General features: G+C 41.1%; 5 protein-coding genes and 1 long non-coding RNA gene across 8 annotated transcripts; 4 read left to right on the top strand and 2 right to left on the bottom strand.

The window, feature by feature from the left end:
* Positions 1 to 24,960: 24,960 nt before the first annotated feature.
* On the top strand, positions 24,961 to 29,092 carry LOC130995916 (uncharacterized). The gene is made up of 7 exons (XM_057921445.1): positions 24,961 to 25,200; positions 25,989 to 26,813; positions 27,043 to 27,753; positions 27,839 to 28,091; positions 28,209 to 28,279; positions 28,395 to 28,565; positions 28,985 to 29,092. Exons 1-7 carry the CDS (start codon positions 25,183 to 25,185, stop codon positions 29,090 to 29,092), a joined length of 2,157 nt encoding a protein of 718 aa, XP_057777428.1. The 5' UTR covers positions 24,961 to 25,182.
* Positions 29,093 to 29,596: 504 nt separating this feature from the next.
* LOC130995851 (uncharacterized) lies at positions 29,597 to 32,195 on the bottom strand. Its single transcript, XM_057921337.1, has 2 exons — positions 30,034 to 32,195; positions 29,597 to 29,954 (listed from the first exon to the last, which is right to left on the bottom strand). Exons 1-2 carry the CDS (start codon positions 32,193 to 32,195, stop codon positions 29,597 to 29,599), a joined length of 2,520 nt encoding a protein of 839 aa, XP_057777320.1.
* A 4,300-nt stretch (positions 32,196 to 36,495) lies between these two features.
* On the top strand, positions 36,496 to 44,076 carry LOC131006947 (cellulose synthase A catalytic subunit 3 [UDP-forming]-like). Its single transcript, XM_057934086.1, has 15 exons — positions 36,496 to 36,818; positions 37,181 to 37,302; positions 37,586 to 37,781; positions 38,710 to 38,924; positions 39,020 to 39,095; positions 39,202 to 39,394; positions 39,585 to 39,851; positions 40,071 to 40,416; positions 40,497 to 40,634; positions 40,857 to 40,982; positions 41,063 to 41,275; positions 41,374 to 41,638; positions 41,961 to 42,163; positions 42,864 to 43,214; positions 43,294 to 44,076. The coding sequence occupies exons 2-15, from the start codon at positions 37,279 to 37,281 to the stop codon at positions 43,876 to 43,878; spliced, it is 3,198 nt and encodes a 1,065-aa protein (XP_057790069.1). The 5' UTR covers positions 36,496 to 36,818; positions 37,181 to 37,278; the 3' UTR covers positions 43,879 to 44,076.
* A 266-nt stretch (positions 44,077 to 44,342) lies between these two features.
* Positions 44,343 to 49,503, top strand: LOC131006948 (chaperonin-like RbcX protein 2, chloroplastic). 2 transcript variants are annotated; one of them, XM_057934087.1, is made up of 5 exons: positions 44,343 to 44,912; positions 44,980 to 45,071; positions 45,151 to 45,208; positions 45,288 to 45,353; positions 45,439 to 45,740. In XM_057934087.1, the coding sequence occupies exons 1-5, from the start codon at positions 44,631 to 44,633 to the stop codon at positions 45,565 to 45,567; spliced, it is 627 nt and encodes a 208-aa protein (XP_057790070.1). In that variant the 5' UTR covers positions 44,343 to 44,630; the 3' UTR covers positions 45,568 to 45,740. The 2 variants fall into 2 exon arrangements, with proteins under 2 accessions (XP_057790070.1, XP_057790071.1); XM_057934088.1 differs by lacking the exon at positions 45,439 to 45,740 and adding an exon at positions 49,325 to 49,503 and having other exon boundaries at positions 44,458 to 44,912.
* Positions 47,445 to 49,317, bottom strand: LOC131006949 (uncharacterized). Its single transcript, XR_009095833.1, has 2 exons — positions 48,630 to 49,317; positions 47,445 to 48,212 (listed from the first exon to the last, which is right to left on the bottom strand). It is a non-coding gene; the product is annotated as an uncharacterized LOC131006949 (long non-coding RNA).
* Positions 49,504 to 54,138: 4,635 nt separating the features above from the next.
* LOC131006946 (uncharacterized) lies at positions 54,139 to 55,273 on the top strand. 2 transcript variants are annotated; one of them, XM_057934084.1, is made up of 3 exons: positions 54,139 to 54,281; positions 54,502 to 54,702; positions 54,901 to 55,273. In XM_057934084.1, exons 1-3 carry the CDS (start codon positions 54,228 to 54,230, stop codon positions 55,054 to 55,056), a joined length of 411 nt encoding a protein of 136 aa, XP_057790067.1. In that variant the 5' UTR covers positions 54,139 to 54,227; the 3' UTR covers positions 55,057 to 55,273. The 2 variants fall into 2 exon arrangements, with proteins under 2 accessions (XP_057790067.1, XP_057790068.1); XM_057934085.1 differs by having other exon boundaries at positions 54,154 to 54,281; positions 54,511 to 54,702.
* The last annotated feature ends 15,656 nt before the right edge of the window (positions 55,274 to 70,929 follow it).

Here is a 70,929-nt window from a genome sequence, read left to right as displayed (position 1 = left end):
AGAATTGCTCCTCTAAGTCATTCCAAGTTCTGATTGAGCGAGATGATAGATCAAACAACAAATCTCGAGCTCTACCCTGCAATGTATAAGGAAAAGTTAGTAATCTTAAATGATCTTCTGTAAAACCTTGAGGGTGTAAAGTAGTGCAAACTAAATCAAATTCAGCGAGATGTTTATGTGCACTCTCTCCAAGCAAGTCGCTGAATTTTGGAAGAACTTGAATGAAGTCAGGCTTGATTTCAGCATTTTGATTAATCGTGGGCAACACAATGCATAGCGGATGATTTCTCCTATGGCGGCCCAACTCTCTTATCAATGGTGGTGGTGGCAGAATATCATCACGGTCATCGTCCCCATCTTTAGACATTTCAGTTTCAGCTCTAGATCAACATCAAACAAAAAAGAAATAAATAAAAAGGCAAATCGAAATAATAAGAAAATTACTACTTAAAAACCGATCCCCGGCAACGGCGCCAAAATTTGGTGCGTCGTTTTACACCAAAAATATTCGGCAGTCAGCCGGTATGCCCACACTGCGCAGACAGCAGTAAGCAAAATCGTGTCCCAATGGATCGGTGAGAATTCTCCTAAAATCCAACCTGCAAAGTAACTCAACAAACAGAATTTATGGAAAAATATTGAGAAAATACTAAAATAGAAATAAATAAATAAATAAAATCCAAAAGAATTGTAAAGGTTCTAATATTAAATATTAAATAGAAAATTGTAACAATTAATAAAGAATTCCAGCAATCAATTAAGTCCACCCTAGCTTAATTATTCTGATCATTGATGCAAATATAACTTTAATTCATGCAAGCAAACCAGTTATAACCACCGAAGACGCTTCTGACGTGATCTAATTTCTCCTTAATTATTCGGTAACCAGGAAGCCGCTTCACTAATTACTACCCTAATCGACTGACAACCGTAAGAGACGCTTTATAGGTTTAATGAGCCGACAACATTAATTACTAGAGAAACCCGATTCAAAACCAATAAACTCAGACGCAGGATTATTGAATTAAGACTGCTTTTCCCTTGACCCTGATGTGTCAATTTACCACTAATCAAACCTAAACCACAATTACGGATGGCCGATTTAATTGGATGTATAATTAATTCTAACTCACTAAATATTGCGCACTACCTAATGGATTAAAATAATTAATGACAATAAACACAGAGAATCACAGATACAAGCATAAAATAAAGTATAAGAACAAATTAGACCTCACAGAATAATCTTGCTAGTGCTTTCCTAATCGCTGCTGGAATAAACGAAATTAGCTAAAACACATAATCAAATAAATAAAGAAAATTAAGAAATAAATTGCGAAGAACAGATGAAGAAAAGAAAACTTGAATTAAAAATTTCAAGGTCTGCGTCCCAAGGTGTGCGTGAATGTCCCTTGTAATTGTGCCAAACTAATAATGTTATATAACTTCATAAGGAAACTAAATAAAACCTAATCTAATTAAAAAAGGAAAAGTGGCGCAAGGCCTAACTAAAGAAAAGTCCAATAAAAAGAATTAAAATGAATAAAGTCAGCCCACATAAATAAAGTCAAAGTGCAGCCCACAAGTTCTTTTCGCCACTTCAGCACAAACCAAGTAAATTCGAACGTCCAGGCGGTATGGGCACACCGCACGGTATACGCGCACATCAACTTTTGTTTACGAATTCTTTACTTCCAAAATCTTTCAAAACTGAACTTTTTCTGCAAAACCTATAAAAAATCATTAAAAATATTAATTAGTTCCACAATTAACTTCAAAAGATAATAATAAGTAGGAACTATGCATTAAAAATCCACCAAAAACACTCAAAATATGCGTATAAAATACGCCCAATCACCTTCCTGTCAAATGGCGGACGATCGGGAAGTGCCTGTCTCTCTGCCTCATTCCGTCTATTACCTCCCTCTTCCCTACGTTCTCCGCATCTGTCTCTCTGGTCCCTATCATCCCGATTGTATCGGTTGTCATCACGGTCGCACCGATCATTATCGCGATCGCGCCTATGATTATCATAATGTTGTTCCCTTGGTGCCTCTTCTCGAGGCCTGTCAATAAATCTGTCGAGAATCCCTTCCTCGCTAAGATTTCCAACTGGTGTTTCAAATGTCCACAGTCCTCTGTCAAGTGTCCGTAGACGTTGTGATACTCACATGGCAAATTATTTCTTCCAGGCCGCGGGGGGCCATGATGATAATCTCTCGGAGCTCTGAAATAATTATCTTCCTTGATGCGATGGAAGATCTCATCCGCGGGTCGGTTTAGTGGGGTGCGGTGACGGAGGTCATTATCGCGGTCCCCATTCCTTTCTGGCTGCGCCGCTATTGGTGAGGCGGCTCTGGTCTCTACTGCCATGGCTGGTATTCTGGATGGTAAACCTCTATATGGATTCCTGATGGTGTATTTATCACCGATGTCTGCGCTGCTGTCTTAATTATTAGGCTTATGTTTGTCTGCTTCTGCCTTCCTGGCCATCTTCGCATCCTCCAGCTGGAGGTATCCCGGTAGTATTGCCATTATATCCTCGAAACTGGTTGGTGGCTTAATCTGTAGAGCTTCGAAAAGCGATCCCTATTTGAGCCCTCTAACGAAGGCTACCATTTTATCTACAAGTCGGCCTCCGGAATGTCCAGTGCTGTCATGTTAAACCTGGTCACATACTCTCTGAGTGTTTCTTGTTGTTCTTGTTTAATAACCATCAGTGAGATAGCCGTTTTCCCTACTTACTTTGAGCTGGCGAATTACCTCATAAACATAAGATAGAGATCCCCATATGAGTGGATGGAATCACTTTTCAGATTGTGAAACCAGCGCTGGGCCATTCCAGATAATGTGGTAGCAAAACTTCTGCATTTGATTCCCTCCCCATACTGGTGTAGCGTAGCTAAGCCTTCGAAGCGTGCCATATGCACCTCTGAATCGGTAGTCCCATCATAATCCAACGAGATAGCTGGTAGTTGGCTGGCAAGGGCTCCAGCAGGATCTCATCCGAGAACGGACTTTTGTTGAAAAGAGGCGTCGTACGAGTACCGATGTCGCGTCCCACTCTTTCTTTGGTAACCACAGTTTCTGTTGGACGGCGCTGAGCCCTCTTTGGTAGTTCCCTCCTGGCATTCTCAAACATTTGTTCCTCTCGATCGGAGACTTCGTTCAATTCTGTGTTGCGATCATGTTCTTCTAGTTCGGTCTCCAAGCTTTTCAGCTGGCTTCGAAGGAATGAGACCTTCTCCTTGAGTTTAGTGTTGCCTTTATATGTTCCTAAACTGCGCTGTGGAGTAGTTCCGCTAGTCGAGTCGCCCACATCCTCAATCTGGACAATGTCAGTGATGAATTTTTTCTTGTGTTTCCCTGCGTCCTCTTCCATGTTTTCAGTTACTCTGCGTTCCGCTGTCTGCGTAGCAGCAAGTTCTTCCACTCCCTTTGCCTGTGCAGGAGTGGCAGTGATTTTCTTTTGAGTAGCTATTCTTCTTCCTGTGGTGTCATAGGGGGTGACATCTCCATCAGCTGGCGCATGGTAGCATAGTTGAGCATGGCCATCATTTGTTCAGTCAGAGTCACATTGACAAGTCCAGGTCCTGGTACAGTAGTGATGGTAGCTGGTGTAGTTGTCCCAATTAGAGACTGCACAGATCCCGAAACCACGTTGTTGACAGTAGTGAATCCTGGTGGCGTAAGCCCAGACAAGTCGATTCCCCTCGTTAAGGAGACCCCCATTGCCTTAGTTCCTGTGTTCTCAGCGGCTGCTTCGAAATCCTTAGCCAAGTCCCGGTGGTGATCATTAGTTGCCATTGAATAGTACCTGTGAGCTGTGTTCATAGTCATAGAGAAAAACATGGTTAATATAATTGTAGTAAAGCTGCGCAGTTTGGCTGTGCAGACTCCCTTGTTCCTCTTAGTATTCTGATTTCATAATTACGAAGCCCATGAAAACCCATATACATCCTCATAATAATAAGTCCATAGAAAACCCCCGAACTCCAGCCCATAATCATGGTTTCAGATCAAATGTACGGATTGCATGAGATAAAAAAAGATTAATAGAAATCCTTCTTGAAGATCATCCATGATGAATATCATATCTTTCTGGGAAATAAACCCAGGAAGATAAATAACATTTATGTGTAGTCAAATAAGTAAGAAATAGGGGCGTGAAACATCCACCTCCATTAACCTCGAAAGAGAGAGAGAAAACCACTCACCATAAAACATCATAAACAAAGAAGGAGATTAGCATTCATCAAGGCTACTATGACGATTTTATTGAAACAAGTAAAACAGGGGTTACCTCTACCAAGATTCATTTCACCAGTACCATTTTATTCAAACAGAGCAGGACATAAACCTCTCCTTAGTGAGAGCGGCCAAGACACATACATTTCCAGAAATGGGTGAAGTTTACCAGAACCACCAAAAACATGATAGCACAACACCCAAGGAAAATTCAAAAAAGGTAAAGATTCCAAGAAAATTTCAAAAATCGCATGTAACCCACAAAACCACATAATATGCCCTATACCAACTCACCACCTTCTCATGCCCAGTAACAAAAATGGCCCGATTTAAGAGCGCAATTTAAAGAGCTAACGCCAAATTACTCAGATACCACATATCTGTGTTGGAACATGCCAAATCCACTAAGAACATGAAGGGTAAAAACCCACATTACACCCCATGACTCATGTAGAGTAACCACAATAAACAGATTTATAAGCACATCTAAGGATTTAAGCTACAATTTCACCCTTCCACCCAAATTCAACTCATAACACTTTGAGATCCAGCAAGAACATAAAGAACAAAACCCAGCAAATATCATGTAACTCACGCCTTAGCCCTTTTTTCCCACAGACGGCGCCAGTTGGTGAAGCCTCACACCAACACCTAATCTAAAAATATTATAGACGTCGGAAATCACCTGTGTGGTCGAAGAATCAAAGGGAAAACTTGCAGGGAACTCAAAACTTTTCTATAACTCTATTTCGTGTAACTTGTCTTGTGAAGAAGGTTACAATGAGTATTTATAGGAATTTACAAGGGCAAAGGGTACATTAGAATTTCTACTATAATTCACGTACTCCACATGCTAGAGTACGTGCCTCGGTCATCATCGGAGGAATATTCTTTACTAACTAACTTGCAGCTTTACAAGTGTTAATGTCCATCTGAACGGCGCAGGCTAACGTTGTTCCGGCTGTGCAAACGATCACTTTCCCAACCTTCTTCTTTACTTGTGTTGAGGAACCTTCAATATAGCCTCTGATAACTAATAAAATTATCCTGCGCAGTATAGCAGAATTACTTTGTTCTCAAGGCTGCGCAGACGCTTCCTTAGTACGACTTGATTATTGAGCTCTACGACTGCGCAGTCCCACGTTCTCCGCATACTCTGAGGCTGCGCAGTCCCGCGTTATCCGCATCTTGGTTATTGACTCGTGGTTGTCATAGTCCTGTATTGTCAGTCCTGCGCTGATGGGATCCTTACTCCTCATTATAAAGAATGCTTAAAAAACAATGGAAGAACACTGACGAATTGATGAAATTTGCTCTATATATTAAAGATAGCGTAAAATTTACAAATGGGAAAAGTTTGCTATTTATGAAAAAGAGATAATGGGGACAATAAATTCTGACACTCACGTACGTTGCATGCTAAAAATTAAAGCTCTATCATTTTACCTAAAAACATCATTAGTAACTATCTAGCAGCCTTTGTCGGCCTATGTTGTCAGAACCCTAATCAATGGTGACTTGGTACTCCTCTCTCTTGACTTCTTTGCCTCTGACTTGGTTTACCAGTGAGAAAAAATTCGCGGGTGTTGATCATTTTGATTTCTTGAAGTCAGCTTTAACACGTACTCTTCAATTCGCATGACCATTATTAATAACTTGCCTTATGAATTCTTCGACCTTGATCAGTTTCGGTCACCTCTATTATACATACGTTAGTACCAATCGTTTCGTCAGCTCTGATTTTCGGTGTTCTGCCTCACATACCTTTATTCACATTTCTTTTTGATGAGCTCTTATACTAGAATTCCTCATAGTCTCCTCTTTCATTGGATGAGTTCATGGTTAGAAGTTTCTGATCATTATCATTCATCTGAAGGGGATTTTGTTTCCTACAAGGTAAGTATAAGTTCATAATAACAGTTTATGCACTATTGGATGTATGAAAATTATTTTCCCAAAATAGATTTTCAAGATGCCTTTTAGTGTAAAAACTATTTTTGGCTATGAATTTTCAACCAAAACATAGATGATGTTAAGATATGCACCTGCTGCTTTGTTAATTTTCACACTTCACACTTGAAGTTTACTTGTCAACTTCTTTCTTACTTCAACACCTAACTTCTTCAGAGGGAGGGAGGTTAAGAAATAAAGGTTTATCCAACATAGTGAACACACTGTTACAATGAAAAATAATTGATAGGATCAGCGTGTTCAATTCTAGGCTTTGGAAGCTTATAATGAATAACGCATGTCTAGGAACTACTAATGTACTAACAAGTATGAACTTGAAATTTACAATGAAGAACAAGTTCCTAGTTGGGTGGGGAGATGTTGTTTTCTAGGTTTAACACTTTGAGAGCACAAGAATTAATACTGATGACCATCTCGAAGAATTTTCCCCATCGCGTATCTTAAGCTTTTGTCGTATTTATAGACAAGATCTTATCGAGCCGTTGCAGAGATATTTTTTCAAAATCCATGTGTTGATCTTTAAAAACTTCTCGTTGAAGCAAAGAGTGCCTGATATGGCTGGACCTGCAGTTTTGCACGGCGGTGTTGACGTTCGAAAGGCACCCTTATACTTTTCTTCTGAAAAGCGGGATTCACATTTAATGTTTAATTTGAATGCTTCAAATGTTCGGAATAAATTGATACGCTTTTGGTCTGACTTTGCTTTTAGCTTGTTGACTTTAGGGTTGACGTGACTTGAGAGAGTTTGAGCACGTGCTAGCTTAACTCAGGCAGCTTGAGTAAACTGATGCTTCCATCAACATGCATTGTAATTCAGTTGAGTCTTCGTGCTGGTGGCTTGCCACAAACTATGATCAACTTGAGGTTGGGATTTTTCCATCAGTTTGGAACTCACTCAGCTTATCTTTTGCTGGGATTTTGTCTCAGCTTGATCTTCAGCTTAGAATTCTTCAACAAACTGCATTGAGCTTAGAACATTCATTATCCTTAAGCTGTGTTTTGGTCATCATCATGGTTTCATCATTGAGTTTTGGCATTAATCATTCTAGATTTTGGAGACGAGAAATATATATGGAGAAGAGGATGTTGATAGCAGCGTACAAATGAATAGAACAAGATGTCGTAAGAGAGAGAGAAAGAGAATAGCTTGGCGGCAGAGCAACTAGAGTTTGAGAGAGAGTGAGAACAAAGAAAAATGATATATGCCGTGTTTTTATATGTACAAAATAAAGCGAGAGTAATTCGGTCCAAAACACTGAAAATTAACTATGATTTATTGAAATAATGTTGGTTGAACAACTATTGATTTTCACTATATTCAATGAATATTTCGCACCATTAATACAAATTAAATTTACGTAGAATTTATTCTTAGACCTTTGAAGAGTGAAAAGATTTTACCATTACACCATTTTAAATTAATATTCAAATAAACAAATACATAATAATATATACATAACAATGCCTTATTTTTATTAGGGGCCTGAGGCTGTTGCCTCACTAGCCAACCGACCCTGTTTTTACCCGAGCATTGAGCTGCAATAGTATTCTATCTATTATTATTATTAAAAATTAAAAAGAATCCAAAATTCGTAATTGTATTTTTGTAATTAACCCTTTGAATAGTACTCTCTCTGTCCTGTAAAGATAGTACTTTTCTTTTTTGGGGTGTCCACAAAAAGTAGTCCTATTTTATTTATGGACACTACTCCACAATAGATTACCCTCCATATATTAATTTATTGGATTATTGGCGCATAAATACACCAACTTTGGACTGATTATGATTTTTAATATTAACTTTCGAAAGTGTCAAAAAATACACCAACTTATTTGATGAGGAGTAATATGTGCAGAGTAGAAAAGGGACATAAATCAGAGGAATCATCTTCATCAGAAGAATCATGCGGAAAAACGGCTATTGCCAGAGAAGCCATCACTACCAGAGGAGTCATCCTCATCAGAGGAGTCATCTTCACCAGAGGAAGCATCCTAGTCAGAAAAGTCGTCAATACCAGAGAAGTCGTTACCATCAGAGAAAGTATATCCTTGCCAGAGAAGTCACTACTGCCAGAGGAGACGCCCTTGCCAGAGACGACGTGTTTACCAGAAGAGTCACCTCCACCCGAGATGTCAACATCACCAGAGAAGACGCCTTCGCCAGAAAAGACATTTCCATCAGAGGAGCCAACAAACGCGCGAGAAGGTCTCCCGCATATTATCAAAATTACCACCGTACCCTTCCATCATGCAAGACGCATGGACCACAGATGTTTTTACTATTTTACCCCTCCGTTTGTAAACCTATAAATAGGGCCCGAGCTCGTGTACTGTGACTTACGCTATCTCATATTTTCAAATACAACTGCTATTTTCTCTTTGGGTCAAGGTTTCCGATCATTTTTACTTCGTCTTCTTCAAGTCATCACACTAGGTATAATTCGCGGTTTCTCTCTATAGTTTTAGGTGTTGGTTTCGTAAACACCAACTGGCGCCGTCTGTGGGAAAGCTACTGAATTAAGACGTGAGATTACGGTCGCCGGCGTACGCAGATTCTGTAAATCCAATCGGATTTGCGGGCGTTGGCACCGATTGGTCCGATAATCCGGATATCCAGCTGTGTTTAATCGGTTAATTGCGTTTTCTGGTTTAATATGTTGTTAATCTGCTGAGCTCTGCGTTGATTTGTGTTTTGGGTGCATGGGGAAAGGTGGCGACGGGCGTAAAACATGAATCAGGGGAAATTTACGTTTATTTACCGCTTGTTTGGGGTAGTTATCTGCGAATAAGGGGTTCTCTTGTAGAATTGAGGTTTTCTTCACCGATCTAATATTTTGCATGAGGAAATTGTATTTGGGTGCTCTGTTCCGATTGTGTTCGTCGTTTCCTTACGGATCCCCGATATTTTGGGTTTATGTTGCTTGTATGTGGTTGTTTTGCGTGTTAATGCGATAATTGTGGGCGATCTTCGTGTTTTATCTTGTTTTCGGTGAAGCGTGTGGTTATTACTGTTAATTCATGGGTTCGCATCGATAATACACCGATTAGTACTTTGCTTCTGTTGTGCTCGGGTTCGCGTTGTTAATCTGTGGGTATTCTTTGTTTGCGATTGATAATTACCGTTACTTCCTATGTTTTGGTGATTAATCCTTACTTTGTATCGTTGAATCGGGGGTGATAATCTGTTTCTGGTATGTTGGTTCTGTGCCGTGAGTTTACAGATGATTTTCGTTTAAGGGAGGGTATTTAGGGGTGTTTCTCATGTTTTTCGTGGATAATCTTCGATTTCGATGGTTGAATTGGGAAGTTATGCTCTGTTCTTGATATATTGGGGTTTTTTGCTACGGATATATGGGTTTTTGTGGCTCATCTTCGATTTTAAGGGTATTTATTGTCGTTGATGCGAGGGCTTTACCTCAATAATATGATAATTAACACTTTGTCTTTGTTGTGGTGAGATTCATATTATTGTTTTGTGGACGATCTTCACTAATGGGAAACGATTATTCATGTTCCCCATGTTTTCCTTGACTAATCTTCGTATTATGGCAGTATTTGTTTTCTTACATAATTCCTTTTCTTATCATGTTTAATGAATCGTGCTAACACATCTTCTGGAGGTTGCTCTGTTTGTACTTATCTCTGGGTATCTTGCGTCTGTTGGATTTTACTGAGGGCTCTGTTTTCTCAATCTATACTCTGGGTTTATTTCCCCGAGTGTAGAATTACTTGGAAGGGAATTTTTTAACGGTCTTCGTACCGGTGCTCGGGATTCTTTATTGGGTTTCTTATATCGGAACTCCCATCGATAACGGAGGGTTTATTCTTTCGTCGTTAGGATTGTTTCTCACTTTGTCTACATGTAGGTACCATGGGATCATCAGATGCTCACCGCAACCTGGAGAAGGAGTTCGACTCCGCTGCTCTCACCACTGAGGTGTCTCCTTCATTGTTCACCGGCCTACAGGGCAATGCTACCTTCACTGCCCCACCAGGGTTTCAGGCTATCTCCGCCACTCCGTTGACAGGGTTGAATGCAAGCCTCCAGAGATCTGCTCTGGTGACTCCAGGATCTGACATGCCATGCTTAACTCCCGCGTCTGGAGCGGGACAACTCACGTTTGGGTCGATGGAACAGATGATGGCGCTGCTTCACTACTCCGCTGTGCGTCAGGCACTAGGAACTCCCATGTTGTCCACTGTTCCCACTGTAGCTCCACTGGTGGGAACGGCTACTTTGCAGGGCACTGAGGCCCCACCTCCCGCTGCTCAGGAGGTAAACACTTTGGCAATCAACAAACAGGCGGTGATGCCCTTGGAAGTGCAAGGGGACCCGGCTGACAGGGAAGTGGAAAGAAGACCAGAGGGGAGCCGGGTCAGACTCAACAGTGTTGTGAGAAAGGAGAGGGTTGACGAGTCTGATAGTCAATCCGTCTCCCTGGTGTTCGAGGAAGAGAGACCGAGGGAGAAGGCTCGGTTAAAAAACCAAGTGTCTCAGCTGAAACATCAACTCCAGGATCTGGAGGAATCATTGAGGGAGAAATCCCGAAGGGAGGACAGGGAACAAAGGTCAGGAAAATCGCACCGGGTGGAGAAGTCCCATCGATCGGAAAAATCGCGCTACACAGAGAGGTCAGAGGAAATGGAGCTGGAGTATTCCTCTGGCAGACATGAATATAGAGTCCACAAGCGCCACGCTCGTGATGCGCCCAGAGACAGAAGGGAGCAGGGGAGGCATAAGGGGGACAAGAGAGCTAAGACATCAAGGCTCCACCCGATCAACAACCGCAGTCCTTTCTCAGACGATATCTTGGCAGATACCTTACCTAGAAGCTACAAGCCCATCTCACTGGATTACGATGGCACTACCGATCCGGAGGTACACCTCAATCGGTTTGAAGGGTTGGTTACGCTGCACATGTACACAGAGGGCATTAAGTGCCGAATCTTCTCCACTACTCTTACTGGACCAGCTCAGTTATGGTTTGGAACGCTGCCCTCAAATTCCATTCACTCTTTCGAAGAATTACAGACTCGTTTTTTGCGGCAGTTCGCGAGTTCACGAAGGGTAGGGAAGTCAGCCCTTTCGCTGATGGATATTAAGCAGGAGCAGGGAGAAACGCTACGGGAGTACACAGCGAGGTTTAACCTTGCCGCTCTGGAGGTGCCAGAGGCAGAATCGCAAATTAAAAACTGCGCCTATGTCAGAGGACTCAGGCCGGGGATCTTTTTTGACGAATTACAAATTCGACCAGCAAGGGATTTTGATGACATCATGGCAAGGCTGCCGGGTTATTTACAGTTGGAGGATGCCAAAATGGCGAGGAAGGTGGAAAATGAGAAACACAGAGTCAAGAAAGCTGAGGAAGCACCCGAAAGACAGAGACAGCAAGATAGGGCCCCATTCAGAGGGTTGCCTCCCAGGGTACTCCCACCCCAGGGAGGAATGCCATCTAATCAACAGCGCACAGTGAATGAAGTAACGCGGTTTACCGAATACACGCCCTTGAATAAACCACAAGAAGAAATTTTTCACCTGATAAAGGATCAGCCGTTCTTTAGGGCATCGGGGACCTACCGGACTGGGCCGCCGCAGGAAGGGCCTAACAATAAGTTGTGCGAATATCACAATTCCTTCGGGCATTACACGAAATATTGTGGACACCTTAAGCACCAATTGGAGTTACTGGTGCGTCAGGGATATCTCGACCATCTCATTGACAGGGGAAATGAAGGTCAGAGGAGGACTGATCAGAGAGATCAGCGAGATTAGAGGGATCAGAGAGATCAGCAAGATCAGAGGGATCAAAGAAATAACCGGGATCAGCGACGAGAACAGGGGAACAACAACAGAGATCGCAGGCTTGATGACAACCAGGATAATCGCAGAGAGGGGGTAGACAGGCAAGCTCTTCCTCCCCCCCCGTATAGAAGGGAAGTTCACATGATTTGTGGGGAGAACGGGATGCCCACATCAAATAGGGCTAAAAAGCAAGTCGTCAGAGCAGTTACAACAGGGTATTATCCTAAAAGGGTCATGGAAGTCACCAGCGCGGCAGAGGAGCCGGCAATCACCTTTGGAGCAGAGGATATACGCACACTAATGTATCCGCATGATGATGCGCTGGTCATCACGGCGGACATTGTCGGCTGCATTATTCACCGTATTTTCGTGGATTCGGGCAGCGCTGTAAACATCTTGTATAAGGAATGTCTCCAAAATATGGGAATTAACGCTCATGTTGAGCCGACAAATGCTCCTCTGTTCGGGTTTGGGGGAGAAATGGTCATGCCTCTAGGATATGTAGAGCTGCCATTGATTCTTGGCAGTACGGTTGCGGGCAACAAAACAAGGATGGTACGTTTCTTAGTGGTGGATATGCCTAAACCCTCGTACAATGTCATACTCGGCCGGCCCGCCTTGACGACGTTCAGGGCGGTTATCTCTTTGTTTCACCTAAAAATGAAGTTTCCAATCGAGGGTGGAAGAGTGGGAGAAGTTTGTGGCGATCAAACGACATCAAAAGCATGCCACGTGCAAATGCTCACACAGTCATCGGGGCAGAAAAGGGAAAGATGGACAGAGGGGTCGAACGCCCGGAAGAAGGGGAAAGTGGGCGAAGTGCATGCCCCGGCAGAGGAGCGCCAAGAGTTGGCGGATTTATTAAAAGACAGAGACTCCACAGAGAAAACCGCGCTGGTGTCCACTAGTGATGTTTGCAATATGATAGAGTTATTTCCAGGGAAAGAGGGTTTCCAGACTAAGATCGGATCGGCCATGAGTGATCAGGTCAGAGAGGAGCTCATTGGTTGTCTTCGGCGAAATGCGGATGTGTTCGCTTTCAGCACCGCAGATTTGAAGGGAATTGATAGAGGGTTGGCGGAGCATTGCCTCAACGTGGACCCTAAGGTCAAGCCGGTAAAGCAACGGACAAGGAATTTTGGGGCTGAAAAGGACGCTGCCATCAGAGAGCAGGTCTATGAACTATTGAAAGCTGGGCATATTGTGGAGGTGCAATATCCGGAGTGGATTTCAAACGCTGTAATGGTACCTAAGAAAACAAACACCTGGAGGATGTGTGTGGATTTCAGAGATTTAAACGCTGCTTGTCCGAAGGACCACTATCCTCTGCCGAGGATTGATCAATTGGTGGACTCCACTTCAGGATGTGCCTTATTATCCATGATGGATGCGTACCAAGGGTATCATCAGGTAAAGATGAACAGGGGAGACATCGCCAAAACGGCCTTCGCCGTCTGTTGTGGAGTATATGGGTGGAAGAGTATGCCGTTTGGTCTGAAGAATGCAGGAGCCACGTATCAGCGGATGATGGAGAAAATTTTCAGAGAGCAGCTTGCTAAGAATATCTCAGTGTACGTAGACGATATGCTCGTACGGAGTAACAGGGCAGAGGACCATGTGTCTGATCTGGAAGAGATCTTCACAGTAGTCAGAGATCACAGACTCATGTTGAACCCAGCCAAGTGCACTTTTGGGGTCACAACAGGGAAATTCTTGGGGTATAAAGTCACGCCAGCAGGGATTGAGGTCAACGCCGACAAGGTCAAAGCTATTTTAGAAATGACACCGCCCAGAGGAATCAAGGAGGTGCAGACTCTGAATGGGCGTATCACTGCTTTGAGCAGGTTTATATCGCGATCGGCAGAGCGAAGCATGCCGTTTTTCAAAGTGTTGAGGAAGGGAACCAAGTTTCTATGGACAGAGGAATGTCGAGCGGCGTTTGAGGATCTTAAAGTATACCTAGCAAAACTCCCAACTCTGACCAAGCCAGTTCTGGGAGAAACGTTGTATCTATACATAGCTATGGGGGAGGAGTCAATCAGCTCTGTGCTAATCAGAGAGGAGGGAAGTCATCAGAGACCCGTCTACTTTGTCAGCAGAATCATACAAGGGCCTGAGCAGAATTACACAGAGATTGAGAAGGCTGCTCTGGCAGTCATAGTCACGGCCAGAAAGTTGAGGCCCTATTTCCTTTCACACCGAGTGATAGTACGCACGTCTCTTCCCTTCAAGCAAGTTTTGGGGCGCCCGGATTTGTCGAGAAGAATGGTCAAATGGGCCGTGGAATTAGGGGAGTATGATGTAGAATATGAGCCGAGAACAGCAATCAAAGCACAAGCATTGGCAGACTTCATACAAGAAACAACTCGCCCTCCTATACCAGAGTTTTGGGTGGCCTTTGTGGATGGGTCCGTGACGAAAGAGGGATGTGGGATCGGGGTTTATATCACTTTACCAGGTTATGGGACATACCAGTTCGCCATCAAATTCACTTGTCGGTTATCCAACAATGAAGCGGAATATGAGACCGTGGTCAGAGGGGCTCACATCTTGTCAGAGCTTAAAGCCGAGTGTGTTATCATAAAGACAGACTCCCAGCTGGTCGCACAACAGTTCTCGGGAAGTTATAATATCAAGGATCAGAGGATGAAGGCGTACCATACCAAAATTAACGGAATGAAAGAAAAGTTCATGGAATTTAAGCTCGAACAGATTTCTCGGGAGGAGAATACGAAGGCCGACCTACTGGCGCGCATGGCTAGCGCGGTGGAGCAAACTTGGAGTGATGAGATTATTCTACTCTGTGATACCAGAGAGATGGAGACGTCGCAGGTGTTCTCGGTAGAGATCAGGGATGATTGGCGGGCTCCGATCATACACTTCCTAAAGACAGGGGAGCGGCTAAGCAGAGAGTCTAATCAGAGGGCTCGCTATGAGAACTACTGCTTAATCAACGATCAACTCTTCAAACGATCTTTCACTCAACCTTTGCTAAAATGTTTATCTCCAGAGGAAGCTAATTTTGCTTTGCAAGAAATTCATGCAGGTTGATGTGGTGGGCATACGGGATTTCGGGATCTCGTGCGCAAAATTATCCGGGCCGGGTTCTATTGGCCTCACATCAACAAGGAGGCCAGAGAGTTCGTCCGCAAGTGTGAAGCGTGCCAGAGACATGCAGGCCGAATCAATGTACCAGGGGAGCCTATGGGTGTCATGTACGCGGCATGTCCGTTTGACAAATGGGGCATTGATATAGTCAGGAAGTTGCCTACAGCGCCGGGAGGGAAATGCTTTCTCATCGTGGCAGTAGATTATTTTTCTAAATGGGTCGAGGCTGAGGCTGTGGGCAAGATTGATGAAGTTACAGTGGAACGCTTTATTTGGAGAAACATCTGTCGCAGATTCGGGGTACCGAGAATCATTGTATCTGATAACGGGACTCAGTTCACGGGGCAAAGGATCGCGGATTTCTGCGACCGAATGGATATCACACAGCGTTTTGTCTCGGTGGCCCACCCACAAGCCAATGGCCAGGTGGAGCTGGCTAACAGAACTATTTGTGAAGGGATCAAGAAGAGACTGAATCAGAGCAGAGGGAAGTGGGTTGAAGAACTAGATACCGTCCTCTGGGCTTATCGCACCAGTCCAAAGACGGCGACAGTGGAGGCTCCTTTCACGCTGGTATATGGATCCAATGCAGTGGTACCAGCAGAAGCCAGATTGGAATCATACCGCATTATCACTTATGATACGGAACACAATGCCGATCTTCGAAGAACTGAGCTCGACCTTGTGGAAGCACAGCGAGAGGAAGCTCAAATCAGAGCAGCAAAATATAAAAGTGTCATCAAAGCAGGGTACGACAAAAGGATCAGAGCAAGAAAACTGGTCAAGGGCGATCTAGTATTGAAAAGAGCAGACGCATTAAAGGCAGTGGGCAAGTTTGAAGCAAATTGGGAAGGACCATTCATCGTAACAGAGGTCTTGGGTGGCGGAGCGTACATATTGTCGGATTCAGACGGCAGAGCTCTCCCCAGACCATGGAATATAAACACACTCAAAAAGTTCTATGTATAACTGCTTCTTAGCAGGAGTAATCACTTGTAGACCGGATACTCTTTTTCCCCACAGGGGTTTTAACGAGGTCCGGGGCCATAATATCAATAAAACAGATATGTGGTTCTAGGGAATTCCCTGGTGTTGTGTTTGTTTATTTCAATTCTTGTTTTCTTACATTACATATGCTACTTAACATGTTCGTGCAGAGCACTGCACATGTCACCAGAGGGGGGAGTAGGGTGTATACCCGTAGTCCCCAATTTTTAAATTCAAAATACAAACTGCTTCTTAGCAGGACAAGGGAGAAACAAATACAAAACCTGCTTCTTAGCAGGTCAAAGGGAAAGCAAGCATCAGGGATGGACGTCTCTTCTTCCACGATCCAACACTTCGAGTTCTCTTTCGCTGCCGGGACATGCTCATTTCTCAGATCTACTTCAGCTCCACCACACGCCTGCAGAATATCCAGAAAAATAACAAGTCAAAATGCTACAAAGAAGAAATACAGAAAAGGGGCAAACCAATGACTAGATCCGGGGAATCAACGCCCAGATCCGAGGAATCAACGCTCAGACCCGGAGGACCAACGTCTAGATCTGGGAAACCTGGTAATAACGCTCTCAAGCAAGGGAAGTCCGCTCATTACAACCACAAAGTTAGGGATCTGCACCAGAAGCACAGAGGAAAATGCGGAGCCCTCAGGGATGTGAGTGTTCAGAGGGGAACTTCCCTTACTTGAGTGCTTTACAACCGATCTAGGGAGGCAAAATGTCGGCAGATCTAGGGTTTGAGAGAACAGAAAGGGCAACGAGAAAATTTTCTTCAGGAATCCTGGAGATAAAACCCTCAGGCGGAGGAGAGTCCTGTTTTCTCAGCCACCAACGGGCGCAGGCGTACTTTCTCAAAAGGACTCGCTCCCCCGACTGAGGGCATTACAACCAAGACAAGAAGGCATTGTGAGCCAAAAAGACGGGAGATCTAGGGTTTGAGAAGAGAGCAGCTTGGGGCGGCGGAAAGAAAATAAGGGATTCTGAGCTAGGTCATGAAGAATAGAGGGGTATATATAGAAATGGTATCGGGCCTAAGTAAGGGGCCAGGGGGTAATGGGCTTATGCGAATTTATGGGCCGGAGAAGGGAGTAAGAAGTAATTGGGCCAACATGTTCATAACAGAGTATTGCACATGTCACCAGAGGGGGGAGTAGGGTGTATACCCGTAGGTCCCAATTTTTAAATTCAAAAATCCCTTCTCAGCAAAGCAGAGGGATCACGCTCCGACAGAGCAGAGGGATCACACTCCACCAAAGACAGAGGGCAGCGCTCGTAAGCCGCGAAAGTTGGTCGTGCCATCCGGGCCTTCCATGCTCCGCGCAGAGGGAGGGAAGCTATTCAATCGTAAGCCGCGAAAGTTGGTCGTGCCATCCGGGCCTTCCATGCTCCGCGTAGAGGTGGCACATAATCGTAAGCCGCGAAAGTTGGTTACACCCCCCGGGTCCTCCATGCTCCGCGCAGAGGTTGTCCTTAACCGTAAGTCACGGAAGCTGGTCACATCCCCCGGGTTTTCCATGACTCCGTGCAGGGTGTTCCTGTCAATCGTAAGCCGCGAAAGTTGGTTGTGCCGCCCGGGCCCTCCATGCTCCGCGCAGAGATAGCACTTAATCATAAGCCGCGAAAGTTGGTTGCACCCCCCGGGTTTTCCATGCTCCGCGCAGAGGTTGCTTTAACCGTAAGCCACGAAAGTTGGTCACACCCCCCGGGTTTTCCATGCTCCGTGCAGGGTGTTCCTGTCAATCGTAAGCCGCGAAAGTTGGTTGTGCCGCCCGGGCCCTCCATGCTCCGCGCAGAGATAGCACTTAATCATAAGCCGCGAAAGTTGGTTGCACCCCCCGGGTTTTCCATGCTCCGCGCAGAGGTTGCTTTAACCGTAAGCCACGAAAGTTGGTCACACCCCCCGGGTTTTCCATGCTCCGTGCAGGGTGTTCCTGTCAATCGTAAGCCGCGAAAGTTGGTTGTGCCGACCGGGCCCTCCATGCTCCGCGCAGAGATAGCACTTAATCATAAGCCGCGAAAGTTGGTTGCACCCCCCGGGTTTTCCATGCTCCGCGCAGAGGTTGCTTTAACTGTAAGCCACGAAAGCTGGTCGCACCCCCCGGGTTTTCCATGCTCCGTGCAGGGGGTTACTATTTAATCGTAAGCCGTGAAAGTTGGTCGTGCCACCCGGGCCTTCCATGCTCCACGCAGAGGGTTACTATTTAATCGTAAGCCGTGAAAGTTGGTTGTGCCACCCGGGCCTTCCATGCTCCACGCAGAGGGTTACTATTTAATCGTAAGCCGTGAAAGTTGGTCGTGCCACCCGGGCCTTCCATGCTCCACGCAGAGGGTTACTATTTAATCGTAAGCCGTGAAAGTTGGTCGTGCCACCCGGGCCTTCCATGCTCCACGCAGAGGGTTACTAATTAATCGTAAGCCGCGAAAGTTGGTTGCACCCCCCGGGTCTTCCATGCTCCGCGCAGAGTGCTCAAGCTTGGATGGGAAGCAGCTTGGATGGGAAGCAGCGCGGATGGGAAGCAGCTTGGATGGGAAGCACGAAATCGCTAACAAAGAAATCAACCAAATCCTCGATAGAGGAGGCGGTGAAATCCTTTCCAGAAGAATCAACCAAATCCTCGTCAGAGGAGGCGGTGAAATCCTCGCCAGAGGAGTCATCACAATCCTCGCCAGAGGAGTCATCACAATCCTCGCCAGAGGAGTCATCACTATCCTCGCCAGAGGAGTCATCACAATCCTCGCCAGAGGAGTCATCACAATCCTCGCCAGAGGAGTCATCACTATCCTCGCCAGAGGAGTTATCAAAATCCTCGCCAGAGGAGTCATCGAAATCCTCGCCAGAGGTGTCATCGAAATCCTCGCCAGAGGTGTCGTCCAAATCCTCGCCAAGAGGAGTCAACGGAATCCTTATAGCAGAAATTAAAAAAAATCTCAAGGGAGGGGATCAGAGAAGCATCAACAACAAGCATAACAAGTCAACTCAAATCAGCAGGGGAAAGACGGGAATATAAACTCAAACATCAATGAGCAGTGAGAACAACGTAAAGAACGAAGGGAGAAAAGCGGCACAAGCAAGGAGAAAACTTCACATAAATATGCCAATGAGGCAGAGCTGTACACCCCAAAACGAGAAGTAAGTATCCAATTTATACAAACTAGAGAAATTACAAAATTTGTCATCAAGTTAGGCAGGAGGGACGGAGGCATCTGCAGGGGAGGTAAAGGAAGCAGGGACAGAGGCAGAGGAGACCAGAAGAGGGACACCACTTGCGGAGGGCTGGCTAGCAGAGGCTCCCCCTGCAAATACTGGCAGCATGCCAGCTTCCTTCACTTTGGGAAGACGAGTTCCCAAATCCAACAGCTTCACAGCCTCCTGCACATACAGATTCTCATCTCTGTACAGGTCAAACAGCTGATCCACCGCAGCAGAGGAAGAGGCGGAGTCGGTGAAGGCAGAAGATGTTAAGTCAGAGGGTAGAGGAGGCTCCATGCCGAACTGAGAAAACGTCCGGGTGACCTGGCCAGAGGGATCCCGCAGTCGATTTACAAAGCGCACCAGGGAAGCGGAGAAAGCAGGCATATACATGGGAGCAGAGGGCAACGAGTCAGATCCAATCCCAAGAGTAAAATAGGGAATGGCCTTCTCCAGCACTGGATACCACCACTCTGGCTTCCCTGGAGAATTTGCAGGGATTCCCATCAGCTTATTTATCTCCTCATCCTGGAGGTTGTCCATCAAGGCGTGCAGGTTCAGGGTAGCAAGTTGCTCTGGGGTGGCTCCCGCCATCTCCAATGCCTTTGTAGCAGTACGCTCTATCACGTAAGCAAAAAGGGGTCCGAAATCCTCCAGGTATTCGGGAGTCTTTTTGAAAGCCTCCAGAGTGCCTTCCAGTATCACCCCCAGGAAGTGTTGGCCCTGCGGAGACAGGAAATACTCCAGACGTTGATCTCGCGCCCCCAGGACATAGGCACGATTTTGCGCTTCCGCGAGCGTCTTCTTCCAATCACGCCGAGTCGCCTTATAGGCTTCTTCGTATCCCGCTTTGAACCTGGCCAGGTTCTCATGACCTTCCTTGGTTGTCCTTTTCAACTCAGAAACCAGGGAGGACTTCTCCACTTCCGATTGGGCCAGCTGAGCCTTCAACTCAGCAATTTCTGCCTCAGCCTTACTCAGACGCTCCACCACCCCAGCGACATCATCATCACGCTTGGCGATGTCCGCCTGCTCCTTTTCTCTCTCTTTCTCTGACACGTCATAATCATGGATACACTTGACAGCTCCCCACATCCGAGCCTCCACCTGCAAGAAGACAAAAAGGATTCCGACAGAACAACAAAAAGGTTAATAACTTCGTGTTTCTTTCTATGATAAAAGTCTAAGAGACAAGGTACCTGAAGAGCCAACCGGCACAATTGAGTGGCTAAAGTTCCCCGGGGCAATTGCTCCACTCTCTCCTGGTCCTTGGAGTGGACACGAGCTAGCAGGGCATCAATTAGCCCTTGATCCGACAAACTCGAGATCGGCCCAGGAACAAGATCCTCTGACTCATTAACAGAGGGCACCACAGCCTTGCCCTTACCCTTTCCCCCGGCAGAGGGTTTCCTCGCTGGTCCCTTGCCCTTTTCTGGTGCAGAAGAGAGGACCTTCGAACCACCAGCGGACTTCTTCGCTGGCTCTGGAGATTTGCCGGCCTTCTTCAGGCCCTTCTGCTTCTCCTTCTCACCTACAGAGATCAGGGAGCCCCTCTTCCTTTTCTTCGAAAGCTCAGTAAGGGTGGCACCGGGAACCGAATCGGGCGAAGGAACTTCATCAGTAATATCCACAATCTGGATATCCTCTTCACAGGTGCCAGAGGCACCATCAGTATTGGGATGCCTGCTCCTATGAACAAGGGCGCCTGCATCAACTTCCTCCGCGTCAAATAGGCGCGAGGTTTCCACATTCCCCCCTGGGATCTCAACCACAGAAGGAATGGGGGTCAGCTCGGTCCCAATGGGCTGTTCCGAGGGGTTTGCTCCGGAAGCAGAACCGCCCGTGCCGTGTTCATCGCTGCCAGCAAGAGAAGGAGTGTCAGGCAGATTGTCCCCACATTTCTTTCTCCAAGACATGTCTGCAATTTAAAACGCTACATCATTAGCCTCCGGGTAACAAAAGTTAATATATTTTTCTAATTTATATTTTTTACCTATCGATTTCTCTGGATATAGGGGGAATAGGCCATTGAATGCCAGAGACGAAGGGTTTTCAGCAAGGTACCTACAATCTAAGGTCTGGGCTTTATTCATAGCATTCAGTTGGGCAATAACGCCCAGGTCAAAGTTCGAGGGAGGCTCTAAAGAGGCTGGCCTATAGGTAGTGCGGGAACCATGCCATTCTAGTTCCGAAACTCCGTAAGCACGCCAACTACCAACAAGGGTGCGCACATAGCAATACTTGGATAAAAAGCCTTTATCAAAAGAATTTAAGGAGGAAAGAAAAGAGGTGGGATGACTTGGGTGGCCAGCAAAACTATACAAAGGACTACCCTGCATACGAAGAGTCTGGGTCTGACAAAATAATTTGCCAGTATCCCCAACACCATGGGCGCGGCAAAGAACATGGAAAGCGTATAACCTCCGGATGGCGGAGGGGGCGATCTGGTAAAAGGGAATACGGTAATGGTTACAGACACTGACTAAAAGATCAGGAGGAGGAAGCCTGAGACCGGCATTTATCTGAGCTTGCCAGATCACCACGGTTTTATGATTTCGAAGTTCTTCTGGGGGTGTTGTGGCTTTGGAGAAGGCAATGAAATTTAAACCCTCAGGATTACGACATTGGCGCTGCATCTTCTCCATCTCTGCAACACTAAGGCTGGATGCAGGAACACGCTTCGGGGATTGGGGTGTCTTCTTAGATCTCTTCTTTGGTAAAGAGGGACTGGGAGCAGTTTCAGAGTCATGAGAAACAGAGGGGGAAGGAAGATTTTCGAGATCTTGGAGCTGAGGAGATGAAGATGAAGAAGCTTGGGGGGAGGGGGAAGGCGATCGCGGGGGTTGTGGAGCGGACATAGAAGCCATTATTGGAAATTTCAATCCTAGGGTTTCTAACACGCTCAATCAGAGCACCAACAACTATACCACCAAACTACAACTAATCACAAATACTGGAAGAAGAGGCGCGCGAATTACCTAGGTCGAATAAGGATTGAGTATAGGCACCGGAACGGAAGGATCGCCGGAAGCACGTCGGAACAGGAATAAGAATCGCAGAAAATTTACAGATGAAGGGATTTCGGAAAAGCAAGAGAAGAAGAATAGTGAAAAATGGGAGTTCGAATCGACTAAGTAAAATTGTACGCGGGCAACCACCAACACACGGGATGAACGACGCGTGGCACACTGGAAATAATCGACGGATGAGGATTTCTACGGAGAGACGAAAGGACGCAAAGGTTAAAAAGTAACCTCGGGGTACGGGAAAAGTACTGTAGATCGGGCAGGCATTTAATGCAGGTGACGTCATCCACGCGGGCGAGTCCTCTGGCTAGTGGCAATACTCCAGAGTGAACTAGCCAGACCAGGGAGGGTGGGAATAATAAAAATACCAGAGGGCAATTTACAGGGTTTATCTTTGCTTTCTTATGAAATTAGAGTACTTATGTCTTCATGATTTGCAGGGATCAAGGAAAACAGCATAGTTTGGGCTTTCACAGTACCCCACTGGTTGAACACGAAGAATACCCGGTTCAACCAGACCAGAGGGGGGAGTGGTTGATGAGGAGTAATATGTGCAGAGTAGAAAAGGGACATAAATCAGAGGAATCATCTTCATCAGAAGAATCATGCGGAAAAACGGCTATTGCCAGAGAAGCCATCACTACCAGAGGAGTCATCCTCATCAGATGAGTCATCTTCACCAGAGGAAGCATCCTAGTCAGAAAAGTCGTCAATACCAGAGAAGTCGTTACCATCAGAGAAAGTATATCCTTGCCAGAGAAGTCACTACTGCCAGAGGAGACGCCCTTGCCAGAGACGACGTGTTTACCAGAAGAGTCACCTCCACCCGAGATGTCAACATCACCAGAGAAGACGCCTTCGCCAGAAAAGACATTTCCATCAGAGGAGCCAACAAACGCGCGAGAAGGTCTCCCGCATATTATCAAAATTACCACCGTACCCTTCCATCATGCAAGACGCATGGACCACAGATGTTTTTACTATTTTACCCCTCCGTTTGTAAACCTATAAATAGGGCCCGAGCTCGTGTACTGTGACTTACGCTATCTCATATTTTCAAATACAACTGCTATTTTCTCTTTGGGTCAAGGTTTCCGATCATTTTTACTTCGTCTTCTTCAAGTCATCACACTAGGTATAATTCGCGGTTTCTCTCTATAGTTTTAGGTGTTGGTTTCGTAAACACCATTATTGATTATAGTAACTAGTATATGTCCATTCGTGCGATGCATGATGAACATCGAAATTAAACGATAAATTTAAATAAATATAAATAATAAAAAAATCAAATTATAAACAAATACAACATATATTTTAAAAATCAAATATAATAATTCACATCAATTACTCAAAAAAAAATCATGAATTAAAAAATGTAAATTTCCAATTTATACAAAGTGTAATGATAATTATAGTTATTAAATAAATTTAAAAATTATTCGATAATGAAAATTTACATTATGCATATTATTATATATTTATTGTTCATCATAATAAATATTTTCATACACAAACATAAATAAAAATTGTAAAGTTTTAATAAAGAGACTATAAATAAAATATTTTAATTTTTTCGTAAATTATTCATATTAAAATCCTTTTTGATGATTTTTATACTATATTAAATTTAAGATAATATTGATTATTTTTTCATGAATCAAATTTGATGACGTTTAGAAAATAATTAAAATATATAAAAAAAGAAAAAAACAGTCCAAAAATTGGTAGAAGAAGAGAGGGAAAAAATGGAGGGAAAAAACTCCTCTTTTATATGTTATATAGATATATAGATTTTAACACGAATTCTATTTTAGTCTATTTATATGTCAGTAATCCTAACTTATTTACCTAGTTTACCACTTGGTGGGACCTATCGTCACTCACAATACAATTAATTATAATTATTACTCCCTTCGTCCCATTAGTAGTGTCTCATTTCTTTTGGACACGGAGATTAAGGATTGTGTAGAAAGTAGGACTGAGCATAAACCGAACCGGATCGGAAAAAATCGATCGAACCGATTATTTTTGGTTCAGTTCGGTTTTTTGATTTTTGAGTCGGTTTTCGGTTCGATTTTCAAATGTGAAAACCGACCATGTATTGGTTCGGTTTCGATTCTTCGCCCATGGTTTGGTCGGGAACCGAACCGAACCGATAATATATATATATATATATATATATATATATATATATAGTGGCAATATACAAAACTACACAAATATTCAAAAGTGTCTATAAGTTTTACCCACTTTTTCAAAATCCTCTACTACATACCCATTTCAATTTTATAGTATTTATTTTTGAAAAGTGGCTGAAAAAAGTGTCTGCAAAAGTGGCTGAAAAGTAGGAATGTGTGTAAGTGAATTTATTCTTCACCTAACCAACCGAGCATTGAATACAAAAAGTGACTTAATTTTATTTTTACTGTTATTGATATATATGCTGTAAAAAGTGTGGAAATACCACCGCAAGTAGGGTTTGGTTTCTCCAAAAAAATTACCGCCGCAAGTCGTCTCCCTTCGCCTCGCCGTCTTCGCCATCTTCGCCTCGCCATCTCTCTATCACCTCTCGCTGTCTCCCTCTCGCCTTTCAACAAACTCAAGCTTCCTGTCGCCTCTCGCCGTCTCCCTCTCGTCTGTTGTCGTCTCCCTCTCGCCTTTCAACAAAGTCAAGCTTTCAACCGGCGAACTCAGGCTCTGAACGAGCTCAGCCTCTCAGATCCTCGCCGGCTCCGTTTTTCCGGTGGACGTTCTTTGACTCCCTCTCGGATCTCTACCGGCGAAGTATCAGTTTTCTACCACCTGAAATCTCGTCAGCTTCTCTCCATTTCCGTCATGGATGCACCGCATGAGGTATTATTAGTTAGTCGATTTTAATACCGCCGTAAATAATTATAATACTGTCGCATAAAATTGTAATACCGTCGTTGCAAATGGAAAATACCATCGTGATTTGAGTATATTGTAAGCTTTGCAAATCGAATATTTGAAAATATCGGTCGATGGTATTTTAAGCTTTTCCGGAGGTATTTTTTTCTTTTCCGGCGGTATTCTAAGTTATCTGATGGTATATATTTTAGATTAAATAGATAACAAGCATGATTGTACTTGTTTATGTCTATTTGAGTTGGAGAAATTCAAATAACTAAGGTGAGATTAGTAATAATATAATTGAATTGGGTTATTATGAAAATCATTAATAGATTCGAAACCCAATGTGTATATAGCATAGTTGATATTAGTGCAGTCCATATTGCAAAATTTGACTTCAAAATTTAGAACATAATTTAGTGTGCTGTTTCGTAAGTTAATTTATACGTAACACTAAAATTAAATTGATTTATGTAGCCAACTTGCTTTATAGTATGTGCAATAAAATGGTGCAAATTAAAGTGAAAAATAAAATGGTGCAAAGTGACTATTCGAATATAATAAACCAACTTTAGAGTTGAAAAATGAAAAGATTAGATAGTTTTGTTGCTATAAAATGGTGCAAAGTTAACAGAATAAAGTGTACCTTGAGAATTCCTTGAGAATAATACCTTGTAACGTTTTCATTATATATTATCATTATTTTACAATTGTAAGTGTTACATTTAATATTATAATTTGTTTTTAATGATTTTATTTTTAAATTATAGGAGAATTCTAATTATTTGAGGCCGAGTACAATTAATGTGGCTTCACATGTTGGGACATATTACAAGACAAAATACTTGAAAATGGTTAGGAAGGTATTGAATGAGAAAGGTGGTCAACCGTTGGTGGACAGATTTTTAAGTGGTTGTTTCGGACACTCATTAGATTGGAATCCGGGGTCAAAGTGTGCTATGGCTGTTCACCATGTAGTTTCTCGCCAAATCCGATCAAATGATAATGGATTGTGGTTTTTCATTAACGGGAGTAGGTTAAACTTCTCGGAGAGGGATTATGCCCTTGTTACATGGCTGAATTTTGGAGAAACTGACTTTGATACGAGGGCACACCACGATCTCCGGAATGTTGAAGTGTTCAGAAAATTTTGTTGTGGGCAGAGGACTGTTAAGGTGGAGACTCTCGTTGACCTTTTCGAGAATTATGATATTGATGATCATGATGAGAGTTTACTATTACGTGTGGCCCACGTGTTAGTACTGTATGACATGCTACTAGGGTATGAGCCTGATAAGAACGTGGCTGACTGGGTGTGGACTTTAGTGAATGATCTTGATGCATTTACCCAATTTTCGTGGGCAGCTTATACGTATCAGCTGCTATGTCAGTATGTGAATAACTCTAGTACACACGACAAATATAAACTGTACGGGCCGGTGTGGGCATTACATGTATGGTCCCTTGAGATCATACCCGAGTTGGGTACTGCAGTTGGTACACACTTGGATGGCGGTGCACACCCCAGATGTTTGAGGTGGAGGTTTCGAAGTAGGCCCACTGTGTCGGATTTACGCCTCTTATTCGAGCAAGAGGTACTTATTTCATTATAAATTCAATGTTATGCTTGATAATACCGTCTTGAATAGTTTAGAATACCGTCGTATAAATTGATAATACCTCCAGATTAGTTCATAATACCGGCTGGAGGTATTCTGTAATTTTCACGAAGGTATTTTAAATACTCAGGCGGTATTCTCGATTTATTCGGCGGTATAATTATCAAAAAAATTATTGTTTGTTTGTTTGATTTTTTTATTGTAGCCGCATCATATATTGGCGATCCAGCCCGACGATTATGAGATGACGACCCATTATTATGCTACGGTAGTCATGCCCGTGCCCATTGGTGTTCACTATGAGCGACCGATGAACCCGTTGAGGGAGGGTAGGCAGTTTCCCCCGCGACCTGCACAGGATATACGTGTTCAGGAGCATGAACTGCCGAGGAGACGAGAGGAAAGGAGGACGAGGGTGACGACATCTCGAGATAAGCATAGTCGACCTCCACCTACCACATCATCATCTAGTAGTGGAGAGCACGGGCTCCGAGGACGTGACCGTGAATTTTTGGAGGGCATCGTCACTAGGATGGGAGAAGAGCGGGAGATCCGAATGAAAAGGCATAACGAGGATATGGAGAGTCGAGTGAAGAGGGCATTGAAGGGTTTTTTGGAGGATTTGAAGGGGTTTTTTGGCTGCAGGTCTGTACACCCTAGAGGTGTATATTCTCCTGCCCCTCGTCGCACGCCTGCACCAGAGACTAGAGATTCTGATGATGGGCAACCCGATGATGGTGGTCCGGTGGCCGGTGATGTGTCACCTCATGATGATGAGCCACTACAGGTGCCGCATCGACATTCTGTGCATGAGTACGGAAGCACATCTACTTCTCATCACGAGCAGCCCCATTTTTCTCTTCAAAATCCATCTAATTACAATTTTGATCCAAGATATATGGAGCATGTGGCACAGGTACTTGTTCAATTTTTTTTGTGCAAACATTTCAATCTTCATATATATATTTATACTAACAATTTTGTTTTTTTTATTTGTTAAGGGACTGATGTCCGGGATGGGTGTTGTGACCACTGAGGGCCTCCAAAATTTATTGTTCGATCATTTCCAAACACCAGCGATGCCCCGAAGGAGTGAACGCCAAAGATTTCCCTCTCGATTGCTAGATTCCCCCTATCTAGCAACTGGAGAGCCATGTCTTCTTCCTAAGAAAGTGGTGGATAAATTTATGGAGTACATGAATGGAAGAGAGGAGTACGTCTTCATCACTGAAAGTAGCGCCAAATACAAGAAGGGTTATTTCCATGACATTCTTAGGCTGAATTTTTCATTTCCCGAAGAAGTAAGTCAATTAAATTTAGGTATTACATTTTATTATGTTTCTTAAATAATGGTATCCATTTTTTCCACAGGTGGTCGAGTTGTTCATGTTAAGCTGCAAGTCAAGGCTAATGACTGGGGGAAACCTCCTACCGAATGTCACGTCACAAAGCACTGTTATATCCTCTCTAGATTTATTTGTGAGTTTATTTCAACATCTACATCATTGGATATTTGTCCTTATGCTTATGAACGTTGATTTTTTATTTTTTTCGCAGAGAGTGTGTCAAACATATTGGCGTTGCTGTATGTTTGGCACAAGGCTGAATCTCGCTGTTCCCGGTACGTACGACTCCTTTGTCGCTTGGGAAGTCCCTGAGGGTATTTGCAAAATGATTAAGGGCGAGTGTGGATCATCAATGGCACAAAGTTGGATGGGGGCTAGCCAGGTTAGTATTTATGGATTTTGAGATTTAGATATCAATTTATGGTTTAATACCGTCAAATAAATTTAGAATACCACCTAGAAAAATAAATAATACCTCCGGGATATTTCAGAATACCGACTGGAGTTATATCATATTTGGTAAAAAAATAATTGGAGGTTGAGGGAGTGTTTGGTGATTGTAATCTTACATTTATTTTGCTTTTGGATCCTTGTTTTGTTTAATACCGTCGAATAAATTGATAATACTGCCTAGAAAATTATAGAATACCACTGGAATAGTTCAGAATACCGGCTGGAGGTATTTTATAATTTCACGAAGGTATTATGAACTACGCCGGCGGTATTATTAATTTATTTGGTGGTATTATGATCAATGAATCTCTTTAACATGATCTTGTGGTATATCATGCTTGTATGCAGATCATTGTTCCATGTGTTATCATGGAACATTATGTTATTGTTCGAATCCATCCCGGACTTTGGCAAGCAGATTTGTTCGATCCAAAGTATCATGGTTTGGATGAATGATAGTGGAGCGTATCATTTCTGGTCAGCCAAGTATTACTTGGGGGGACACGCGCGTCAACAAGTATAGGGAATTGATTGCCGCTAGCATTTTTGATATGGGTGTAGTGGAGGAGTAGTGCACGTATCATATGAACATGTTTTTTATGCTTAAGACATTTGAGACCTTATGATCATGTTTTGTATTGTTAAGACAGTTGCTACCTTATTAAGACATTTGCTACCTTATGATCATGCTACTTTTGTTCATGCGTTAATTATACCACCGTAAAAAATGAGAATATCGTCGTGGTGTGTAATTATACCGTCGGGTAGACATTGGCGGTATTCAATGTTTTGTATCGAAGGGATTATAAATTTGCATGATGGTATTATAAATTTGCACGATGGTATTATAAAATTGTACGACGGTATTATTAATTAAACCATTAAGATACTAGAAAACCATAAGAACATGCATCCACGAATAACAACAAACACATTAGAATGTAGAATTACATCAAACACTCATTCATCTTGCAGTAAGTAAGGACAATTGGGACGTGTATGTGATCTCGCTTCACACAAACTACACGTCTTAGGAACACGACTTTTGCTTGTGGATTTGCTTGTGGATGCCGCATTGCCTGGTGTCGTCTTCTGCTTTTGTGAATCTTTCTCAGTGGGTCCCTTATGTCGCGTTTCTTTTGGCCGACCAGACTGTCGCTTCCATAGTGGAGGTAAAACACAAATACTTGCAACATCTGCAGGGACTATCCATGAAGCATGTGGCGGGACAGAGTTTACCCGATACGAGTATGCCTCTCGTAGCTTTGCTGATTGATAATAGTCTCCAACATGCTTAGATAAGTCATCGCCTAAATGCCTGAATTATTTGTTTAAAATAAAATTTAGTTTAAGAAGCTAGCAAAAATTATATCATATAAGTGAAAACAAGTGCGTACCTTATAGCTGCAACAGCATGCGAGCACGGTAGCAGGTTCATGTCCCATTCGAAGCACGTACATGACTGCGTTTGTACATTCACTTTGAATGACCTGTTTGAATCTTTTACTTTGAAAGCAGATGGAGACATGGCAACCACCTCATATCTCCGCGACCTCTCCAATTCAGCAGTCAGCTTTCGTAGAGCCTCTGGTGTAACATCTGCAGAAAACGTCTTTGCAGCTTCCTGTCTTTCATCAAACCATTTTTCTATGATATGACGGATCGCCTCAACCATAGAGCATATAGGCAGACGTCTTGCCCACAGTAATCGAGAATTGAAAGATTCAGCAACATTTGAGGTCAGAAAACTATAGCGACGAACAGGACACTTAGATCTAGCCCATCTCTCAGGACCAACCTGCATAAGTTTGGTATATGCTCCCCCATCTTCGTTTAATGCCTTTAAGCTTGCCATTGCCTTGTCAAAATCACTCTCTCGATATGCATAAGCCGCCTTTTGGTAGAAAGCAACGGCTGCCTTGCCATACCTAGTAATTTTATTCAACAAATGGTAGTAGCACAAGCCGTGTGCAGCGTGTGGATAAACTACCTTAACCGCATTTTGTATACTGATATGGGCATCAGAAACAATCAACATCTCAGAATTCTGACCATAAGCCACCTTCAATCGATAGAAAAACCACTTCCACGATTCATCATTCTCGATCGGACCAATCCTAAAAGCCATTGGAAACACTTGTTCGTTGCCGTCCTTTGTGACGGCAACGAACAAAACACCTTTATTGCGGCCCTTCAAGTGTGTGCCGTCAACAACAATTATTGGCCTCATGTACATAGTGTACGCGACTCTGCAAGAACCAAGTGCTACGAAGAGATGCTTCAACCGATCATTCTCATCAACTTCCAAGTCGGTCACCGATCCCGGATTACACATCCGCAACATGTGAAGATAGCCTGGTAGCAATCCATAAGATTCTTCGTGTCCGCCGTATATCATCTCCACCGCCATATTACGGGCTCGGATCGCCACACTATAACTGGTTTGAACACCGTACTCTCTCTGCAAATCAACAACAATGGACCTCGGCTTTACTATGTCCCCATCCTCGTGCATTTTCTTTGCTATATATGTTGCGATTACACGAGCTGGTACCTTCCTCACTCCAATATTTACGAGGTTGTCAGTGCATGTGTGGGCAGGCCCAAACTTTCGAACTATCCAAAAGTCACCATGCTGAGTAGCTCGCAACAGAAATGGGCACTGAGTCTGATATCTGCATTTGAACGTAATCCTATCCAAGTCCGATTGAGGAATGACAAATTCTGCACGACGTTCCAAATGCCACAACCCCACCGCTAATTTCAGCTCCTCTTTGCTTTCGAAGATAGAACCTTCGCTCAACTCATCGGGATCTGGTATGATGTCAAGTTTACCTGCAAATAAATTCACTGAAAAATCCTTCGGAACCACCGGAACTAGCCAATTGCTCATTTCTGCAGTTTGTTCGGGTCCCAACTCTTCTTCAAGCCTTTGCGGGTTTGTTTGCATTATCATGGACATAAGCTGCCCGATTCCTCCCTCCCGACGAATCCAAGCAATATGCTCAACAAATGTGCCATAATCAACTCGAGCAGACTCACGCTCCTCTACTTCTTCATCATCCTCATCTTCTTCATCATCAGTGTCTGTTGATGGAACATACTCTTCATCATCATTATTATCAGCAAACCAATCAAAACCTCTCATGTGGTTTGAGATGGCCTCCTCGAATGAAGTGGGCTGAGGAGGGTGCTCATAAGTAGATGCATACGGTATCTCGATCGAAGGTCGATAAACTTCTTGCTCCGATTGGAAAGTGCCACCATCATGTGTCACATAAACCTCTGGCTTGACCTCAAAGGCACAAAGTCGAGAAAGTTGGTCATCAGTACTTAAAAGAGATCGGATGATCCTGCCACTTCGAGATCTCGATAGATAGTATAAATTGTAGACGGTACTCAGTGAATTTGCCATCAAGTAGTAATTGATATTTTGCCTTAACTCCGAAATGCTTATGTTATTTGGCTGAACATAAGCAAATGAAGCACCTCCACCACAATATAAGACATCGTTCCAATATCCTCCATATCTCACAAGGACGTTTTTCCACTCCGTCATCTGTAAATTACGAATAAAATAAATTAAAATACAAATAATATATTCTCCTATAAATTAGCTTATACCACAAATCATTAATCGCTCTAAACCAAATTATTTACGAAGAACCCATCAATTAAATATTTATTCATGAATATGCGAAAATATTAAACTATTACACGATGGTATTTAACAATTATGCGGCGGTGTTTATTGACATTCCGAAGGTATTTAACTACAATTCGAAGGTATTTACAAATAATTGAAAGAATGCTTAATTACAACACAATTGCATGGACACTATCATGATAGAAATCGGGCAGTATTAAATGAACTTAAGCAATGATATTTACCATTTCGACGAGGGTATGTACATATTCGACGACGGTATTAATTTATTAATCGAAGGTATGTTCTCCACATGCAAAACTCACCTAATAATATCAACAATGTCTATATACACTACAATGATAAATATGCAACGGCATTACACTATTAGGAGATGGTATTAATCAAGTAATCGACGATATTCATCAACATTATGAAGGTATTTATCTCATATGCAAAGGTTGTTAGAATAGAATGAAAGAATACTTAATTAAAAACAAAATTGCATGGACATTAACATGATAGATATACGACGGTATTTACATTTTTTGACGATGGTATTTAAGATTTCGACGACGGTATGTACATATTATACGACGGTAATATGCTATTACTCGAAGATAAATTTTCCACAAGCAAAATACACCTAATATTAGCAACAATTTCTATGTACACTAGAATGATAAATATGCAACGGTATTAAACCATTACTCAATGGTATTTACGAAATATACTTCAGTATTTAAAATAAAAGTAAGAATTACCTTTAGTTGATAGATATGCGATGGAATTTCTTTTCTCCCAATTCTCCAATGAAATGGCAGTTGAGAACCCCAAAGCTTCCAAGAAGAAGAATTATAACTCAATAAATATGGAGGCCTTTGAGACAACTTGTTTTGAATGTTTGTGTCGTATTTACTTCATCCTTTCAACATATATGGAGGCCTTTGTGTTTAATTTATGTTTAATTTACTCACCCTCACCCGTGAATGTACTAGGAATCACTTTATATTGACATGAGTGTACTTGCAAGAACTTTATATTCACGTGAAAGTGAAATTAAAAGGAGCCAGACGTACTTAGAATTCTGTTGGAAATAAATTTAATACCGTCGTCGAAAAAAGAAAATACCATCGTCATAATCACTATACCGTCTGAATATTTGAGAATATCGACCGGCGGTATTATCATTTGTTCCAATGGTATTTTAATTTTTTTAGACAGTATTTTCTATGGTGTAGAGAATCCTTTGCATCCTTTTAACCTGTAAATATTATTTTCGTATAATATTTACATATGTGCGGTATTTCAAACTCATTTCTTTCGGTAGTATTTTAGGCACAAAAGGTGATGGGGGAATCATAAAAGGACAAAATGATAGAGAATCATAGTACACTCCTTCAACTCATGCGTGAACAATTATTGAAGATTGCTGACAAGCATAAAAAAACGTGTACATGTGTGATGACAAAATATATTAAAAAATACAAATAGTTAAAAGATGTAGATGATAGAAAAAGTGGTTAAAAGTTGTAGATAGTTTTGCAAAGTTGGGTACTTTTGCAAATCCCCCATATATATATATATAGGGATGTCAATCGGGCCAACCCTCTGGGTTTCGTGTCAGCCCTATCGAGTTTTGGATTAATCGGGTGCGGGCTAATCGGGCTAGAGATTTTGTCGGGTTATAAATTTTCAACCCTAACCCTAAACGTTCGAGTTTCGGGCTAGCCCATCGGGCTAGTCGGCTTAAATGCGTAAAAATAAAATAATCGTTTGTATTTTGTTATTTTTAATAATCTAATGTATAATGTATAAAATATACATAGAAATCAAAGATATAAATTATATAGCAAACATGAAATGCAAAAATATAAGATATTGAAAAAAACATCAAGATTACATAACATATAAAATTATAAGTTGATAACAATAAAATGCTCAACTTTGTTAACGAAAAAACAATAAAATGTCCAACAATAGTCTGAATTCATAGAATCAAAACATCTCAAAAATACAAAAAAAGTGAAATGATGAGACTTTATAATATTTTGTCATTTTTTTATTTTTATATCTAAATATTAATATTATGTATTCGGGTTTCGGGCTAGCCCATCGGGTTAGTCGGGCCGACCTTATCGGGTGCCGGGCTATTCGGTTACGGGCTAATCGGATTGTAACTTTTATCGGGTTGAAAATATTTAACCCTAACCCTCTCGGATGGCAGGTTAATCGGGCTAGCCCACTGGTTTCGGGCAAGATTGACATCCATATATATATATATATTATTAATTATATTATTTAATTTAATTTAATATACTAAATAGTAGTAGAAACTAGAAACCCTACATCTATTCATTTCTAATTTTCTGGGCTTAATTAGAAACATCCGCCGCCTTCCTTTTCTCTAGCCTCGGCAGTTGCATAACAGCTTTCCTTTTTCCCCCCCTCAACTGCGGCGCCGCGCCGGGCGCCGCCACTCATCCCCGCCGGCGACTAGCAGCAGGCCAGCGCAGCCACCCAGGTGCACGCTGACGCAGCAGCAGCAGACCGGTGCCACTCCCGACTTCTCCTCTGATGCTCTTCTCACCCTTCACTACTTCCCCCGCCCTTTTTCCCCTCGCCGTCAACAGCAGCGGCGACGAACAACAACGCCACCATCTGTACCTTGACTTTCCCTATTCGTCGATGCAACACAGTGCGGCTCGACCTATCCTTTTCGCCGACACAGCACAACACAACACAGCAGCGACGAACAACCTCCGCCCTCTCTTTCCCCCTTCTCGTCGATCGATTCGAAAAACCGATTGAAACCGATCGGTTTTTGATGGTTCGATTTTCGAACCAATATCGGTTCGGCTCGGTTTAAACGATGGAACGTTCGGTTCGGTTTCGGTTATGAAAAAGGCGATCGGTTCGGTTCGATTTTGAACCAATGCTCACCCCTAGTAGAAAGTAGATAAAGTGAGTTGGTGGAAATTATTTAAATATTAGGTATAGAGAGAGAATATTGTCATAAAGGGAATGAGACACTACTAATGAGACAATCCAAAAAGAAAAGTGAGACACTACTAATGGGACGGAGGAAGTAGTATTATTTTTACTGTGGAATCATTTTTTCTTCACTCATAATAAACTTAATTATTTTTATTAAAATTCGTGTTACTCCCTTTTTAAGACTATTTCTGCCGGTGGGATGGAGTATAAAACTAAAAAATCAAAACTCTTTTCGCATTCCATCACCAAGTAGACGAGACAAAATTGCAACTAAAACTCTGATATACAGGGGCGGGGCTAACCTATGGAAGGCCCGGTGCGAAATTTAAAATTGGGCCCTTTTTATAGCTAAAAATGTATCAAAAATATAAAACAAAAAAATATATATCACCGAACGATAGTTTTTATTATTATTATTATTATTTTATTACACAATAAGCATGTAAAATTAAAACGTTTACTTAGAAGTGTTGCTCTCCTTGTAAATTTTGAAACAAAATCACTAATAACACTTTGATCATCAATTTCACATGCCATTTAATGAAGGAAAAGAGCCCTAAAGCAATAAAAATATAAAATTATAACTAAACAAAATCACTAATAACACTTTCATCATCAATTTCACACACCACTTAATGAAGGAAAAGGGCTCCAAAGCAATAAAAATGTAAAATTGTAACTATCAAGAATCGAACCCACATCAACAAGATTCCACATAACTTGAAGAGAGCATCTTTCCATTGAATTAGTTAATAAAGTTATTTATTTTTCAATTATTTAAGTATATATAAATATATAGACCTATATATAATCTGGGGCCCTCAATTTTTCGGGGTCCTGTGAGGTCGCCCACCCCGCACACCCTCAAAACCACCAGTGCTGATATACACTTCTCTCAAAAAAAAAAAACTCTGATATAACACTAACTATCGAAATGGGAGTATTACATAAAAAGAAATATTTTTAGTAAAGATTACATCCCGATCTTGGAAGGATTAGTTGAGAAGTCACACTCATATTTCATAATTAGACAAGGGCACAGCAGTCTGAAGTGTACAAGCATTTGAAGCGCTGTAATAACGAATGCTCTCAAAGTACCACTTCGCTGCTCACAGTGTCGGTGGACTAATAGTGCAACCGTCACTCTTTCTCTCTCATCCTTTTCTCTCTCTAGAAATACATGAGCACGGCCTTAGCAGCTCACCTGTCGTATTCTTCCCTTCCACGCCATTTTTTATATTCCTCATATTTTTATTGCGACGGACAATCATAATAATTGAGATTTGAGAACTACCCACTCATTAACAGCTATACATACACTGACCTTTATATCTCTCTCTAGTGAGAGAAAACTGAAGAGAGAGAAGCCGAGCCGACAGCTAGTGGTTCTACTCGCTCTGCTCTCCACTGCTTCTCTCATCCGCATTTCCATCTTCTGTTGTGCTTTTAGCATTGTGTTCAGATCGGTTGTGGACTCAATCTGTTTCTCACGATCTGTGGTTGATTGGCGGAGATTGTCGGCATCGTTTGGATTGCGCGGTGAGAAATCTGTTTTTTCGTTGAGGGCAATTTGTAATAGACGAATGCGAAAATTGGCGTTTTAGTAGATATTGTTTCAGTTATTTTTGTAAATTGTGGGTGGGATTTAATGCAGTGTTTGGATTGTGTGCAGTAATTTCATTGACCCGGGTTACTTCAATTTAATTTTAAGAGTTTTGATTATTTAATTGATTTTGGAGTCAAATAAATAAGATATTGTTCCATAAAAGTGCTGAATTTGATTGTCGGCAGGCGCGATCGAGGGTTTAGATTTGTTGATTTTGTGTTAGTTTTGAATGTAAGCAATAGATCTAACCTGTGAAATGACGAGTTCGGAGAGATTGAGACAGAACATTTTACAGTTTGTGCAGGAGCGCATTGCTCGGGGATGTTAAATTCAGAGTGAAGCTTTGCATCCGGCTGATTCTGATCCATTGCTCTTGACTGAGGCTAAGTGACAATGGAACCTGAAGCAGAAATCAAGGTTGGTATGAATGTTGTTGATTCTGATCCATTGTTCAGATGGTTTTTTTTTTTCTTTCTTGGATTCTTGAGCATATCTCCATGATTGGATCCATAAATTCCTGATTAGCTTTTCTATCTTCTCATGGGTATATGGTGTAAATTTTTCTCTTTCTCCACTGAATTTTATTTCTTGGCTTATATTTATGGATACATTTGTTTCTCAGTTTAAGTGTTTAGTGTCATTCTATTTCTTTGGAATATTATGTTCCGTTTTTGACTTAGTTACTGTGTTCTATTGCTAGGGAAAGACCTTGAAGACCATGGGCAGCCAGGTCTGTCAGATCTGTGGGGATGACGTGGGTTTAACTGCTGACCTTGAGCCATTTGTTGCTTGCAATGTCTGTGCATTCCCGGTTTGCAGGCCTTGCTATGAATATGAGAGAAAGGATGGAAATCAGTCTTGCCCTCAGTGCAAAACCAGATACAAGAGACATAAAGGTATAGTAAGTACTAAGTTCTAATAAAAGTGTCTCTTCCTATCCTCTGCCAATTTAGAATCAGGTGTAGGAAATAATAAGAGTTTCATGGTAATTTGCTAAATTAGTTGCAATGTAAGTCTCTCTAGCTTACTATAGAAAACTTTATTGAGTTGCACAAATTGGTTACATCTTCAAGGTTGTCAAAGTTTTTCTTATAGTAAATCTAATGCTCCTCAAATCAGATCAGATAAATATAATTAACTACAAGGGATTGATTGGCATATAAGGTAGAAACAGCTGCTATAGCTAGAATATTGAACAGTGGACTCTTGGGGGATTTGCATCATATGTGACACCGTGTTAGGAAGCGATATAAGTCTTGAAAGATTTCACATGCAATGCCCGAACAGTAGATAAAATCATGGGAGTGATATTCTGGACTCTGTAATGTTATTTATTTGTGTTTTAAAAAGATGTCTTGGAAAGCTGTATTCCCTGGAATGTTTGAGTTATAACATATGCTTTTGGTTTCACTTTTAGCGGGGACATCTAAATTTTTTAGAATGTGCAGGTTAGTTCAAATGTCGTAGAAAATTTCAGTGTTTGGTTATTATGTATTGTTATTGAATTAATGTAATGATTATAGCATTCAGAAAATGATTGTATATGATTGTTATTGATTATCTAGCTGTGATATGCGTAAATATACAACTACGTTCCTAAAATAATTGGAATACCGATATGTCTCTACATGTATGTATGGCCATGATTCAGTTTAAAATTATTTTTGGAAAAATTAATGCCTTTTCAGTGAATAGGAACACCAAAAGACATGGCTGCTGAACTTTTTTATGCACAATTTTCAGCAACTTTCTAAACACTGAAAAATTGAGTTGATTCAAAACCAAAATCTGGTTTCTGAAAATAAATTTGATACTTTCAAACAGGGAGTCCTGCAATTCATGGTGATAGTGAGGAGGATGGTGTTGCTGATGATGTTGTTGATGATGTCCATTACTCTGAAACTCAAAGTGACAAGCAGAAAATTTCAGAACGAATGTTGAGCTGGCGTGTTAATCATGCGGGAGAAAGTCTTAATGCACCAAAGTATGACAAGGAGGTTCCTCAAAACCACATTCCTTTGCTTACGAATGGAACAGATGTAAGTTTTGATGCTTTTGGATCACTTTATTCTACTGTTGTGCCGTGCAATCATATATTATGGCATAATTGATAGACTTTTTATATGTTTTACAGATTTCTGGGGAATTGTCTGCTGCATCACCTGGGCGCCTTTCAATGGCATCTCCACCTCCTGGAGGCGGTGGAAAACGTAAACTTTTACTTCATTACCTTTTCTTTTGATGGATCTTAGTATTTATTTCGTTCCCTGAGCCTTTCACATTCTTTACCTAATATCTTCCTTTTCCCATTTGCAGCCAGGATTGTGGATCCAGTGAGGGAGTTTGGATCCCCAGGCTTAGGCAATGTTGCCTGGAAAGAAAGAGTGGATGGCTGGAAAATGAAGCAGGAAAAGCCTGTTATTCCAATGACTACTAGCCATCCTCCTTCAGAAAGAGGAGTGGGAGATATTGATGCGAGCACAGATGTTCTTGTTGATGACTCTCTACTGTAAGTTTAAAATTTTATATTCAGAACTTTTCTCTAGGTATGCAAGGTATTTTTGAGCAAAAACTTTGATAGTATTGGTGAATTCCATAAATCACCATCACTTGCTCTCATGTGGCAGCAGAAAATGACGCACTCTATATTTTGTTGCATGGTAGCCATTCTCCCTCTGATAAATTTCTTCTTGGTGTAGGAATGATGAAGCCCGACAGCCCCTATCAAGGAAGGTTTCTATTCCGTCATCAAGGATAAACCCTTACAGGATGGTTATTGTGTTGCGGCTGGTGATTCTTTCTATTTTCTTGCACTATCGAATAACGAACCCTGTACCCAATGCATATCCATTGTGGCTGATTTCTGTGATTTGTGAGATTTGGTTTGCTATATCCTGGATTCTGGATCAGTTCCCAAAATGGCTTCCTGTAAACCGTGAAACGTATCTTGACAGGCTTGCTCTGAGGTGAGAAATTTTCCCCGCATATGCGTGTCTTTATATTTGGCTTCATTGTACGTTCCTCCCAGTTGAAAGGCTTGTGCTTATAATAGGTAGACAGTGCAGTGCCTTTGTTTAGTTCTACTGCCTTTATTCGGCTAAGCCCTTATATCTTTAGTTCTTATATTACCAAAAAGCCACTCTTTTTGTCCTCACTCGAAATTAATAATGTGTATTGTGTAACAGATATGACCGTGAAGGAGAGCCATCACAATTAGCTGCTGTTGACATATTTGTCAGTACTGTTGATCCTCTGAAGGAGCCTCCTCTTGTTACAGCTAATACTGTTCTGTCCATTCTTGCGGTAGACTATCCGGTGGATAAGGTCTCTTGCTATGTTTCTGACGATGGGTCTGCCATGTTGACATTTGAAGCTCTATCAGAAACATCTGAATTTGCAAGGAAATGGGTTCCTTTCTGCAAAAAGTACAGTATTGAGCCACGGGCTCCCGAATGGTACTTTGCTCAGAAGATTGACTACTTAAAAGATAAAGTCCAGCCATCTTTTGTGAAAGACCGTCGGGCTATGAAGGTGAGAATTTTTATTTTACCAGATTTTCCCTTCACATTTGGTCAAATGTCTTATTTCTTTTCTCCGGGTTTGTACTATAGAGAGAATATGAAGAATTCAAAATTCGTATCAATGCGCTTGTATCCAAGGCTCAGAAAATTCCTGAAGAAGGTTGGGTCATGCAAGACGGTACACCGTGGCCTGGAAATAATACAAGGGATCACCCGGGAATGATCCAGGTGAGAAGATAACTGTACCTTCTATCTCGTCGAGTGTCAATGGTCCTTTGTACAGTATAGTGCATGTTCATTTCGTATGCAAAGGACATACCTTTTTCATCGTTTTCATGTTTCTATTTATTTGGTTTTAAAGCACGAGCCACACATGCTATATATGTTCTTCCTCAACAAACATGTACTTAATTGCATTCCTGTAATGTTACTCATATTTCTTGCTCACAGGTCTTCTTGGGCCAAAGTGGAGGTCTTGACAGTGATGGTAATGAGCTGCCTCGGTTAGTATATGTTTCTCGTGAGAAGCGTCCTGGTTTCCAGCATCACAAGAAAGCTGGTGCCATGAATTCACTTGTAAGTAGTCAAATGATGTATTTTTGAACGTATAACTTATTATGCTGCAAGTTTGGCATTCTTATGTACTACAATTGCAGGTTCGCGTGTCAGCAGTTCTTACCAATGGACCTTTCTTGTTGAATCTCGATTGTGATCATTACATTAATAACAGCAAGGCCTTGCGTGAAGCAATGTGCTTTTTGATGGATCCGAATCTTGGAAAGTATGTCTGCTATGTGCAATTTCCACAGAGATTTGATGGTATCGACAGGAGTGATCGATATGCCAACCGCAACACTGTCTTCTTTGATGTGAGTTTCAGTGTTTCTAATCATAGCAGTCCTTACAATCCATGTTCTGCTTTTGGTTACCTACAACTCATTCGAACTGTTCCTTTTTGGCTCACCAGATTAATCTGAGAGGTTTGGATGGCATTCAAGGCCCTGTATATGTGGGCACTGGATGTGTCTTCAACAGAACGGCTTTATATGGTTATGAGCCTCCTCACAAACCTAAGCATAAGAAACCCGGCATGCTTTCTTCCTGCTTTGGTGGATCAAGAAAGAAAAGTTCTCAATCAAGTAAGAAAGGTTCAGATAAAAAGAAGTCCAGCAAGCATGTTGATCCTACTGTTCCTATCTTCAGCTTGGAGGATATAGAGGAGGGTGTTGAAGGTACGCTTTCCTTGAAACTAACAACTTAACATATGATCACTACTCATTAATCCTCTAGCTCATACGAATTAGTTGCTTTCATGGGGATGTTACTGTTTAAATGTTTATGCATATGGTTTGCTTTTTGATTATGAAAATTTGTCACCGTGATGTTTCTGGTTTAGATAGTCGCCCTTGCATAACAAGGGGAAAAAAGTTTCTGATAGTAAAAAGATTTCATGGAAATTTCAGAGTGTCACTTTATTGGCTTCATCCCTTTGTTGTGTTGCGATCCATCCCCTTTGTTGTGTTTCTGATTCATCCCCTTTGTTGATCGAACCAGGTGCCGGATTCGATGATGAAAAGTCATTGCTCATGTCCCAGATGAGCTTGGAGAAAAGATTTGGACAGTCAGCTGTTTTTGTTGCATCTACCCTGATGGAGAATGGTGGCGTGCCTCAGTCTGCCACACCAGAGACTCTCCTTAAAGAGGCTATTCATGTCATTAGCTGTGGGTACGAAGATAAGTCAGAATGGGGAAGTGAGGTACGTGGCAAGTTGTATGTTGCATTACATACTGTGTACTCTCTGCCTTACTAATACCTTGAAATAGCAGGATGTCTATAATAGGATAACCTAACAATGCCAATGCAATCTAACATAGGTTAACATTTTTGTTTGGAGTTTATCATGTTGATTCTATTAACATAGTCATACTGAGGGTTTTTAGCTTTACAATGACTGTTCAAAGAATTTCTTTTACATGTCTTTGGAAATTAGTGTGAAAATTATAGTTTATTAAGAATGAAGATCTGATAAGATATTGGTGGTCTTATTCGATTGGTGGTCTTATTCGATTGGCTGGCTCTAGAACTGGAAGTTCCCATCAAATCTTTTCTTCCATTTAGAAGCCTTTTCCTATTGTTTGGGCCCTGAGATAGTTTATGCCTATGTATTCATGACGTGTAGTTCTCAATTCTCAAGTAAGCTGTAGAAGAGACATTTAAAGATGTATGATATTTAGTTTTGTTATTTTTTAAATCCATAGGAATCGGATCTACTACGGAAGTATAATTACAGTTAGTTATTTTGTAGCCTCTACATTCATGCTCTTCAATTGTCAATATTTCTTCTCTGTCCATCAAATGCTTACTTCTATTCATGTGATAATTAATTCCTTCCTTCTGAAAGTAATTCTTGTCCACTTGATATTCTTACGAGACTCATTTTCCTCTCATGTATGCAGATAGGATGGATCTATGGTTCTGTCACAGAAGATATTCTTACAGGATTCAAAATGCATGCACGTGGCTGGCGATCAATATACTGTATGCCTCCAAGGGCAGCCTTCAAGGGATCAGCTCCAATTAATCTTTCCGATCGATTGAATCAAGTGCTTCGATGGGCCTTAGGGTCTGTGGAGATTCTGTTTAGCAGGCATTGTCCAATATGGTATGGATATAAAGGGAGGCTCAAATGGCTAGAGAGATTCGCATATGTCAACACCACAATTTACCCAATCACTTCCATTCCTCTGTTACTTTATTGCACGTTGCCAGCTGTCTGCTTGCTTACTGGGAAATTCATTATCCCACAGGTATGTTTTTCTCAACAAATTCAACATCTCTTATGGGAAGCCGAGAAACATGTTTTAAACTATATATTTTGTATTACAGATTAGTAACCTTGCGAGTATCTGGTTTCTTTCCCTCTTTCTCTCCATCTTTGCCACTGGTATACTGGAGATGAGGTGGAGTGGTGTCGGAATTGACGAATGGTGGAGGAACGAACAGTTCTGGGTCATTGGAGGTGTTTCAGCTCATCTCTTTGCTGTATTCCAGGGGCTGCTCAAAGTTCTTGCTGGAATAGATACAAATTTCACTGTCACATCTAAAGCTGGAGACGAAGAGGGAGATTTCACTGAGCTTTACATGTTCAAATGGACAACTCTTCTGATTCCTCCAACCACTCTTCTCATCGTAAACTTGGTTGGAGTTGTTGCTGGGATTTCCTATGCAATCAACAGCGGCTACCAATCATGGGGGCCGTTGTTTGGGAAATTGTTCTTCGCCTTCTGGGTGATCGTTCATCTCTACCCTTTCCTCAAAGGTCTTATGGGGCGCCAGAACCGCACTCCCACTATCGTCGTGGTGTGGTCGATTCTTCTAGCTTCGATCTTCTCTTTGCTGTGGGTCAGAGTTGATCCCTTCACCACTAGAGTCACTGGCCCAAAGGTCGAAGAGTGTGGAATTAACTGTTAAATCAACTTCTCACAATTTCGATGGACCTTTTTTTGTCTGTGTGATGTTCCTTTTTTTTTGTGTAGAAAGAGAAAGATAAAAAAGCTACAGTATTTATTTCGTATATTTATCGTAAGTCGATGAAAAATGTTTGCCCATTGTATGTTAGAACTTGTAAGCTGTCAACCATATTTATAATGCATTACTTTATTTTTTGAATTCGTTTCTTTGGCACGCGGTTGCTCGATTTTCCAATTTGTTGGCAACGTATGAGTTGCATCCAGTAAAATTTATATGAGAACTACATCTATTGTGTGTGACTGTAAAATTCGAAGGATGGATTAAATAAATAAATAAATTTGAGCTTCGTAAATTTACTACTGAAGTATCGGAATCTCCTTTCATGTTATGAAAGCAACAGGATTCTGCCGAGGCTATGAAGAATCTATTTACCTAATTACATCCCCAAATTTGAGTAGTAACAGTTGGCAACTCTGCTCCATTCATGTGAGATATGACAAAACAAGAATTAGTATAGTGGAGAATTTGGGACCTCACAAATATTTGAAAAAAAAAACACACACACACACACAAGGAAAACATTGTCTATAATTCACATAAATATCTGAACGTGAAGCCAGATTCTTGAAGATAAATCAAAGAGGCAGAAGATTTTTTTGGTTTTGTTAGAATCTTTCTCCAGGTGGCGCCTTGCTCAGAATTATCTCTTCAGTTCATTTGACAGCAGCATTGTTTAATACTCCATTGAAGCAATGGGTGAATCATGGGCATGTTTATGCGTGGACAGCATCATGCCTTCAACCATAAAGGGAAACAACTGTGTCTCTTATTTCTACAGAAACGTAGGGAAAAGAAGGCAATTGCAGCAGCAACAGCAGAGGATGGTGCATTTGAGCAATTCTTTCTTGGATCCATGGCCTGCAAAAATGGTGTCAATCTGCACTAGTTCAACAAAGAGACACAAGCTTCAACGCCTCATCGTTGTGGATGAACTAGGGGGGCAATACGAGGACACCTTCAACGATGTCAAAATGGTGAGTTGATGCTTTAAAACATATATATATATACAATCAGAATTATTAATGAAATTAGTATGGACAGGAACTTGTTGAGTTCTTCACGTTTAAGGCTGTGAGGACAGTTCTTGAACAGCTGTATGAAATGAATCCACCACAGTATAAATGGTTCAACAAGTAAGAAACCCAAATTCCCTCTCTTCATCTTCTGCACTTTATATGTTCCTCAACCTCAACACGTCGTCCAATCTGGCAGCTTTGTGGCGGACAATGTACCAAGCAAGGGGAACCGCTTTCTTCAGACTCTGGTTAAGGTAATCTGTATGTTGTTGGAATGGAGATTCAATTCAACCTTGGTAGAGATTGATAAATATAATGTTGTTGGGGATGTAGGAGAGGAGAGAACTTGCTGAAAGAGTGATGATCACACGCCTCACACTCTACGGCAGATGGATCAAGGTATGTATGTTCCATGAATTCTTCATCATACACAAGAGAATGAATGAACGGTTATGGGGTTGATTGATTGGGTTTTGTAATGTAGAAATGTGATCTTGGTGAAATATACAAGGAAATATCAGATGAGAATTTGAAGCTCATGAGAGAGAGGCTCCTGGAAACCATCCAATGGCCGTCTGATGATAATTCCAAATCTGATCAGGATACTGATTAACTTCTCTTTGCTTCTAAACATATGGATATTTTTAGGGGTGTAATCGAACCGAATATTAGTGTGCACAAGTTTGGTTTGTTTGATATTGAGTCGAATCCTAAACTTTGTTTATTGAATACTTTGAAACTCATGAGCTTAATCGAGCATATACAAATTTTCTACATTTATATTTATATTCAAAGTATTGAATATTTTTTTATAACAAATAAAGTTAATTAGAGATTTAATATACTCCCTCCGTCCCAATATTGTTGGCCACATTCTTTTCGGCACGGAGATTAAGAAATTGAGTGTTATGTTTTAATTGAGTGGTTTGACTTTTTGTTTATCTTAATTGCTTAATTAGCAAATCTCCCAACAACCACCACAAATCTGCCGGCAACTCTCAGACGGCTGGTGACCGGCGACCGGCGACCGATGAACCACCCCCAAATTCTCCCCCTCACCCAAACCAGACTTCGCCTTCACATCGTCGCATCACCTCTGCCTTCCTCCGCCTTCTTCCTCACCGTCGCATCACCTACGCCTTCTTCCTCACCAGAGTTTCGATGCCCAAGAACCAGAAACCCAAAAAAGAAAAATAGAGACAACCCAATCGGAGCCCTAGACCTCCGAATCGCAACCTCCGCCTTCTTCCTCACCAGAGCTTCGACGCCCATCAAAAGCCCTAGCCTCCAAATCCGCCATCCTCCGCCCAAAAACCAGAAACCAAAAAACAAAAACCAAATCGGAGCCCTAGACCTCCAAATCGCGACCTCCGCCTTCTTCCTCACCAGAGCTTCGACGCCCATCAAAAGCCCTAGCCTCCAAATCCGTCATCCTCCGCCCAGAAACCAGAAACCAAAAAAGAAAAAAGAAAAAAGAGAGACAACCAATCGGAGCCCTAGACCTCCAAATCGCGACCTCTGGCGACGGTGACGCTACCAGTAGCGGGTGACGTCTTGCTGAAGTGGGAGGAGATGCCCTGAGGGATGGTGCCGCCGCGGAGGAGCTCAACGTCGGCGAGCCAGACGGCGGCGATGCGGTCGTACTAGGGAGGGGCGGTGATGGTAGGGGGGAGGGGGCTGAGTGTGTGTGTTTATTTAGGAGAGTTTAGGTTTAGTTAGAAAGTTTAATTAAATTAATCAATTTGACTTAATTAAATTAAACTTTGCCATTTTTAGAAAACATCCAACAATAGTGGGACAATCCAAAAAGGAAATGTGGCCAACAATATTGGGACGGAGGGAGTAGTGATTATTAATTTTAATAGATAATTATAAGTTGTGTCTACTACTAATTTATATTTTCAAGCTGAATCATTTAACGAACGTGTTCACGAGTTAATGAGCCGAATACTACGAAACTCAAGTTTAGTTTGTTTATTTATCAAACTTCACTAAACGAACGTTTTTTGAGCTGAGCTCCGAATAATTTACGAACAGCTTGATTTGTTTACATCCCTAGATATTTTGTGCCCAACAATTCCACTTGTCTACTTACTTTTATATATACTACATATTAAATCCGAAACTTTGATAATGGCATCATTTATTTATTTCAATAAGTCTTAGAATAAAGAGTGGTCTCTTGTGAAACTGAGTGTACAAGTGAAATGGGTCTGATCCAATCCGATCGGAGGGCGCGAGAAGGGGAAGGGTGCGGGCCAGGCCTAGGCAGAGCAACGGGAGCACGTGTGCGATGTACTTATTTTGGTCAAGTAATTATTGTTATAAGAAAAAGTAATTATTGATATAAAGAAAGGTAATATTTCAAAAATATTATTTTTTCTTAAAAACAAACACCCGAAGGGTGCGGGGTTAGGCTGACCTCTTTGTAAATAAAACATCAACCAGTATCCCAAACACGACGCTTTCCAAAAGTATCAATGCCCAACATAAACCATAGGGAGAAACAGAAATCAGACATATCAAAATCATACATAGATGTAGCCCAAAAGTGAGTACATCTAGAGGACAAAGGAAACAATATCAAAAAGAAAATAAACCAAAACAGACTAACTATCAACATGAAATCTGAATATAATGTTAAGATAACCAAGCTGGTCCATCCTAACCAAAGCAAGAAAATGACGAGGAGCAGAAAAACAGTCGAAAGTAGTCAATGATTGGGCCTGGTGCCCTCTCATTTCCATAAAGTCAGCAGGCCGGTTTCCATCGCGATGGATGTGAGTGAAACGGACTCACCTAATCTGAATAAGTTGTCAGATCCAACAAACGGTATGACGTATGCTAGCATGACTGTGATGCTCAGTAGAAATGAGCAAAACGATCGCCGCAACATCCAGCTCAACCTATATATTAGTTGAGAAAGTAATAGCCAGCCTAAGACCCTCGAGCAAAGCAGCTAATCAGCCTCAAAACTGAAAGTGGCAACATAGGGGGTGCAGAAAGTAGTAATGAGGGCTCAAGTGTGATCACGAACCGCTTATCCACCGGCACCATGCTGCGTCTGTGAGTCGTAAGATCCATCAGTATTCAGCTTCACCCATGGGGACTCCGAAGGGAGCCAGAGCACCATAGTGGAGCGAAGAGTCCTCATCACGGGGGGATCTGGTGGCATGAAGTCAATCGGGGGAGCACATCCTCACCAATGAATATCGGTGAGTTTCCCGCCGCAACAAGTAGATGTAGATGATGAGTAACCTATCAATTCACATGAAAAACAAGGGATCAGAAAATAAATGTGTCTCTTGGCCTCTCTAGGGAAGGCGCGCCGCCAATGACTTAGTCTACATGCAATATTAGTGTTTGTGTGAAAAGGTGCGTGCACATAAGCAAACCATGAGTTAAAATGAGTTTAGATAATCAAAGCAGCCTCACTCTGCATGCACACATGCAAACACGACTCGGACTGAGGAGACACACAACACAGACACATGGAGGCAAGAGAAATGCCCCACGACTGGAGACGAGAATCAACAGAAAGACGACCAAATAACAGACGCCACAGGAAAATAGAAATGGTAGGAGTAAGACAGTCACTCTAGATATCAACAAATAAAGCCTGCCTGTGCAATCGTCTCCGGACAAGATCCCAGGCAGAGGAAGTCGAGAACTCACCGTGGCTGGTTAGATCCCAACGCATCACATCCTCCGTCCCTATCACATCCCTAGTTGTTCGCAGTGGGTGATTTTTTAATGGTGATTTGTTGGTGATTTTTTTAATATGTGAAGTGAAGATGCAAAATAATTTTAATAATGAAGATACAAGTGGCAGTGGGTGATTTATTTTTTAATTCGTGCGAATTGGGTGAAATGTATGAAATTGTTTTAATTGGGTAATTGGCAGTTTAGAATGGCATTTGTGAAATGTTAATGGTTTGAATTTGTGTGAATTGGGTAATTGAAAATTATATTTGCAATTTGTTGTTTATGAATGCTAAATTAGACTAATTAATTTTTACAGGAAATGGAACGTTTTTTTTTTCTCTAAAAAAACGTAGAGGTCAATCTTCATGTGATTCAGTTACACTTGCTATTGAAGCAAATGTAAAAGATGAAACAAATTTTGATGAATACGTTTGTGATCCGGGGTTAAGAAAGCCAATTGAGGAGTTTTCAATTGCTATTCGCGATCAAGTACGTAGAGAGTAATTATCTATGGGGCATTGTCAAGTAGTTGGGCATAGCTATCCGAAAACTCAATTTGGCAATCAATTAAGAAGTTTTCAAGATGTTTGGTATCAAAAGTTTGTGTGGCTAGAGTATAGCGTAGCAAAAGATGTTTATTTTTGCTTTTGATGTTATATTTTTAGGCACCCGGATAAAGCGGGTCGGTATGGCGCAGATGCATTTACCAAAACGAGCTTTACCAATTGGAAAAGGACTTTAATTAAATTTTCAAAGCACGTGGGAGATGCAGATAAATGTCACAACAATGCTAGAATACAAATTGAAGCATTTAAAAATCAAAGAGGAAGTATGGCAAATATGTTTAGATCAAATGCTCGTGAGGTGAACATTGCTTATCGTGCTCGCTTGACCGCTTCATTGGATGTTACTCGTTTTTTGTTGAAGTAAGGATTGGCTTTTTGTGGACATGACGAGTCAGCTTGTTCTTCAAATCGAGGTAATTTTCTTAGATGCATGGCGTGTCTTGATCCGAGAAACAATTTCTCTCAATTCAAAATTGATCAACTCATGCGTTTGACTACTTTATATCCCAAAGACTTTGGGCCAGGTGATTATTTATTATTTCCACAATTACTTCGTGACTTTATTATTAATGTGCATTTTGTGCATTGTTTCTTTAGGTGATTGTCTATGTCTTCCACAACAACTCCGTAATTTCATAGCATTTGTTCGGCATGATTAATGATTTTTAGCAATTAGCAATTTGGGAAGTCTTGCTCAGGACATAGTTAAAAGTGGTAATCATTTAGTTTTTCAATTGATTTTTCGAATGATTAAGTTGACATTGGTTTTACCCGTAGCTACTGCTTCTGTTGAGAGAGCATTTTCTGCAATGAAGATTGTTAAGACTGATTTGCGAAACCGTATGAAAGAGGAATGGATGAACGACAGTTTGGTCATGTATATTGAGAAGGAAATTTTCTCAACAATTGACAACGAGAAGATTTTGCAACGTTTTCAGTCAATGAGTACACGTCAAAATCAACTGTCATTGCTTTCTCAAACAGAGACGACTAGCTTGAGTTCGCCAAGTATCTATTCATAGATTATTTGTAATGTAATAGACATGGTAATGAATGAAACTATTGTACGTTTTTATTATTATGGTTGAACTAATGACAAAGAAAATAATTATTTATTAATTACTATATATTATATCCAAAAAAAAACTCGGGTTTAGCCCCCTTCCGCTCAACAAAATTCCTGGATCCACCTCTGGCAGGATGTGGAGGGGAATGGCACTAAGAGTACTCCGAATCAAGGCCAGGCGCCCGCCAAAAAAGAGATGGCGATGAGACTAAGCGTGAATTATATTTGTCAACTTGTTTCTGACACCAAGGTAATAAGAAGCTTGACGGTAACCACGAAAAATTGGAATACCAATATAAGTGAAAGGCAAGGTACCACGCTGAAAAGCCACCAAGCTCACTGAGCTGTCCATGACGGTCACCGATGTAGAAACAACTCTTGCCATTATTCACCTTTTGCCCAGAAACAACAGAATAATGGTCAATGCACTCAATCAGGCGCTGCATGGACTCATTATTTGCCTGCGTGAAAATGATAATGTCACCAACATAGGAAATGTGGGAGATGGGAAAACCCATGTAGGTCGTCCTATACATTATGTGTATCTGCCCAATAATGAAGGAGAGATCAGATCACCCTGTCTAAGCCCACGAGTCGCTTGAAAGAAACTGGAAGGAGCTCCATTCATAAGAATAGAAAACCAACAATGACTGCTACAACGCTCGATAAGGCTCAACCAACCTAGAGAAAACCCCATATCTGAAGAATCTGAAGCAGAAATGTGGTGTTGGTTGAACTGACTATGTGGGCTTGATTAAAATAAAGGGGAAGCTACAGATGGTCGTCGGTTGAGGAAATGGTGAAAAAAATGGCTGTGAAAAATCTGCATAAGGTGGGAGTTTGAGGAAAAGAAGATGGTAGGTGAGGAAAGACATTTCGAATTCGAGTAAAAAAAAAAAAACGGGAAAGCAAAGTAGTGGCAAAATACACGGATGAGATCAACTGGTACGCGAGTATTAAAAGGGTGAGTAGAAAAAACCAAGAGTGGGGAATGTGGAAGCTGAAAAGTTCACCGACGTGGTGTAACAAGTGTTTAGTAGATAATGTGGTTTGATATTTTAAGACTTTTTGGTCAGTAGAAGCGTTGCTACTAGGAAATCAAGACTTTTGTTTTACATTTATAACAACGTAGTTGCTAGGAATTTAGGGCTATAGTTTTGTGATATGTAATCTATTAAAAATACTGATTAATTTTGGTGTATTTTTACTAGACTAGGGGAGGAGTTGATGAGGACAAATTTATGCTGGCCACGGCTCCAAGATTGAAGCCACAAAATGAGGGCAAAATTGACCTAATCTGACAGTTAACACCGCTGCTATCTTGGCAGTCCTGATTGTACGGAATTTGACGTTATGTGAAGTTGTTGTACATCCGGTAAAATAGGAGATTGACTTGAAGATGAGGATTGATTTGAAGAGTTCTAGTTCCATTAAAATAGAAGCAAACTCTTATTCCTACTAGGATTCTTAATGATCTTAGACTATAAATACATGTAAAAAAAATCTCATTGAAAACACGACACTACACACATGCAAGCTATTCGTATTTTACTTAGCAATATACAAAGTCCCAAAGTTACAACCATATTCACGTTTTTCTTACTTTCTTTTAATATTGTTATTTTTTAGCATAACAAATTGGGATGACCTTGTGAGATACAAACTGATCACAACCGAGACGACTTTAGGACGAGTTTTTATTTAGGCTGCAGTATAGATGAAAGTAGTTTGTATTGACTAATTGTCTATACTGGTACGTGTGAACGCATTGATAGGATCACAGTGATTTGTATTCTTCTATCTAACCTAACTGAAGAATCAAGATCACAATGACTTAATTTCAGGTGTATATATCAATTTGTGTATCACTTTACATATTAGCTTGAGTATTATGTATCTTAGGTGATAGAAATTTATATACGCCCTCCATCCACGATATCGTTTTCACTTTTTCCATTTTGGTCTGTCCACAATATCATTTCCACTTTCATTTATATTAGTAGGGTCCACATAACACTTTATTATCCTCCACACATTTATAGTGGAGCCCAAACTCCACTCACATCAATACCCACTATTATCAACTACTATCCACTATTTTCTTAAAACTTGCGCCGCCTATAATTTGGAAATGATATCGTGGACAAATGAAATATGATATTTGGTAATCTGTATTAGACGACTGTATTCGGTATATGAAGATCACATCCCCTTAAAGGAGTTTATTGCACTAAATTCTGTATGTTGTTAAATTCAAGTGCAATAATGAAGTTGAGCTGCACTACTTAAGAATTAATAAGAAATTAATTAAATTTTAAAAAAATAAAAAATTAATTAATGGATATTGGATATCTTAAATACGGATATTGGATATCTTCAATACGGATATTGGATATTGGATATTGTATATTGGATATTGGATATTGGATATTGGATATTGGATATTGCACTAAATATTGTATGCTGTCAGAAAGCTTTAATTAATTAATGGATATTGGATATCTTAAATACGAGGTTCGATAAGTTTAATAAAAGCCCTAACTTATCGCTGATATTAAAAGGGCAAGTCAATATTAATTTTTTAGTTGAATGAACTACTCCCATAAAACATATATAGTTTTTTTTTTGTTCGTCCCATAGTCCATTTATAGTAATAATTTTTCCACTAAATGTCACAAATAATGTGGGACCTTTTGTCCACTCACTCTATACTTTGTATGATTTTTTAAAATTCGTGCCGTCTCATACTATGCATATATATTTTTATGGGATGAAAGAAGGGAGTAAATTTATGAATTAATTATGATTTAAATTAATCATAAAAATTAATTCATTTAAGATATATCTTTATTCTCTATATTTTTTATTATTGGACTGGCCCAAAATCTCCTAACTCCGATTGCAGAAAAATAGTGCAGATTATATTATCGTAAGCTCAGGCCCAAACTTTGTATTAATAATAACTATAAACACAAATTCCCCTAAAAAGAAACTATAAACACAAATTTGTGCTCTCAGAACTGAACAAACGTTAATTTCATAAAATAGGAGTGCATTTTTTACCAAGGCTCTTGGAATAAAGATAAAATGGTGTTTGAGATTAAACAAAGACTTTGGAGCTGGACAAAAGTTTACAAGATGGAGATCCCGTCCTCGGATTTCCACTCATGGAACCCAAATATTTTTGGTTGATCTTGAGATTTCATTAGCAGCTGTTCTTTCCTTCAATTCCTGTTGTATTTCTTTTTCTCCTGTTTTTTTGTGTTGACTTGTTCTTCCTTTGGTACCTCTGGTACCGAGTTTTAATATCATTCTTTTTTTCCTGATTAAAAAAAAAAAAAAGTAGGATTCTGAAGCTATGAGGGGCACTTAATTCTGAGTAGGACATTTTCTCTTCCAGGAATCTTTGAAATTTATCGTTCGTCCGTTGTTGGAGATTGAATGAGATACAATTTAAAAAATCAAAGTTATATTCAATTTCTCACAAAAAAATCAACTTTTAACAATTTCAATAAAACAATCATAATTTTCTCTAGAGAAGTTCAATTCAGGTGAAACAGTACCCAATATATACCCACAGAAGCTTCTTTCGATAACGATTAATAGTACTCCATATAGCTAGTGAGTCATACGCGAGGAAATATCATCTCACCCAAATACACACTCATTTATCGGATAATATCCAAAATTTGAGAAAGCAAAAGAGGGTATGACACGTGGCGGCTCCGAGAGTGGAACTGCATGTGTTATGTAACGTGTCAAATAAAGAGATAATACACCAAACTACCACTTCTCCTCATCATCCATTACACGTATCACTTCTCCACTCACATTTATATATATGTACAATTCCGTGCATACCATCTTTACGAATAAAATCTTGTTGCTATTGTTCCTTCCAATATCTGCGCTTTTTATCTCATTTTCAACGAAAAAATGTCGGCCTTCGAAGAACCAATACTCGCTAGGCTCAATCGACTTGATCTCATCGTAACTCTCTCTCTCTCATTATGATCAATGTAATCTTCACCTACAAAAATTAATGAAACTCGGTTTATATGCTTCATTCATGTGATATTCCAAATATAAACAAATTATAAATAAAGAAAGTATTTAGAGGTTTAGGTTGTATCCATATATATATAGTATGGGGTTTAGTTTACATGCATGTTACGTGTAGTGTGTGGGCGAAAACTAAAATTAGATTCAGTTGAAACAGTTGGAAGAAATTCGAGGCGATCATCACTCTCCCAAGAGTTCAAACGCTTCGAGCGGAACCCTAACGAGCGACGGGCAGCCGTCGTGCTCACCGGAGCGGCGGTGTCGGCCGGTGAATGAGGTGATGATCGAAGTCGAAGAGAAGGGCAACTTGATCGACAGATTGATTCACGCCGAGGATCGAATCTTGAAGGTTAGCTTTTAATTTAATTGCCTACTCTCATCCTAGTGAAGTTTTTTAAATTAGTAGTGATTTTACTAGTAATATTTTAACTTTAAAATGAGTTTATATATATATAATTTTTTTTTTCAAGGGATTGTTGTTTTGATAAATAATTTTGTGATTTCTGAGTGTCCAAAATTATTAAATCTTTGTTTTTACAATTTTTAGGTATGTTTGCAACTAGAAGAGGAGTTCGAAAGTGAGAGGAGCAGAGAGCTGAATGGCTCAGCAGAGAAGAAGTCGCCTAAGAAGGGGTTGAAGCAATTTGTGAAGTCATGCGTTAAGAAGCCTAATAAACAAAAAACTAGCATTTTGTCTTCTTGAATTTCATGACTCGTTTTGTTTATTTCTTGTGGTGTTTTCTTTTATATTTTGACGTTTTCCCAAGTTTGATCTTGTAAAGAATAAGAGCTCTGCTCCGAATTTCCTTGATCTGGTACGGTGTTGGCTGTTCTAATTTTTGTCATTGAAAAATGGTATGTATTCAACAATCGGCAGTTGCTGGCCGACGATATTTATTTTCATCGGCTTTATCACCCTACATTTTTTGGTGTTCCACCGTAATTCATGGTTAGTTAGGGCTGGTATAATCGATTCGGTTAGGTTAAAAATCGAACTGGTTTATTGATTAATCGGATCCGAATAAGAAGTATTTTGGTTATCGGTAATCGAATCGATCAATATTTCGGTTAACCGATTAATCGATTAATACGTTAATTTTTGAATTTGTTCGAAAAATCGGTTAATTCGATCGATTAATCGGTTTAATTGAGGCATATTATGAAGTTAAAAAAAAAATTAAATTTCCAGAGAGCATTCACACCTGATGTTGGATTTGTATACTGAAAGCAAGAACATTTTATGCTTGTATACAATAATTCGTGTGTTCACTATATTTCCTATCTAATTGTGTTCATGATTGCATATGTATGTTCTTTATTTTTATATAAGTAGATTATATGGTGATTAACGGATCACTGAAGGTCATATAATTGGAATAAATTTAAGAGATATAAATAGATCACAACCGAGATGACTCTAGGACGAGTCATTGGTCTAGGCTGCAGCATAGATGAAAATAGTTTGTTTTGACTATTTGTCTATACAGGTACGTCATAACGTATTGATAGGATCACAGTGAGATGTATTCTTCCGTCTGACATAAGTGAAGAATCAAGATCTCGATAACTTAATAGAATCTTAATACTAATAAGGTTTCAAATATATATGTTGATTCGTGTATCACTTTGATTTACTATGGGTGTGGTGAATTAGATTCGAACGAATATAGATTTAATCGGTGATTTATTATCGGATTACGAATTATACCTAATGTTGTTTGAAAAAGCGAGAGAGAAAAGCAAAGTTGAGAGCCCGAAAATCTGGTTGCTGTAGTATTGCCAATGAAGTAAACCTTTTTTTACAAAGAGTGTATGCATGGCTATTTATAGATTACGAGCTAAGGGCAAAATAGTAAATTCAGTGCTAAAACATGCGCTTCGCATGGTCGAGGGCATAGTAGTAAATTTGCTCCCAAGTGAGAGACTTCTCCGCTCTTTCGGTGATTTCTCTGGCGGTGGCCATTCCTCTGACACGGGCCACTTCTCTGGCGGGTGTGGCTTCTCTGACAGAGGTAATTTCTCTGGCGACACCCGTTCCTCTGGCAAAGTCCGTTCCTCTGGCGAGGTCCGTTCCTCTGATAAAGCTCATTCCTCTGCTCTGCATATATTACTCCTCATCAGGGTGAGAGTTATATATTAACTTGAGTACTCTGTATCTTGGGTGATAGCGGTCAATATATGATACTCTCTCCGTCCACCAAAGATATGCCACTTTACTTTCGGCACGGATTTTAATAAAATGTGAATGAAGTTGGTAGTAGAGTAAGGGTCCCACTTTAAATGTGAGTGAAATGATGTGGACCCTACTACTAAAAATGGATGCAGCATATTTTTTGTGGACGGACGAAAAAAGAAATTGTGGCATATCTTTGGTGGACGAAGAGAGTATTTGGTTATCTCTATTAGTACCTGTATCCGATATAGGATAATGATATCCCCTTAAGGAGCTCAATAAGTTTTATTGCGTTAAACCCTGCAGGTTGATTAAGTTCAGGCGCAATAATAAGGTTTGGGTGGTACTTCTTAAGGATTACAAAGATATTAATTAATTTAAGCTGTCAGAGCTCTAATTAATTAATGGATGTCGGATATTTTAAATACGGAGATTTAATAAGTCTAAATACAAGCCCCGACTCATCACTGGGGTACTGCTTAAGGATTACAAAGAGATTAATTAATTTAAGCTGTCAGAGTTCTAATTAATTAATGGATGTCGGATATTTTAAATACGGAGATTTAATAAGTCTAAATACAAGCCCCGACTCATCACCGGCAATAAAGGGGTAAGTCAGTATTGATTCTCTAGTGGAATGAATTAATACTTATGAATTAATTATGATCTGGGCTGATAATAAGAATTAATTAATTCATTAGAGGACCATTTTATTCCTTGTATCTGATCCCTGGACTGGCCCAAAGTCTCTTGAGTCCAGGAAACAGTAGGGGACGCCCAACAGCAGTATAAGGGCCCTAGGTCTGTGTTTTGTCTATAAATATAGCTATCTGCTCTCAGAATAATATACACAAAAATTAGGGTTTTGAGAGAGCAGTAGGGGCGCCGATTTCAAGGTGGTCGAATTCTCTGTGGGAGTTCTCATAGTTCGTTGTCCATCCAACGTTGGGAACTGAGCGGGATATAGTTCAGAAGATCTGAGCTGGAGTCAGTTTTTTGCAGGAAACCAAGTTCTGGCAGTCTCCGAAAAACAGCCATAACTTCCTCTACAGAACTTCAATTGAGGTAAAACAGGAGGTCATAGAAAGCTCTTTCAAAGACGAAGAAGTCGTATTTCTGCACAAAATACGATTGGAGGTCGTTTGAGGGGTCAAACAGAGCATTGAAGTTGGCTGACCTGTTCAGTGATGAAGTGGGGATTCAATCGTCAACAGCCTCTGCGTTCAATTCATAAGTAAGTGGTTCTAACTCCAATGTGCAGCACTTAAATTGATAGGAGCATGCTAGGTTTAATCGATGTATGGTGAATTAAGATAATCCAAGAGACGATCCTCGGGCAAATCGAGTATTAATTAAATTTAATATTCCTTCACCTGATAGGGGGATTCGAGTCACCCCCGAAATCAGGTCGCCCACTGCAGGAACAAGGGACTCGAGGGAAGCCTGATAGCCAAAATCGAACGTGCGTGCATACGCTCCATTTAAAAAAATTAATTAAAATTAGAAATTTAAAATATCTGTTAACCTCATTTTCAGTTTTTTCTTTTCCAACGGCTTCATAGCCGTTTGTCCACTTTTCCTTTTCATTTTTTTCCCCTTCTTCTTCTATAAATATATCCACTCATTTCTTCATTCACACACACAAACTCCTTCAATATTCTTATCTTTTTCTTAAAAAAATAGACTAGTTTGATGATAATTCGTCGTCTTCCTCCGACGAGGTAGCGCAGGCGATCATCGATGAGATCCAGGAGCAGAAACAATTGCTTGCTCAAACGTACTCCCAATCGGCACCCAAACGTGTTGTTCGTCACCGACAATACGTCCACCGTGATCGTGAGGATGCCCATTAGCGTTTTATGCAAGACTACTTCAACGACAATCCGACGTACTAGCCTATATTTTTCCAACGTCGTTTTCAGATGCAGAAGGAGTTGTTCTTGCCCATAGTCGAGGCTGTTCAAGGTGAAGATACTCATTTTCAGATGAGCCATGATGCACAAGGTCGGGACTCTCTCACGCCTTTGTAGAAATGCACGACGACTATCCGCCTATTAGCCACTGGCGTCAGTGCGGATACTTTCGATGAGTATCTCAAGGTCGCCGACACGATGAGGCGTCTATGCCTCAAGAGATTTTGCAAGGCTGTCATCCCGGCATACTCAGGCGAGTATCTTCGACATCTGGCGTAGGCGGACATCCAACGCCTTCTTCAGATGCACGAGGCGCGACACAGATTTTTTGGGATGCTCGGGAGTCTCGATTTGTCGCAGCCCGATTCCCAACGCTAGTAATAGCGGGGTACGAGTATCGATACGACTAAAATAAACGAATAAAGAACAATAGAACTAAACTGAACATCGGGCGGAAGCTTACATCAAAACATACTAAGGCAAAGCACTATAATTCGGCTCAAAGGTATATACGTCAACATCGTTATAACTTCTTGAATATTAGAAATTTCAAGAAGAAAAGCAAAGTAGGTACAGCTTATTTTCCATAGGGAAATATAATATCAAGAGTACCACAGCAAAAGGCGTAACAATTATATGTATGAAGACATATAACCGCGAGTATATTGCTTGATTAGAAAGGAATATGACATCATTTCACTAAGGTTTTATCAACATCGGAAGGAAAGCAAAGTACATCATCCTTAAGACTCTAACATCACAGGAAAGCAACAAAGAAACTTCTTCAACGAAACAGTCCCCACCAGATTTTGTCCAATCTCGCTCCTAAGCTTAGCCTGCACATTTAGAAATATATGCAGGGCGTGAGTATATAATACTCAGTGGGCAAACGCCGGAAAAACATCAAAGGCGCTCTTAGAGCTATATGTTTGAAACTTGCCACTTCATCAACAATACACAGAAATACGTCAGCATAAATGATTCTGTGCATGCAGTTTTAATAATCATAACATCATAAAGAAACGATAGCGCTATCAAAATACTCATCATGTATGTACCACGTCTACAACTCATCATTATTATCGGTACTGAGAAGTAGGCCTCCCTCTCAAGTACCGTGACCGGCCGACCCGAAGACGGCTCACAGTCACCTCTGTGCACAAAATTCCGCTTGTGGCAGGGCCGAATTCGTCTCATCAGTAGAGGGTAACATACAAGCTCAACATCAAAAATTGGCAAGTCAAACAGTTCTTAAACATCATTTATCTTAATATTTGATAAACTCATAAATATCATCATCAATCATTTAGAAAGCTCATACGATAAACGTATACTCAAAATATTGCCCACCTATAGTCCTTCGCTTAAGCTCGGATAGGAACAGGTGACTTACTTCTTCGTCGTGCTCGGGTCTTCATAAATCATCAACATCATCACGAAAGTTCATGTGATATAACAAACCTTAGTTAGAACTCATTACTAAAATCCAATCTCATCTCAACGTCTATTTACCCAATAAAACTAAATCCCTAGGTATACTCAACCTCTAAGGATTCACACGTCCTATTCTCGATTTAACTCTCAACTCTGACTATACTCATAGCAGACAAGCACATAGGCAAGTATAACACATAAGCATACAACTCACACATAAAAATATCGCAAACAAACAAACATAAGATTGACTCGGAGACCAGAGCAGAGAAATGCTCGGTGGTCAGAGTGGAAAAACTCAGCAGAGCAGCTCGGCATGACAGCGGAGAAATACTCGCCAGGGCAGAGGAATCATGAACTCTCTGGCATAGCAGCAGAGAAATGCCAGAGGCATGGCGAACTCTCTGTCGCCAGAGAAATCAAACATCAGAGAAATCAAACATCAGTGGAATCGATCGTCAGAGGAATCGATCATCAACAGAGAAATGACCTCGCTGGCAGGGCAGCGGGGAAAATGAACTCTCTGGCATGCCAGCGGGGAAACGATTTCTCTGGCATGCCAACGGGGAAACGACTTCTCTGGCATACCAGTGGGGAAACGACTCCTCTGGCATGCCAGCGGGGAAAAGAATTCTCGGCTGAGTAAAGCAAGACTCAAGACAGAACGGTGCAGTCAAGAGCAACTCAAAAACTTCATCAACTTTTTATTCCCAAAGTTCATCAAACACTCTCAAACATCAAAAATACTAACACTCTACATCATGACCAACTCAAAAACTCATTTTAAACACTAAATCATCAACATCACGTTAATCGTTTCATATATTCATGCTCATCATCAAATCGTCATTCAAGACATAACCTCAGGGATTTTCCCAAATTCTTATATCAAACTGGTTTTGTAAAAATCATGTCTCAAGACTCAGCTTTGCCAAATACATCTTAATCACCTCAAATCAACACATATAACATATTTTTATCACCCCAATTTTAGAAAAGAACCAGAAAGATTTTTAAAGGGCATGAACCCTAATTTTCGAAAATGACGAAAAAGGTGGAGGGGGAGTTTCTCATGCTTCAATCATCCTTCTATACACATATATCACATAATAAAGTCTAGATCCAAAAGATTAAAACACTTACTCAAGTAGTTTCGAGAAAAAGGAAATCTTCTCTCTATTCTTCAAGCATCAAACTCCACTAATCTTCTTGAATCAAGAGTAGAAAGTGTTTAAGGACTAGATTTAGTGGAGGATTTCACCATCAATATGTCTTTAGAAGCTTGAGCTTAGTCTCCAATGGAGGAGGAGGAAGAATGGCGTGAGGGGGAGGGAAGAATGTGAAGGGCCGAAAATGATGAGAATGACGGAAAGAGAAAGAAACTCTTTGGTTTTAATCAAGAATCTTACCCCTTTAAGATAAGAAGCATTAAATGCTCAAATAGTACTTTGTCTCCCCTCTTAGCAACATGTCTTATCCGTCTAATCCCACATGTGAGAAAGAGATTAAAATAATGGGAGGGAGTGTAGGAATGTGTGGAGGAAATTAAAAATCATGTACTACCACAATTACTCAATTATAAGTGCCCACATATCAGATAAATCACATAACGTCAATTAAATAGCTCGCAAAGTTGTCACGTTAACAACAGATCAACACTCGTCATTAATCTAATCGTCACTCTAGCTTAATCCTCTTTATAGTGACTCTCAATCACTACCTCGAATCTATCTCTCGTCTTTCATCTCATCTCAAAATTTACTCAACGTCTCCATCTCAATTCTAACATCATTCTCAATTCTATCAACATCTCCATTTTACTCATATTACCATCCATCGATAACTTCCTCTCGATTTTAGTGAGCTAGTCTTTAACTCTCATGGTTTTCAATGGTATTCCGATGCTACTTCAAGGTAATATCTGATAACACTCATGTTTCCATGGTTTTTAGTGTTCTTATGATGTTAATTTTATAGGAAATTGAGTGTTGGATGATTGTTTTGTGCTTAAATTGTTTTATCTTGTGAAATATGTTACTTTCTCGTACTTTGATGAATTTTACAGAAATATGGAGTTCGAATTTGGACTGTTGATCTTAATGAAAGTTGTAGTTCGTCTCGATACGAGTTCGTAGGCGCAAACGGTTCGCAAATCCGAGTTCGGACGAGGAAGATATGGCCGAAACAAGAAAGTTGGAGATTGGCCATTTTGTAATCGCTGCTTTAAACATCTGCTTACCACCATCTTCTCTTCAAGTTCCCATGTCTCCATTTTGAGTGTTGACTCTCATTTAGATCGTGATGTCTCCATTGGATTTTCACCAAAGGAATCGACTTGTTCCTCAATTGTTGGATCTTCCGGTCCAAGTATAGCATCAGATTTCTCTCTTCGTAGCTCAAAACTGGTACCAGGGGCTCTTATTCTTGATGGATGACATGTTTTGGATCAAACACGTACTTTCTCAGTTGAGAAACATGGAAAACGTCTTGGACGTTCGCGAAGCTCGGAGGCAACGCTAGTTTATAGGCTACTTGGCCTACTTCTTCTAATACATCACAAAGTCCTATATATCTCGGTCTGAGTCTTTCTTTAACTCGAAAATATGAACCATCACTTCTAATTAACTGACTCGGCAGAGCCGAGTAATGACTTCTCTGTCAAAATAGAGGAATCAACTCCCCGACAGAGGAATGAATTCTCTGCCACCACTTTGTCACGGACGGTGCTTGCATCTTTTCCATCCTCGTTGGGGCTTTCCCAACCTTAGGGTCATCAAAGGCAATAACTGGTTTCGCCGTGTCACGGCTCATCAGGGGAACGACATCAGCTCCCCAAGATAGGGAAACTTACATAACATAAACATCATTTCTAACGTCCAAAGAATCTATCAGTGATTACTCAACTGTCGGATTTCTTCTCTCGATCTTGCTAATCGATGTCATAACTCTTTGTATTTACGTCATCTTCATTCATAATACTTCAGCAGTCTTCTCTTGAGTTCTGTCCGCAGTGTCAGCGGAGGAAATGGTGATTTCCCTGCCAGAGCAGAGGAATCACTAGTCAGAGCAGCGAAATCAAGAATCCAGAGGAATCGAATGGCAGAGCAACGAAGTGAATAGTCAGAGAAAAGGCTTCCTCTCTGGCGCAGCTATCTCATCACGCCATAAACTTATGTTTATATCTCAGCGCTCTCGTCTCATCAAAAGTATAACTCTAATGCTCAATATCTCTATTTACCATCATAACTCCATCTCGTCTTAACTACAATCTCATATCTCAGTACCGTAGTACTCTCTGTAGTGTCTCGACACCCGAAATGGCTCCTTCACATTTTAACACGTCAAACATCTTTCTACGAAAGATGCCATCTCTCGCTTCTTAATCTCTGATCAAGCATCGTTTCAGTATTGGCGCGTATTCATACTTTCCGCATTTGCGATGTTAGGGTGTCATGAGCTTCGCTCGTAATTTTATTCTTCAACTTTTCTTATCAGGCACACTCAGTCTCTCTTTTTTTTTAAACGAAAAGGCATTATCTACCGCCTCTTGATAATTCTTCATTTTCTAGATTCGAATCTGCCTTCTCAACCTTTCCATCTTTTTATCCTTCTCTGCCAGAGCAGAGGAATCGTGACTTCTCTGTCAGAGCAGAGGAATCGTCGCCAGCTCTGTCCAAAGCAAAGACCGCTCAAAACATAACTCTCTTAGCAGAGCAGAGCTTCTCGGTCGTAAGTCTGGTGTAAAGCTCAGTGCAGGAATTACTATTTCTGTCGTTTGTGGTGGTATTACTTCCTTCCAATTCATCTTCTCGACTTTCTTGATTAGGTTCACTCTTCGAGTAAGGAGAAATCCCAACTCTCCCTGATTCTCTCTGCTTAACGCGTCAACTACAACGTTAACCTCTCCAGGGTGATATTTCATTTCACAATCGTAATCCTTTACTAACTCTTAATCGTCTTCCTTGTTGCTCAAAGAAAAATTTGAGACTTTCATGATCGGTGTATATCTCACACCGTACTCCATAGAGATGGTGTCTCCATATCTTCAGAGCATGCACTACGGCTGCTAAATCTTAATCATGCATTGGATAATTTATCTCATGCGGTATCCACTTGCTTTGACTTCTCTCTCTCTAAAGTTAGTTCCGCACTAGGGCAGGGGAATCGGCGTCAGTGCAGAGGAATCAGCTCCAGTGCAGAGGAATGCTTTTAGCTCTGTCGTCAGAGCAGAGCAGAGCTCAACTTCAGCTTTGCTTCCAGAGCAGAGCTCGGCTACAACTATCGAAAGATAAGATATCTTTTCCCTTTTTCATCAGCACACAACTTAGACCATTCTTCGATGCATCAGCGTAAATTGCATAATAAGTCTCTTCTTTAGCTCTTGAAAACTTCAATTCACAATCGTTCGGTCAAACGATCTTGACTTCTTTCTCTAGCAGGTGCGTCAATGGTTTAGCGATTTTCGAAAAGCCCTCAATACAACGTCGATAATACCCTGCCAATCCCAGAAAATTGTGAATCTTATGCGGTGTGGTTGGCGATCTCCATTCCCGTACCGCTTAAACTTTCGTGGGGTCTACTTCAATTCCTCTCGCATAACCAACATGGCTGAGAAAATTGACTTCTTCAAGCCAAAAACTCACATTTACTAAACTTCTCATAAAGTTCTTTAGCTCACAATTTCTCTAACACGATCCTCAAATACTCTTCGTGTTTTCGTTTACTCTTCGAGTAAAATTAGGATATCGTCCATAAAGACTAATACGAACTTGTCTAAGTATTCGTGAAAAACGCTATTCATGAGGTCCATGAACACGGTCAGGACATCCATCAATCTAAAAGGCATTACCATAAACTCACAGTGTCTATATCTTATATGAAATACCGTCTTTGGAATATCTTCCGATCGTATCTTCAACTAATGGTATCTTGTTCTCAATTCAAATCTTGAAAAAGTGCTCGCTCTTTGAAGTTGATCGAATAGATCATCGATCCGGGGTAACGGATACTTATTCTTTATCATCACTTCATTCAACTCTCGAAAATCGATACACAACCTCAAGCTTCCATCCTTCTCTTTAACAAAAGAACTGGTGCTTCCCACGGGGAAACACTAGGTCACAAGAAACCCATATCTAGAAGTTCTTGTAGTTGCAGTTTTAACTCTCGCAATTCTGTGGGGGTCATTCTGTATGGCTCTATCGACGTCGGCGACGCGCCAGGCTCTAAATCAATCGTAACCCAAGCTGTCGGTCTGCGGTAAACCTGATAAAGTCTTAGGGTAAAACATCTTTATACTCGCGCTTGACTGGCATCATCAACATCTGCTTTGGATTCGTCTCTCTGGCTCAGATGTACAACATACACGGTTGTATCATGTCTCCGCAAGAACTTTCTTGCTTGCAGTGCCGAGGTGATCGGCATCTTCTTCCATTTTCTCTCAATACCAAAGAAGGAAGATAGGTTCTTGGCCAGGTGGCTGAAAAGATATCCGTCTCTCCTTGCGTTGTATCTTCGCATGGTTTTCCTCTAACCAGTCCATTCCTAAAATTTATATCTAAGTGCCATATAGGCATCAATCTCAGGTCTCTCTTCTCAAGCTTAATCGATCTCAACTTCAAATTCTAAGTTAGGGCACACGGATGAAACCGTAGTGGTTCAGCCTATGGGTGCGATTACTCTTTAAAGGTTGTGGAACAGGCTCTTCGTTCGGTGTCGAACAAAATACTATGGGCACATCTTTCAACTCGCTTATATCTGACAAATTTCCTCGATTCTTGTCCGGTGCTTTTTGCTCAAGCACGAACAATCTCTGGTGATGAGGTCGATTCGCCTACGGGGCTGGTGGTTGCCTTCTTGACTGACGTGGTCGAAAGGCTGGCTGTTGCCGCTGTGGTGGAGGTAGCATTAGGATGCCCTTCCTTGCTTTGTGTTGTGGCCGAACTGATTCGGTTGTCCTCCGCTTCCACTTTGCTGACGATTCGGACACTAGTTCGAGTAGTGCCCGACCCCTCCGCAGGTGTACAGCTATTCTGTCTCATCTTACATTATCTCAAATGTAACTTATTGCTCTTTGACAAGGCGACATCCCTCGTGATTCTTGAAGGTTTACTGCTGCTAGAGCAGTTGGGCCAACATCAGGCCGTTTGTCTCAGTTCTGATTTGGCGGTGGCACATTCTGACTCTGCCACGGCTTCTTAGGGCCTTGACTTCGGTCGTCTCATTTTCTCCTTCCTTCTTGCCCTCGTCCAGAAAAAGATGGATTGCACATTTGAGTGCTCTTACTCGTTCGGGGTGCTGCAGCTTAAATCGCTTTCTCTGGCTACATTGCCAAATCTATATCAAATGCTCTTTTAATGCTTCAGTACGCATAACCGCACTCCGACTCGTTAAATCGTCTCGTACCTCTTATCTCAAACCTGATCGAAACAATTTTGACATCTTCTCATTCATCTCTTCTCGATATGTGGCATACCGAACCAAGTCGTGAAACTGACGTTCGTAATCAGCTACGGTTTTATTGCCTTATCTCATATCATCAACTCTATTTCTTTCTTCAATCGGTTTCTCTTTCTCGTTAAAAGTCTAAGGGAACATATATCAACCTTAGAACTAATTCTCAGAACTCACAAATCATCAGACTCTTACTTAATCATCATACTATTCTCATAACTCAACGTCAAAGACATATTTCATGTCTATCATCGTATCATCAGATCAAAGCTTTACTCAAGGATAGGGACTCTCTGGTCATCGTCGTATAGACATATAAGAAAATTTTCTCTTTCGAGAACTCTTACTGATCGCGAGGCATAACAGAAATAAAACATTTCGTAATACTACGACATTGCTACTTCTATACTAGTCGTCATCTCAGTCGGCTATCGCGGAGAACGTCATCTGTTCCAATCTATCATCTCGATCTCCTTGAATCTGCTATTGCCTATTCTGGCTTAGCATCACTTCTTCTCATCCTCGAAATGGTTAGCTTTCTACATACTTGGCTAATATAAGAAAATCCATAATCGAACTGTTGTGCTCGTCCCGTAATAATATATTCTACGACTGTTCCCATAACTCGTATTTTCTTCCAAATACTCTTCTCGTTATGCCATCCTAGTTACCTAGACATTCCTAACTCTTGTCGGATGTGGTAGGGACTAGGAGGTAATGAATAAAAATGTCTGATCTTGAACAAGACGAGCTCAAGTAATGGAATGATTCCATAATAGCCAGTGCTATCTCAATGATAATGAAGAAGTTACTATCAAAGGAAAATCAAAAGCTAGAACAGAAACCAAGATAAAAACTGAGATATATGATGGGGGCAAATCAATACTGGAAGTAGAAGCAATCCACTAAGTGGAAAATGAATAAATTGTCCACTGTTAAAACAAGGGGTAAGGATTTTCCAACCCAAACGATTTAGGCTCGAACACAGTGGATCTAGAAAAAAAAATTTCCCAATAGCATATAGTTCATCTCATATAGGAGTTCAAATGGATGCAGAAAAGTTTAAATACGACCAAGCGGGATAGGGACTCAATAAGTCTACTCTCATGATTACTCTAGCGATGATACGCGCGGTCCCGGTGAAAGTACCTCTATTACGAAGTACAATTGGTCAAAAGTATCTATGCATCCCATGAGGTCTCCATAATACGTTCGCCCTATTAGGGTCGTGTCTATAAAACGCGATGAAAACTCTAACTCTCGTCGTATTACCTCAACTATCTCTCTCTCTGCTTCTCTTCTTCATCTTCTTCTCGATTTATGTTCCTTCCGTTCCCTCTTCTTCTCGGAGGTATACTACAAAGGGAAAAGAATTATATAGCTATCGACTTCGAAACTAGCTGTTCGTCAAATTAAAATACTAATTCTCTTTTTCTCACTTCGCTTCTATATCTCATAAGTGATCTCAAAATTTTTAAAAAAATCTTGTCCACTCTAGTTCTCGTGTATCATCATTCGGAATTCTCGTCAATCTCTATTTCTCATTTATCATCAAGCATTAACATCATCATCATTCTCTAAGCTCTACTAAAGAAAGTGAAACTCACTAATCATCAACACCTCTGTATATATATAAGGAAAACTGCCCCTCTCTCGAGGTCTTCTACAAAAGCGAAGGTTCTCTGTACAAAACGCCCTATACTATAATGATGCTCTCGCTATGCAAGCACCATAGGGACTAAGCGTCAAAAAGGTTCTATACCACGCTTCTGGCTATGTACATCGGCTATGCATCACTATATATATACATATACATCTCTAGATAGTCTCGGTCATCATCTATCAATCTCCCATCTCGTCATCGTCATCGTCAACCTCCATATCCTCACTCGGCTTTGTCTCATCGCTCGTACTAGTCGATCAGTCGGTAGGTGCTATCGTCGCTCGGCTCATCCTCGACGTTGCTGTCCACCATCGGGCCATAAACCGGCACCTCAAGAATAGGTACCCATGTCTCGACTCCTTCAGCAGTAGTATGATGCTGCAATGGCTGGGTCCGTCCGTAGCCGACCGTCATCTCTGGAGTCTCCTCATCCGGACCCTTCTCATCACTATCAACGTGTGCTGGCCGAGATCCTCCCTCCTGGGCGTCTCGGAACAGTGGATATAAAATCGAGTGCACATACATCTGAAAAGCCAAAGTGCCTAGCTCAGGCCATAGGGGCAACTCTCGGATAAGGATCAAAGGGAACTCGCTCAATCTGAGGCTCAGTAGGAACAATCGGTTGTGAACATCAGACTCAAGAGAAACTGGAATCGAATCAGCTGGGGGTAGAGGTGCAATCGAAAATGGCTCCTCGGGAAGTGGGGGCACAACAACTGGCTTTCCTCCCTGGGCTGGTCCCTCAGGCTCTCCATACGGCGGTGAAGGAGGCTCGCCATAAGCAAAGTAGCGGTGGCTCAGCATTGCGATGAAGCCACTAAGGTCTCCATACCTGATTCCCTCCAACCAGGTAGTATCCGTATACTGGGGCACTAACGATAACGCCCCGTCTCGCCACGAAGGTGGCAGTAGTGGAATCAAAAGCGTAATGGCCTCTGCGCCATCGATCTCATAGGGAGTAGCCCTCCTCCATCATCGGTGATAGTGTGCCAAAAGTTCACCCAAGGTGTCATCCTCGTCCGGGATATACTCCCTGAACCATCGCTGCATCGCTATCTCAATATAACTCGGCATATCATCCTCATTTGGTACGGTGGGGCATCGGCTATACTAGCTTCAACATCTCTCCTCATCTTCCACATCAACTTTCTCATATCAGAATTCATCATCATCAAACAATTCCGTCATCAAAACAATACATAACTCATTAGTGCATCAAACTCAGTTCTCATCAGAAAAGCGATAAGAAACAACATCAACCTCTTACCTCGTTAAGCCGGAGGAGATGGGGTGCTGGGGTTTGGTTTCAAAAAGACTCTATCTCAAACTAGTCTAAGAATTCAAATTAGACTAGCACTCAATCTAAAAAGAGTAGAAACAATCAAAGGTTTAACTCAATCAAGCAATTAACTCAGAGCAGACGACCTGCTCTGATACCACTCTATCGCAGCCCGATTCCCAACGCTAGTAATAGCGGGGTACGAGTATCGATACGACTAAAATAAACGAATAAAGAACAATAGAACTAAACTGAACATCGGGCGGAAGCTTACATCAAAACATACTAAGGCAAAGCACTATAATTCGGCTCAAAGGTATATACGTCAACATCGTTATAACTTCTTGAATATTACAAATTTCAAGAAGAAAAGCAAAGTAGGTACAGCTTATTTTCCATAGGGAAATATAATATTAAGAGTACCACAGCAAAAGGCGTAACAATTATATGTATGAAGACATATAACCGCGAGTATATTGCTTGATTAGAAAGGAATAAGACATCATTTCACTAAGGTTTTATCAACATCGGAAGGAAAGCAAAGTACATCATCCTTAAGACTCTAACATCACAGGAAAGCAGCAAAGAAACTTCTTCAACGAAACAGTCCCCACCAGAACCAGTCCAATCTCGCTCCTAAGCTTAGCCTGCACATTTAGAAATATATGCAGGGCGTGAGTATATAATACTCAGTGGGCAAACGCCGGAAAAACATCAAAGCCGCTCTTAGAGCTATATGTTTGAAACTTGCCACATCATCAGCAATACACAGAAATACGTCAGCATAAATGATTATGTGCATGCAGTTTTAATAATCATAACATCATAAAGAAACGATAGCGCTATCAAAATACTCAACATGTATGTACCACGTCTACAACTCATCATTATTATCGGTACTGAGAAGTAGGCCTCCCTCTCAAGTACCGTGACCGGCCGACCCGAAGACGGCTCACAGTCACCTCTGTGCACAAAATCCCGCTTGTGGCAGGACCGAATTTGTCTCATCAGTAGAGGGTAACATACAAGCTCAACATCAAAAATTGGCAAGTCAAACAGTTCTTAAACATCATTTATCTCAATATTTGATAAACTCATAAATATCATCATCAATCATTTAGAAAGCTCATACGATAAACGTATACTCAAAATATTGCCCACCTGTAGTCCTTCGCTTAAGCTCGGATAGGAACAGGTGACTTACTTCTTCGTCGTGCTCGGGTCTTCATAAATCATCAACATCATCACGAAAGTTCATGTGATATAACAAACCTTAGTTAGAACTCATTACTAAAATCCAATCTCATCTCAACGTCTATTTACCCAATAAAACTAAATCCCTAGGTATACTCAACCTCTAAGGATTCACACGTCCTATTCTTGATTTAACTCTCAACTCTGACTATACTCATAGCAGACAAGCACATATGCAAGTATAACACATAAGCATACAACTCACACATAAACATATCGCAAACAAACAAACATAAGATTGACTCGGAGACCAGAGCAGAGAAATGCTCGGTGGTCAGAGTGGAAAAACTCAGCAGAGCAGCTCGGCATGACAGCGGAGAAATACTCGCCAGGGCAGAGGAATCATGAACTCTCTGGCATAGCAGCAGAGAAATGCCAGAGGCATGGCGAACTCTCTGTCGCCAGAG

This window comes from Salvia miltiorrhiza, chromosome 1, assembly GCF_028751815.1.
Source record: "Salvia miltiorrhiza cultivar Shanhuang (shh) chromosome 1, IMPLAD_Smil_shh, whole genome shotgun sequence".
NCBI lineage: Eukaryota > Viridiplantae > Streptophyta > Magnoliopsida > Lamiales > Lamiaceae > Salvia > Salvia miltiorrhiza.
Note: the sequence above shows the minus strand (reverse complement) of the source record. Positions and strands in the feature narration are given on the sequence as shown.

Excerpts from the sequence above, each read along its gene's own strand:
- LOC131006948 (XM_057934087.1), top strand. The coding sequence starts at position 44,631 with ATGGGTGAATCATGGGCATGTTTATGCGTGGACAGCATCATGCCTTCA. Across the intron at positions 44,913-44,979 it reads CCTTCAACGATGTCAAAATG|GAACTTGTTGAGTTCTTCAC; the intron begins GTGAGTTGATGC and ends TAGTATGGACAG. Across the intron at positions 45,354-45,438 it reads TCTACGGCAGATGGATCAAG|AAATGTGATCTTGGTGAAAT; the intron begins GTATGTATGTTC and ends TTTGTAATGTAG.
- LOC130995851 (XM_057921337.1), bottom strand. The coding sequence starts at position 32,195 with ATGACGGAGTGGAAAAACGTCCTTGTGAGATATGGAGGATATTGGAAC. Across the intron at positions 29,955-30,033 it reads CATGCTGTTGCAGCTATAAG|GCATTTAGGCGATGACTTAT; the intron begins GTACGCACTTGT and ends CAAATAATTCAG.
- LOC131006946 (XM_057934084.1), top strand. The coding sequence starts at position 54,228 with ATGTCGGCCTTCGAAGAACCAATACTCGCTAGGCTCAATCGACTTGAT. Across the intron at positions 54,282-54,501 it reads TCAATCGACTTGATCTCATC|TTGAAACAGTTGGAAGAAAT; the intron begins GTAACTCTCTCT and ends AATTAGATTCAG. Across the intron at positions 54,703-54,900 it reads CCGAGGATCGAATCTTGAAG|GTATGTTTGCAACTAGAAGA; the intron begins GTTAGCTTTTAA and ends TACAATTTTTAG.
- LOC131006947 (XM_057934086.1), top strand. The coding sequence starts at position 37,279 with ATGGAACCTGAAGCAGAAATCAAG. Across the intron at positions 37,303-37,585 it reads AACCTGAAGCAGAAATCAAG|GGAAAGACCTTGAAGACCAT; the intron begins GTTGGTATGAAT and ends TTCTATTGCTAG. Across the intron at positions 39,395-39,584 it reads CTTGTTGATGACTCTCTACT|GAATGATGAAGCCCGACAGC; the intron begins GTAAGTTTAAAA and ends TTCTTGGTGTAG.
- LOC130995916 (XM_057921445.1), top strand. Across the intron at positions 26,814-27,042 it reads GCCTCTTATTCGAGCAAGAG|CCGCATCATATATTGGCGAT; the intron begins GTACTTATTTCA and ends TTTTTATTGTAG. Across the intron at positions 28,566-28,984 it reads GTTGGATGGGGGCTAGCCAG|ATCATTGTTCCATGTGTTAT; the intron begins GTTAGTATTTAT and ends GCTTGTATGCAG.